The following is a 72,089-nucleotide window of genomic DNA, read 5'->3' on the forward strand; positions in this document are numbered from 1 at the left end:
TTTATTCATCGAGTACAAACATTTAGCAACATTAACAAGATAGCATCATTGATACATTTTTTCTTTTTCTCTCAGGATATCTGCCTGCAGTGCAACGAAATTGAGCTGAATGCCCTAGGACGGCCCCACACAGGGTTTCGGGAGACGTCTGACAGCTCCTGCAATAGATCATACAATATTACATTACTATGCCGCCCCAGTAGCGTGATTGATACCGGTTTTCTCGAAGTGCTTTATAAACCCCATGCCTGACACTATTATACCGGATGTCTGGGAGGCTCATCTCTCGGTGTTAAGCGTGTGCTTTGGATGTGCAGATGTGGCAAGTGAGCCGTTAAATCGGCCCGCTGTCCAGATACACAGGCACCGCCACCATGACCGCTTGTACGGCTTATGAGATTTCCCGATGGTAGACCTCTAATTGCGAGGTCAGTGCTTGACAGCAGGGTGGATTTGCGCACCGGCAGAACCAACCGGCAGTATTACTTTGGCGCTCTTCAGTGTATCGTGCTACATTCGTTGGCCTTTCCGGGTAACGGCTAAAAGAATAGGCGAGAATAAGCAGGAGTTGCCACATCCCATACGTCTATGCCCGTACCTGATATTGGTGGCGACATCCATACCTACCGCTCATGTGTCGTGAACACTGCAGGTTTGGCTCATACTGAAGACGGGGGTTCCCTCCGCGTTTTTTGTTTGCATTTTAACTTTTCCCACTTTATATTATGTTTTAAGCTTTATGTTCTGAATCACAAATTACCTATGCACAGAGTTTGGTTATGTGGGTCTTACCCCCCAATGGTGTGGACGCTCTGCACTTACCTGGCGAATCCGACCAGTGGATGACGTCATCTACACGAGCTTACCACTCACACGTCTCCTCACTACCTGTTTTATTTGTGTATTTGGCGCCTTTTTGCTACTACTAATGTGTATAAATACCTGTATGTTTTATTGGTGCACCTTCACTTCCTGAGGACGGCTCAAGTGACTGGGCCGAAACGTTGAATAAACGATATTTTTTCTTTCTCACCTAAGTCCTGTGTGTGCGGACCTTTTTTGAAACTTGCATACTATTGTTGTTTGGTTCCAGCACCGAGGCATCCATTTTGTGCTCTGAGTGCACCGACTCCACGCTGTTATATATATATATATATATATATATAGACACATACAAGAGTCCTCTGCACTCAACCCATTATCAATATATTTAAGACAGCGACATTTTGTGCATACTGCTACTAAAAAACGCCTTACCCTTTAAACAAAACAGGGATTGTTTGTCCATATATTGCAATATATTTAAGCTGGCCAACTACGTCAAAGTCATCCCATATCTGGCCAGTCCTACGCTTAATTTTCATCTGATTCATTAAGAATTCTATTGCTTCATTATACATTTTACAAAGGGACTAGGTTTTACCTGCAACTTACTAGCTGCTTTCAAAGTAAACCTCCATACTTGGCTGCCCTTTTATTAGACACCAGTGGGATCACCTGACTATAGCTGGGAAGGGTGGGAGCTACAACATAGAGCTGGTCACTGCTCTTGTATAACTATAACAAACAAGGGAAAGTTGTGCTCACCACTATTTTTTAAAAACATTAGGCGGGGGTGCAATGAGGCTGTGACCACAAAATACATATAGACACATACAAGAGTCCTCTGCACTCAACCCATTATCAATATATTTAAGACAGCGACATTTTGTGCATACTGCTACTAAAAAATGCCTTACCCTTTAAACAAAACAGGGATTGTTTGTCCATATATTGCAATATATTTAAGCTGGCCAACTACGTCAAAGTCATCCCATATCTGGCCAGTCCTACGCTTAATTTTCATCTGATTCATTAAGAATTCTATTGCTTCATTATACATTTTACAAAGGGACTAGGTTTTACCTGCAACTTACTAGCTGCTTTCAAAGTAAACCTCCATACTTGGCTGCCCTTTTATTAGACACCAGTGGGATCACCTGACTATAGCTGGGAAGGGTGGGAGCTACAACATAGAGCTGGTCACTGCTCTTGTAGAACTATAACAAACAAGGGAAAGTTGTGCTCACCACTATTTTTTAAAAACATTAGGCGGGGGTGCAATGAGGCTGTGACCACAAAATACATATAGACACATACAAGAGTCCTCTGCACTCAACCCATTATCAATATATTTAAGACAGCGACATTTTGTGCATACTGCTACTAAAAAATGCCTTACCCTTTAAACAAAACAGGGATTGTTTGTCCATATATTGCAATATATTTAAGCTGGCCAACTACGTCAAAGTCATCCCATATCTGGCCAGTCCTACGCTTAATTTTCATCTGATTCATTAAGAATTCTATTGCTTCATTATACATTTTACAAAGGGACTAGGTTTTACCTGCAACTTACTAGCTGCTTTCAAAGTAAACCTCCATACTTGGCTGCCCTTTTATTAGACACCAGTGGGATCACCTGACTATAGCTGGGAAGGGTGGGAGCTACAACATAGAGCTGGTCACTGCTCTTGTATAACTATAACAAACAAGGGAAAGTTGTGCTCACCACTATTTTTTAAAAAACATTAGGCGGGGGTGCAATGAGGCTGTGACCACAAAATACATATAGACACATACAAGAGTCCTCTGCACTCAACCCATTATCAATATATTTAAGACAGCGACATTTTGTGCATACTGCTACTAAAAAATGCCTTACCCTTTAAACAAAACAGGGATTGTTTGTCCATATATTGCAATATATTTAAGCTGGCCAACTACGTCAAAGTCATCCCATATCTGGCCAGTCCTACGCTTAATTTTCATCTGATTCATTAAGAATTCTATTGCTTCATTATACATTTTACAAAGGGACTAGGTTTTACCTGCAACTTACTAGCTGCTTTCAAAGTAAACCTCCATACTTGGCTGCCCTTTTATTAGACACCAGTGGGATCACCTGACTATAGCTGGGAAGGGTGGGAGCTACAACATAGAGCTGGTCACTGCTCTTGTATAACTATAACAAACAAGGGAAAGTTGTGCTCACCACTATTTTTTAAAAACATTAGGCGGGGGTGCAATGAGGCTGTGACCACAAAATAAATATAGACACATACAAGAGTCCTCTGCACTCAACCCATTATCAATATATTTAAGACAGCGACATTTTGTGTATACTGCTACTAAAAATGCCTTACCCTTTAAACAAAACAGGGATTGTTTGTCCATATATTGCAATATATTTAAGCTGGCCAACTACGTCAAAGTCATCCCATATCTGGCCAGTCCTACGCTTAATTTTCATCTGATTCATTAAGAATTCTATTGCTTCATTATACATTTTACAAAGGGACTAGGTTTTACCTGCAACTTACTAGCTGCTTTCAAAGTAAACCTCCATACTTGGCTGCCCTTTTATTAGACACCAGTGGGATCACCTGACTATAGCTGGGAAGGGTGGGAGCTACAACATAGAGCTGGTCACTGCTCTTGTATAACTATAACAAACAAGGGAAAGTTGTGCTCACCACTATTTTTTAAAAACATTAGGCGGGGGTGCAATGAGGCTGTGACCACAAAATACATATAGACACATACAAGAGTCCTCTGCACTCAACCCATTATCAATATATTTAAGACAGCGACATTTTGTGCATACTGCTACTAAAAAATGCCTTACCCTTTAAACAAAACAGGGATTGTTTGTCCATATATTGCAATATATTTAAGCTGGCCAACTACGTCAAAGTCATCCCATATCTGGCCAGTCCTACGCTTAATTTTCATCTGATTCATTAAGAATTCTATTGCTTCATTATACATTTTACAAAGGGACTAGGTTTTACCTGCAACTTACTAGCTGCTTTCAAAGTAAACCTCCATACTTGGCTGCCCTTTTATTAGACACCAGTGGGATCACCTGACTATAGCTGGGAAGGGTGGGAGCTACAACATAGAGCTGGTCACTGCTCTTGTATAACTATAAAAAACAAGGGAAAGTTGTGCTCACCACTATTTTTTAAAAACATTAGGCGGGGGTGCAATGAGGCTGTGACCACAAAATACATATAGACACATACAAGAGTCCTCTGCACTCAACCCATTATCAATATATTTAAGACAGCGACATTTTGTGCATACTGCTACTAAAAAATGCCTTACCCTTTAAACAAAACAGGGATTGTTTGTCCATATATTGCAATATATTTAAGCTGGCCAACTACGTCAAAGTCATCCCATATCTGGCCAGTCCTACGCTTAATTTTCATCTGATTCATTAAGAATTCTATTGCTTCATTATACATTTTACAAAGGGACTAGGTTTTACCTGCAACTTACTAGCTGCTTTCAAAGTAAACCTCCATACTTGGCTGCCCTTTTATTAGACACCAGTGGGATCACCTGACTATAGCTGGGAAGGGTGGGAGCTACAACATACAGCTGGTCACTGCTCTTGTATAACTATAACAAACAAGGGAAAGTTGTGCTCACCACTATTTTTTAAAAACATTAGGCGGGGGTGCAATGAGGCTGTGACCACAAAATAAATATAGACACATACAAGAGTCCTCTGCACTCAACCCATTATCAATATATTTAAGACAGCGACATTTTGTGCATACTGCTACTAAAAAATGCCTTACCCTTTAAACAAAACAGGGATTGTTTGTCCATATATTGCAATATATTTAAGCTGGCCAACTACGTCAAAGTCATCCCATATCTGGCCAGTCCTACGCTTAATTTTCATCTGATTCATTAAGAATTCTATTGCTTCATTATACATTTTACAAAGGGACTAGGTTTTACCTGCAACTTACTAGCTGCTTTCAAAGTAAACCTCCATACTTGGCTGCCCTTTTATTAGACACCAGTGGGATCACCTGACTATAGCTGGGAAGGGTGGGAGCTACAACATAGAGCTGGTCACTGCTCTTGTATAACTATAACAAACAAGGGAAAGTTGTGCTCACCACTATTTTTTAAAAACATTAGGCGGGGGTGCAATGAGGCTGTGACCACAAATACATATAGACACATACAAGAGTCCTCTGCACTCAACCCATTATCAATATATTTAAGACAGCGACATTTTGTGCATACTGCTACTAAAAAATGCCTTACCCTTTAAACAAAACAGGGATTGTTTGTCCATATATTGCAATATATTTAAGCTGGCCAACTACGTCAAAGTCATCCCATATCTGGCCAGTCCTACGCTTAATTTTCATCTGATTCATTAAGAATTCTATTGCTTCATTATACATTTTACAAAGGGACTAGGTTTTACCTGCAACTTACTAGCTGCTTTCAAAGTAAACCTCCATACTTGGCTGCCCTTTTATTAGACACCAGTGGGATCACCTGACTATAGCTGGGAAGGGTGGGAGCTACAACATAGAGCTGGTCACTGCTCTTGTATAACTATAACAAACAAGGGAAAGTTGTGCTCACCACTATTTTTTAAAACCATTAGACGGGGGTGCAACGAGGGTGTGACCACAAAATACATATAGACAAATACAGAGTCCTCTGAATACAAAGGGCAGCCAAGTATGGAGGTTTACTTTGAAAGCAGCTAGTAAGTTGCAGGTAAAACCTAGTCCCTTTGTAAAATGTATAATGAAGCAATAGAATTCTTAATGAATCAGATGAAAATTAAGCGTAGGACTGGCCAGATATGGGATGACTTTGACGTAGTTGGCCAGCTTAAATATATTGCAATATATGGACAAACAATCCCTGTTTTGTTTAAAGGGTAAGGCATTTTTTAGTAGCAGTATGCACAAAATGTCGCTGTCTTAAATATATTGATAATGGGTTGAGTGCAGAGGACTCTTGTATGTGTCTATATGTATTTTGTGGTCACAGCCTCATTGCACCCCCGCCTAATGTTTTTAAAAAATAGTGGTGAGCACAACTTTCCCTTGTTTGTTATATATATATATATATATATATATATTTATATGTATATTATGTGACAGGGTGTCACAATGTTTAGCAGAGAAAGTGCTGGATGGTGTATACATTGCACCAGGATTCCGGCACTCCATGTGTTAAAAGGCTCCAGGAATGTTTTGGGTTTTTCCTGTCTGTGTGCTGATCACACAGGTGGAGTATTGAGGTCAGCGGGCCTCACACAAGAGTTCTCTTCCTATATGCAGGCTGCCTGAAAGCTGGAAGGAAAAGAGCTTTGTGAGTGATTTTCAAATTCCCTGAAAACTATGAAACCGTAAGTTGCTCTGTTTTTGCCAGTGACTGTGATCATTATATTTGTGTTGCTAGTATAGATAGGGCCACTGAGTGAGGTAGGCAGGAGCCAGACGGCTATACTTTATTTTCGTTTTGTTTGTTATTTTGAGCAACTTACAAATAAAGCCTGAGCGGCTGAACAGCTTTATGACACAAACTTGTCTGCACTCTTATTTCTGCACGACTGACCCCTGCAAGAGCGTGTAACCAGTCACAATATACTGTGTGTGTGTGTATATATATATATATATATATATATATATATATATATATATATATATATATATATATATATATATATTGTATATGAAGTAAAAGGTTAAGTAAAGGAAAGAAAGAGCTCACAATTGAAGTAGGTGGATAATTTATAAGCCCTTTAAGGGGGTTAATACCATCAGCAGTTCACAATAGTTGGTAAAGAAGGACCTGATAGGAACACAGAATATGACCTGGAATATAAGAAGATACAAGTGAAGATATATAAGCTAAGATGAATATTTAAATGAAAGCGATTTATTATACTGTCATAAGATTGTTTTATCACATAATTATTAAATGATTTCTACAAATCTCACAGAGCATTTTTTATGTGCATGTTGTAGTATCGGCTTCGCTCCTCCGCTCACCTCCCTCTCTGTCTTCCCTCCTCCCCTACTCTCAGAGAGAGACATGCGGCGCCTGATTACAACCCAGGCAGAACAGAAAGGCGCACGTTACAGGCGTCCAGCAGCAGCAGTGTCACAGGCTCTCCTCTTCACCGTGCATCAGCAGCAATAGGTTTAATCCCAGGCCAGTTCCCACGTGAGAGGGGAGGGCTCAGACAAGGATTGCTCACTGCTCAGTGAAGGAGAGCCTGTAACGTGCGCCTTTCTGTTCTGCCAGAGTTGTAATCAGGCGCCGCATGTCTCTCTCTCAGAGTAGGGGAGGAGGGAAGACTGAGAGGGAGGTGAGGAGAGCGGAGGAGGGAAGCCGATCCACGGGGTGGAGAGAAGAGCCTGAGACACTGCTGCTGCTGGACGCCGGGAGGAGGATGCCTGTCAGCGAATAGCCAGGGAGGAGAAATCGATCGATGCAGGATGGATGGTCGCCTTTTCGCTGTTTCTGAAAAGGACAGGAAGTCGACTTTCTGTAAGTTATTTCTTAAAGGCTTTGCTTTTTAAAAGTTTCATTCGTCTTGGTGTTTATTAGCAAAATCTACAGTTTGGTACATCCTGAGAAAGAAAGCACTGGTGAACTGAGCAACGCAAAAGAACCTGGATGTCCAAGGAAGACAACAGTGGTGGATGATCGCAGAATTCATTTCCATGGTGAAAAGTAACCCCTTCACAACAGCCAAAGAAGTGAACGACACTATCCAGGAGGTAGGCGTATCAATAGCCAAGTTTACCATAAAGAGAAGATTGCATGAAAGTAAATACAGACTGTGCACTGCAAGGTGCAAGAAAGGCTAGATTGGACTTTGCTAAAAAAAAAAAAGCCAGCGAAGTTCTGGAAAAACATTCTTTGGACAAGACCAACTTCTATCAGAATGATGGCAAGAAAAAATTATGAAGAAGGCGTGGAACAGCTCATGATCCAAAGCATACCGCATCATCTATAAATCATGGCAGAGGAAGTGTGATGGCTTGGGCGTGCATGGCTGCCAGTGGCACTGGGACACTAGTGTTTATTGGTGATGTGACACAGGACAGAAGCAGCCAAATGAATTCTGAGGTGTTCAGAGACATACTGTCTACTCAAAACCAAGCTAAATGCAGTCAAATTGATTGGGAGGCATTTCATAATATAAATGGACAATGACTCAAAGACAAAGAAGTGGAATATTCTTGAATGGCCAAGTCAGTCACCTGATCTGAACCCAATTGAGCATGCATTTCACTTGTTGAAGACTAAACTTTGGGAAAAAAAGGCCCACAAACAAACAGCAACTGAAAGCTGCTCCAGTAAAGGCCTGGCAGCGCATTAAAAAGAAGGAAACCAAGTGACTGGCGAAGACTTCCAGGGGGCGGACCCAAAGATGGCCGCATCTTAGATGAGCTCCTGCTATTGAGCTGCAATCTGGTGCCATCACGCAGACATACCCAGTAAAAACAACAGGCAGGCATACAGCTCTAAAAGTGCATGATAATAAGGGGCAACGATACAATCCAACATCGGGCTCACCCCCTTACTTGCACCCCCGGCAGACTGTGTGGGCGCATCAACAACAGGCCCGAACCGCACACAACAACGCGGCTGATCCGGACTCAGGTCAGTGCGGGCGATTCTCACTGTCGGCGACCCCCGGACTAACAGGGCCACTATTCCGACAGTCGGTTTGGTGACAAATAACCGCTCCAGCATCCCAAACGCCATATACAGCGCAGGCCTAAAACACCCAAGAGGCACTCTCCGTCACCGCGCAAAAATTTATAGTGCGCGTCACAACTGCCCTTAATCTTTAAAAGCACCGTAGACCTGGACCAGACAAACCAACTTACCTGGTCGGTGGGCGATAGCTCCCGCACAACAGGACATACCCAAGACCTGGTCACGGGAGGGCGGGAAAAGACACTATCTGTGAGGCCCTATCAGGAGTACTGAAGTGCTGGGGAAGCCAAGCTAAAGGCACTACACCGGGAAAACCCTGACTTAACCTCACTTAAGGGACATATCCTGTGTTTCAGGCACATACCAGCTAAAATCCAGGCCTACCACGTGGCACCCCTGTGAGGCCTTACCACCACCACAATAAGAAAGGGAACATCCTCTATTATCTAAACCCGTGGAACTACCTACCACAAGTTCAAGGTTCAAATCTTGGAACTTAAATCTGCATCTATACAAACAATTGTAGGGTGAGCAACTTGTCTACCCTTAGTAAATGATGCATCTCACACTCAGAGGGAGATATATTAAGCTACCACAGAATTTACCATCAGTAAAAGCCAATCATAAAAAGTACCGTAGGCTGCAACTACTCTACCACAATGACTATATTGTTTTAGAAACATAGTAGCTACCGCTTCATCAAAGAATGACAATATAATAAAATGACAGCGGATTCAACCAAGACAATCTAAAAAAAAAATATAAAAAGAACTGCTCATACTATTATTATAAAATGTGATAACTTTTTGTGAATGAATATTTCTATTGCTGCCCTACCATAGGGAAACGAAAATCAACAACAAAACTAAAAGCTACCAAGCGCAGGAAAAAGGGAAGCGTTACAATTAATACCTTGCTACACTGAGCAAACTACTAACTTTACCCAACTTATAACAGAAAATGGATAAATATCTGGGTAAATCTAATGCAAAGACACCGAGACAAATAAGGCAAAAACTTAAAGATAAGAAATCAGCACAGGATACTGATCAAATGGATTCCGACTCTGAACCCGGTTCCCAAACTACACAGCTACAGATCCAAATACAAGATCTAACACAAATACTTGGCCCCTTACTGGATCAAAAACTAGCGGGCATCAAATAAAATATCACGGAAATACTCCAACAAGTAACAAATCAGGCACAAAAAATAACAGAAGCTGAACAAAGAATCCAGACGAACTGGATACCACACAAAAAACACAACAGAGGGAGATTACTATCGTGACTGAAAAGGTAGATGACCTGGAGAACAGGAGCAGACGTAATAACCTCAGGATAGTAGGACTCTTGGAATCGATCAAGGGCACAGATCTGGAAAAATTTATTAAAAAAGAATTACCAGCCTTGCTTAAAATGGAAGAAACTCAATCTGCCTTCCTCATAGAAAGATTCCACAGAATTGGATCTCCGCCAACTACCACCTCCAACAGACCAAGACAAGTGATATTTAAATTGCTAAATTACTCTGACAAAATGAACATATTGACAGCCTACAGGAAAGCGAAAAATCTACAACACGATGGAAACTGACTCCTGCTTTTTCAAGATTTCTCAGCCTCTGTCACAACAAAAAGAAAGGAATTTTCAACAATTTGCTCAACCCTTTTCAATTCAGGATACCGTTTCTCCCTACTTTTTCCTGCAAAACTAAAGGGCGTGGATAAGGACAATGGAAAGATTCTTTACTTTGACACTCCAGCACAAGCCATGACGTATTATGAAGAGAAATCCAAAGATAAAGATTTAACCTAACAACCTGCGAACTTAGACTGGTTTCATAATTACATAAGGATCAACTTCATTCTTTCTATATTTCTGAAGGTTAATTTTGCTGGACTCCAGATGTGTTTTTTCTTCCTCTTCTAATCACTTGTTTCCCTACTGCAAAAGAGATGATTTCAGGGAACAATTGCGAAGGGAAACAGCGAGAATATTCGCTGATATCTCTTTCTTCCTTCCTTCTTATCTCCTTCTATTTCACTTCTCACCTTCTTATTTCCCCCTTTTCTTGCTAAAATGCTGATGTAGTCTATTGCATATTTTTTTTTGTTTTTCTTATTATGCCAAATGTTTATTACAGCTCAAATGACTCCAGATACAAAATATACAGTTGTGATTATCACACATAGATCTTATATTAATATACCTCAGGGACATTGGTCTGCTCACTGGGACAGATCAACCCACGAGAATACACAACCATTTGCAATGAAACATCGAAAACAAGGAGTGGATTAAACCACAAAGATGCAAAACATAGTAGGGTCAGATAACCTAACTAAAAAATCTAAAACTCACCTTCATATACTTTTATGGAACGTGGGAGGACTTAACTCTCCAGTTAAAAGGAGAAAGGTGCTAGACCGATTCCAAAGGGAGAAAGCCCAGAACATTCTCTTACAAGAGACCCACTGGCGTAGAAAAGACAAACAGACACTTAAAAGTAAATGGATACAAACAGTAATAGACGCATCATACACAACGAAGACGAGAGGGGTGGCAATGCTAATTAGTAAAGACCTCCAATGTTCTGTTACACGGACATACGGACACGCACAAGATAAAAATAGGCGCCTACTTATAATTGATCTGGACCTTAATGGAGTGTTATACACAATAGTAAATCTATACGCACCAAATGATCAAAATAAACATTTCTTTATGAATGTATTGCAGAAGGTGAGCTCTTGGGAGGCGGAAAACATCATCCTGGGAGGAGACGCCAATGTGGTTTGGGACGATTTCATGGACAAATCAGGTAAATCCACAACCCACTCACGAACTAGAGCACGACCTCTGCACACATTGTGTGAAACACTACAACTATATGACACTTAAAGACATACACGCCCTGTCACCAAAGATTACACATTCTATTCAGGGGCACACAAAACACATTCGAGAATAGATTACATTTTCACATCACAACCGATTTTATCGTCCTTGACTAAAGCCAACATTGGAAACATAGATGTTTCCGATCACGCCCCAATTTCAGTAACTTTAAAAACACAGATGTGGACAAAAATAAATACAGGGAGTCTACGGCTCTTTTTGATACTTTATTAAAAGCTTATCACACATAAGCTTTTTGAAAGCTTATCACACATTAAGTCACACAGCAAACCAATATTTTAGATGTGGTAACAAAACGGGGAAATTATTAGCATGTATAGCAAAAAAACGTACCCACAACACATATATACAAAAACTTAATACTGTTGATGGTTGACCCGAGATTCTAAAAAAATTAGACACATCCTAACAGAACACTTTAAAACACTTTATGAAGCCCCGGCAGATGATCTGAATGACGGTCTTAATCTCTTACATGAAGCTGGCCTTACAAAACTCTCAGTCCAAGACCGTGAAATCGTAGACGCACCTATAACAGAAAAGGAAATATCAGATACCATTAAACAGTTAAAAAATGGGAAAACACCAGGACCAGATGGATTTACGGCAGAATTTTACAAACTCCTATTACCAGACATTACAACACTCTTAAATACCTTATAAACAGACACCTTACAGGGACACCCACTCTGGCAGGAGGCAAATGTAGCCAGAATCATACTGATACCTAAGGAAGGCAGAGATCTAACGGATCCAAAATCTTATCGACCAATTTCACTTCTGAACCAAGAATTAAAAATTTTAAACAAAATAATGGCAGATAGATTACAACAAATATACTACCATCAATACTTACCGAAAATCAGGTGGGTTTCCTCAAACACTGCCACCCAGTCAGAGCCGTCCGACAAGTTCTCACCGCCATATACGTTAATAACCTGGAAAAAAGAAAACATGGAATGCTAGTAAATATAGATGCAGACAAGGCATTCAACAGAATAACACATACACATTTACGTCGCTTACTTAAATTTCAACACTTCGGCATACATATGCTAAACCTTTTTAAGAATCTATATTTAGCACCCACTACCTTTTTGACAGTGAACAATACTAACTCGGACAGATTCACAGAGGAGCACGACATGGATGCCCGTTATCGCCCCTTCTATTTAACATATCGCTTGACCCACTATTACAACACATACTTAAAAATCAGCATTGTCAGCATGACAATAGGCCAAACAAAGCTAAAGGTGGTAGCATTCACGGATGAGATATTATTGTTTCTCCACCAACCTAAATCGGAAATACCTGTACTCTTGCTACTTATGCAAAGGTTTGATAAATTAGCGGCACTTCAACTATATCATTCAGACCCTACAGATTGGCTCCCACACTTTCCTTTTAAAAAAACGAAATTTAATATCAAATATTTAGGGATTAGATTACCATCACACTATAAGGATGTTTATGCCTTAAATATACGGAAAATAATAGACAATATTCAACAGGAGGTACAACAATGGAAACATACTAACTTGACATTTCTTGGTAAAATACATTTCATCAAGATGATCTTCTTTCCCAAATTATTATACCCATTACAGATGTTGCCATTTTACATAAAGTCAACTGACCTTAGAAGATTAAACCAAACATTCAGACCAAGAATCAGTCTCTTTAAATTGCACCAACCCAAATACTTAGGCGGCGGTAATCTTCCCAACATCAAAGAATATAATGAGGCAGCACTTCTCCGAAACTTGTATGATATAATGGACAACAATTGTATAATTTATTCTAGGGAAAAATTTTATGAAAAATTCCCATTCACAACACAACATATATTTTTAACTCTCCAAATCCTCCACTTTGCAACAAGCATGATTAAAACAATGCCTGATTATGATAAAACCAATCCCTTTAACCGAATCTGGAAAAATGAACATGCTGCTCAAACAACTATATAAAACAACCAGAACACTTATTGATATAGATGACGAACAAAGACCGGGCTTCAAATGTACAACAGACATTACAAATACCACTACTTCTGAAATTTTCAAACAACACACAAATATTATGAGTGGATATCAAGAGATGGCTTTACAAATACTCCACAATCCTTATCTAACTCCGATTAGGAGATATAAATGGGGAATCTGCCCTCCGACAACTGCTTCAGATGCCAATCCGCCAAAGCAGATTTAATACATAACTGTTGTTTTATTTAAAATTCATTGTGGTAATGTACAGAACCAAAATTAGAAAAAAGTTGTCTCTATTGAAAGATTTATGGGCCTAACTGTATGTTTGCACTAACTTTATCAGCGCAAGAATGAAACACACCCACAACAATGTCTTATTATGAATGCACATGCATTTACTTATAAAGGCAACTACAAAGTGTTATTTGCAACTTTAACCAATATTTTACAGACATGGCCAGTAAAAATGATGCTAAATGCCAATATTATAGACTGAGTAAAAATAATAATATAGAAAGGCCAGTATTTTTTTCTAGAAATTTTGGCAACTGGGAAATTGACAAAATGTCTAGCCCCATGTCAGATTTCAAAATTGAATATAAAAAAATCTGTTTGCTCTTTTGAGAAATAGATTTCAGTGCAGAATTCTGCTGGAATAGCACTATTAACTGCTGCGTTTTGAAAAAAAAACATGTTTTCCGATGACAGGATGACAATGACAGCTATTAAAAGTTATGTTTTAACTACCACTGTGGTACTCTTGGGCAACATGATGGATCATGATGGAATCTATAGGCCACTCTTTTTTTGCCTTCCTATATTTATACCTCTAAAATTGTCTTCTGCCTACCCCTTGTCTGTTTGCACTCCCCTTCCTTCCCTATGTCAGTCACCCCTCCCTCGCGCTCTCCTCCCTTCTGTCACCATCCCCTCCTGTCACCCTCCCCTGCATCACTCACCCCTCCCTCGCGCTATCCTCCCTTCCCTGTAGCTGTCCCCTTCGTCAGTCTGGCCTCACATGCGCACACACACAGGGGCGGCTGGCCGGGTTGCCTAGGGCGCCCAGCCTGGCCCTGGTGATATAAAGGTGGCCATATACAGGCATATTAAAATGCCAATATCGGTCCTTTATGTGCAGTGTATGGGTGCTTCCAATCCAGTCTCCCTGATCTTGCCAAGATATCGATTGGGTTGGTTTGATTTTATGGCGATCCTACAACCAGTTGGCACCCATTCCTTATCCAATCGTTAGGTTTTAGGGCCGAACATACAAATTAACCACATATCGGCCTGCCTTTAGTAGGCATATCGGGAAAGACCCACTCTTCAGTGTATGGCCACCTTGTAGTATACAGTTCGTCTATGTTTTATGCTTTTACTAAGCGTTTTATCACCAATTATGTTATCCTATGCTTTGTGCCCTCTGCCATCTCAGCGCCCTGTTCTTTATTAAATATAAACCTCGATTGTGCATATAACGTACGACCACATTACTCTGTCTCCCTCGTTATTCCTCAATTATCCCTGTGCAAAGCAACTTGAAATTCTCTTACAATGCGTGAAACTACAGCGCGCACAACAGAAACAACCACCAGCTAATTTCCACTGGGATGTATTAGCCAGTCCGACCGCGCAATTTCCTGGCACTTTAACCCCGCCCCATTCCAAGGTTTTCTACAGGAGGCACTGAGCACGTATCGTAACCATGGCAACTGGCAAGCTGGGAGTCGAAGCACTTGGTTGATCCTTAGCAGATTCCGTAAGAATAAACCCTCCCTTCCTCTTTGGATTCTAATCTTCTCCTGAGTTCAGATTGTGCCCGCTGTATATCCATATCGTAAGTTATATGTTTTGAACTGCGGACAGCGGAATATTAATTACCACTGTAAGGATAGGAGTCTATGTTCACAGGCTAGTTAAGCACAAATTGGGTCTCATCTAATAACTGCGGGCGGGAAATAAGCAAATGTATTATGGTGCAATTCTGCCTCATTTAGTGCAGTTACTGCGCTTGTAATTATATATATATATATATATATATATATATATATATATATATATATATATATATATATATATGTGGTTAATCCATGTAGGAATATGGGTAGGCAGTAATTATTGTGCTGGCTGTGCTAGGTGAGTGTAGAGGGTTGTCTGTCTCACAACTAATTAATCAGACAATCTAGACAATCTTTTTTTTTTTTTTTTTTTCAGTCATGTTTCCATGTATGAACCCTGTAACTACCATTTGTTTTAAATCAGGTACTAAGCAATGGACCTTTTCCATGCCTGCATGCCTCACTTTGCTACTTTTACTGCAGTAGTAAAGATTTAAATACTAGTGACCATGTTAACTAATAGACTAAGTACAGAAGTGCTGCTAAGTAGCCCAACTGTTTTTTTTTTTAGATTTAAACATATATGTTCAGATGTATGTGTATCTTTTGCTTTTCATTTTGACCATATCACTATATTTGCATAACTAATCCTGGGTAATTAACACAATTATGCTGGAAAATAATAGCATATTATGTCCTTTTAAAACAGAATGCAGTCTTTTCTATATTTTGTTTAAAATATTTTGTCAAATGCATAGAAAATTTGATATTGCATATGTCCTGGCTTTTAATATCACTGTAATTTTAAATGACTGTACTTAATTAATTATCTTCCTATCCACCTATGCACAGCTCATTCCGAGAACTGCAAAGAGATATGGGGATTTGGAAAAAGCTCCTTTGAATACTGAGTTGGAAGCAAGCAACATGCACTTCCTTTCCTGTCCTGTAAAGGTTCAAAATCAAGTCTTCTTATCCTGAATGTGTTTAGAAGCCATCTTAATATGAATTTTTAGTTCCAGTACTGTCAGATGGGCATTCAAAAAGGTAAAACACAGGGCATTCACCCAATACAATACAGTCTGCAGTGGGGGTTTAATTATTATGCATTTTCAAGTCCACCAATATATTTCAAAATCTATTGTTAAAACTTCATTCAGTGATAATTTGAAAAGTTGTTTTATTACTAATCTGGTGCGAGGACCAAAACCAGTAAACTGCAAAATGTGATTATTAAAGGAACAGTAACACCTAAAAAAAATTAAATTGTTTAAAATATCATGTGCTGTTGTCCTGCACTGGTACCGGTGTCAGCTTGGCCCATCAGGATACCAGGAAAACTCCTGGTGGGCCCCGCTGTCAGTGGGCCCTAATGCTGCTAGACATTTGGCCTATTTCATGGCCATTCTCTATTTCTATGAGAACAAAAAGGGCTAAATCGATAGTATTTTAGTATATTATAGTATGTAAAGAAAAAGACTAGGATAAAAGAGGTTGAGTGAGGAGAGAAAGAATAATAGAATTGAAAGCGGGCCCCTGGTTAAAGGTTTTTTGGTGGACCTCTGGTGTCCAGGTCTGACACTGACTGGTACCACTGATGTGTTTGCTTCAGAAACTCTACTAAAGTTTATATAAACAAGTTGCTGTGTAGCCATGGGGGCAGCCATTCAAAGCACATGTTACACAGCAGGTAACAGATGCACTCTGCAGGATCCTCATTGTTTGTTATTACAGATGTTATCTGCTAAGTAGCCTGTGCCTTTTCTCCCTTTTTAACCTGCATGACTGCCCCCATGGCTACCTAGCAGCCTATTTACATCAACTATAACTTTTACCAATGCACGGTGACAGTACATTATGGGGGTGACTTATCAAGGTTCGAATTTGAATTTTTGCCATGATTTGACTTTTTTTTTGGCACAAAAACTCACAATTTGAAATTATATTTTCAAAAACTCGAATGTCTGGTATTTATTCAGCAAACATAACTCAAATGTAAAAAAAAAATTGACATCTAAAAGCTGGTGAGTTCATGTAGAAGTCAGTGGGAGTTGTCCTAGGCAAAATGCAAGCCATTTTTTTCAATTCCATTTTTCAAGTTTTTTTCACGATTGTATTCAAGTTGGCTTTTAACATTCGATTTTTTTCTAAATAAGCAAACACTTGAGTAGAAAAACATTAACAAACCTCACATATTTGATTTTTGATAAATAAGCCAATTCATTTTAATTACTTTAAAATGCTTTTATTTTTAGGTGTTTCTGTTCTTTTACATAGTTAAATTGGGTTGAAAAAAGACAAAGTCATCAAGTTCAACCCCTCCAAATGAAAACCCAGCATCCATACATACACCCCTCCCTACTTTTAATTAAATTCTATATACCCATACCTATACTAACTATAGAGCTTAGTATCACAATAGCTTTTGATATTATGTCTGTCCAAAAAATCATCCAAGCCATTCTTAAAGGCATTAACTGAATCAGCCATCACAACATTCCAATCAGTGCATTCCACAACCTCACTGTCCTGACTGTGAAAAACCCCCTACGTTGCTTCAAATGAAAGTTCTTTTCTTCTAGTCTAAAGGGGTGGCCTCTGGTACGGTGATCCACTTTATGGGTAAAAAGGTCCCTTGCCATTTGTCTATAATGTCCTCTAATGTACTTGTAAAGTGTAATCATGTCCCCTCGCAAGCGCCTTTTTTCCAGAGAAAACAACCCCAACCTTGACAGTCTACCCTCATAATTTAAGTCTTCCATCCCTCTAACCAATTTAGTTGCACGTCGCTGCACTCTCTCCAGCTCATTTATATCCCTCTTAAGGACTGGAGTCCAAAACTGAACTGCATACTCCAGATGAGGCCTTACCAGGGACCTATAAAGAGGCATAATTATGTTTTCATCCCTTGAGTTAATGCCCTTTTTTATGCAAGACAGAACTTTATTTGCTTTAGTAGCCACAGAATGACACTGCCCAGAATTAGACAACGTGTTATCTACAAAGACCCCTAGATCCTTCTCATTTAAGGAAACTCCCAACACACTGCCATTTAGTGTATAACTTGCATTTATATTATTTTTGCCAAAAAATAATTCCTTTTAAGGAACATTATCAAAAACGACATTACTATTTTCCCATCAACAGGACAGGATATAATATATTAACTTTCTAAATATTGCTCATCTGCTTGTTTTTACTTTAGATGTCGGTCTGCAAGAAGCAGTCTGCTATGACTGTGCCCGATAAAGAGAGAGGGGAAGTCATTGGAGAGCCACCTCAACATTCAAGAAAAAATGGCTGGAGTGGGCCCTTGCACCTGTTGCAGCTTGTTGCCTGGTGCACATTTCTCTTTTTCGCTGTTATAGGATTTGGAATCTTAGTCCCTCTTTTGCCACAGCATTGGTTGGCAGCCGGTTACATTGTATCCTTTCTCTGTATTTAGATGATACTTCAGAGTAATTAAAAAGGAAGCGCTGAACCCTGTAGTCAGGAGATACTCCCCAAATCCTTGGGAACTGATTTGGCCAAACTAAAACCAACCCTCGGCAGTACAGGTACAGAATCTGTTATCCAGAATACTCGGGACCTGGGTTTTTCCGGATAACAGATCTTTCTGTAATTTGGATCTTAATACCTTAAGACTACTAGAAAATCATGTAAACATTGAGTAAACCCAACAGCCTTGTTTTGCTCACAATAAGGATTAATTATATCTTAGTTTGGATCAAGTACTAGATACTGTTTTATTATCACAGAGAAAAGGGGAATAATTTTTTTTTAAAAATTGTCTTATTTGGAAAAGGCCAGCAGTAATTTACATATTTTTGCTGTTATATGATGTTCAGAGTCGGCCAAACTATGGTGCAAAATGCTTGGATTTGTCCAAGTCCTAAACCTAATACAGGATTCTGTTCATCCCTGGTAATTTAGTCCCTATAAAAGTAAAACGAGGAATTGGCCTATTGGATAAAAAGCTAGAGCAGGGCTTCCTCATCTCCGGACTTAATCCTTTATGTTTTTTTTTTTTTTTTTAAATGGGACTGTTTTCTGTTTTGGACTCTGAAACCATTCACATAGTTTGGGAACCTCTGGACTAAACCTGGCCATACATGAAAATATCAGGCTGATCTCATATGCTCACAGGGTTCAGTAGCCAGGGTGTCAACCAAGTACACCCTCACCTATACTATGTAATGGTGTAAAAACAAATAGACCATGCCAATCAATTAAAAACAAACCATAGTCCACGTTTCACCTGTGGTGGGGGATCAGAATAACTAATTTCTCCTGTCTTACAACCCCAGAACAGTTCTATTTTCTATGTGTCACCGTTTTTCTAATATTGAAGTGTAAAATGTAATTTTTCACCTTCTAAAGCAGCTATGGGGAGGGGGGTACTTTACAAGTACATTAGAGGACATTATAGACAACTAGTAGGGGCCCTTTTTACCCATAAAGAGTATCACCGTACCAGAGGCCACCTCTTTAGACTAGAAGAAAAGAACTTTCATTTGACGTAGGGGGTTCTTCACGGTCAAGACCGCGAGGTTGTGGAATGCACTGCCAGGTGATGTTGTAATGGTTGATTCAGTTAATGCCTTTAAGAATGGCTTGGATGATTTTTTGGACAGACAGAATATCAAAGGCTATTGTGATACTAAACTCTATAGTTAGTATAGGTATGGGTATATATCATTAGTGTGAAAGTAGGGAGGGGTGTGTGTATGGATGCTGGGTTTTCATTTGGAGGGGTTGGACTTGATGGACTTTGTCTTTTTTCAACCCAATTTAACTATGTAACTGATAAAATGAAAAAAAATCACGTTTCACATATTACAATCACATATATCAGAAACATAATTTATTTTATGAATGAGAACACAGCAGATTTGGAAAGGTATATGTCTCCTGAACACACCAATACCAAATATATATAGTTTTATGGAGATTTCTCACTTGTATAGATTAAAATCTCTAAGAAGTACACTACCAAATTTCCAAAGCACTGCTCCAAAAAACTGCATACTTATGATTTCAAGGCCAAACACTCCACTATCAGTTTACCCTATAAAACAACACATTATTAGAGCAGATTCTGGCAAATCAAAAATGGTTAAATATATCTATGTATGCCAAACTACCAAGTTGCAATTCTTTCCTAAAGTTATAATTTCTTATAGAAATCTGTGAGTTTTTTGAGAAATTACCTCAAAGCTTCCAATCTAAAGCATCATATTCCCCAAACATCATTAGGTACCAATGTAAAGTACTCTAAATATGATTGCCAGGAGTCCACTGAACAGTTTGATGCCCAATATGTATAGATTTACCAAAGCATGTGGCATATCGGGGCCCCAATATGTAGACCCCCCATTTGAGCAATCAGTTCTGTAATTCCAGATACTGCAAAATCAACACGTTTACATAGTTTTGGGGGGACAAAGGTAGAAAAAAGTAAGTTCACCCAAGAAAACCATATATTTTCGTAAAGTTAACAATCCCCCGAATCCAAATTGGTTATGCATGTCTTTCTACTCTAAAGCACAAAGCCGCAAACCTTTCCTAAATTTGGCGATTTTGGTGACATTTCCAAAAATCACCTCAAAATTTCCACCTGCAGCATCTTATTTCCACACATACTTCTAGGTATCATGACAAATCACCCCAAATATGAAAACCTGGGGTCCTCTGAACAGTTTTGTGTACAAAAAAGGAGGGTTGTGGGTGCACTCCTAAGGCCATATAAAAACATATTTAAATACAATAATCCCCTGTCTAAAAAAAGAAAAACACGTTTTTTTTGTTACAAAGTTATGATCATAAAATTGATAAGCCGCCATACCACGTCAAGGTAAACCCCATGCAGCGGTCCCTAACTTGTTTACCTGTAATCAAAATATACAAGCTTGGTTTCAATCTGTGGATCCTCCCCCCACCTGCATATGCAACTTTTAAAAGGGAGACTGCCCAAACCAAATTTTTAAAAAATTGTGATTGTGAAGAGACTATAATGAAGGCAAAGTAAAGTTATATATATATATATATAGGTGCACACTTGTGTGTGTGAATATAAGTATAAGTACAGGTGTGGGTATAGATGTAAAGAGGAGATGAAAAAGGAAGAGCTAAATGAGAAGTGTAATAGGTGTAATGTATGTGAATCAGTGCAGAAGTGTTACCTAGTGATAAGTGCAGCAGATATAATAAGTGTCTCACAGGCGTTGGTTTCAAATAAAAAGGCTAAAGCCTCCCCTGCCGCTAGCATTTGTGGCTTTTGAGTGAGAGAAATTGCCCAAACCAAGGATTAGTAAAAAACAAACAAGGACATAGGGCCACTGTTAATTTAAAGGGGTGGGTATGAGGGTGCACTAACCACATGAAGCTCAGCCACAGCTTCCGGCTACATTTCAGGTACAAAAAAGGAGGGTTGTGGGTGCACTCCTAAGGCCATATAAAAACATATTTAAGTACAATAATCCCCTGTCTAAAAAAAGAAAAACAGGGTTTTTTGTTACAAATCAACAAGAGAGCTGAGAGAAAGCAAACGAAGAGGCAGAACTTGCTGCTAAGTGCTCTTTATTGCACACAACATGTTTCGGGCCCAAAGCCCTTTATCAAGTGTACAAATCATTATGTGAACAAACTTTTAAGGTGTAAAACAGGAAGTGAGATCATAAAACATCGTATGTCAATCAAAAGTGGCATAGTGCTCATGTCGTCATAATTTAAGTTAATAAAAATATATATAATAGCCTTTTTGCATCGTTATTATAGTTCAACCGTGATACAGTGCTGATGTCATCACAATATGTGCTCATAAAATCAATAAAAATGTAAAAATAGTACAAAAACAGTCCAAATGGTCTTTTGACTTCATTCCAAGGTTACGAAATTTACATAAGTATTGCACAAAGGTTGTATCTACATAGTGTTTCACTAAAGTGCTGATATGCTAATGAACACAAAAGGAACTGCCCATTTCTAGGCCTACCACTAAAACAACAAGATCACATGTCTATTTTACATAGAAGGATTACCCAATATTCTTACCACTAGTTGTACATATAATGTAACTATCTTGGGCTCAGTAATTCTGTTATCTGCAAGGAAACAAATCAAGTTTAAGTTTCAAGGGAGAATAAATTACAAATGTATCAAAAAAACGTCTCGATGGGCTATAAAAAAGTTAAAAAGTTATCAATCATCGTTTACACAAAATAGAGATAAGGGATGCAACAATGTAGTTATAGGAAACATTTGACACTCCAGCTATCATTCATGCCTTTTGGATAGAGAGTATCCAATTTTTTAATCCAGTATGCCTCCCTCTGTGACAATTTTTTTCTCTGATTGCCTCCTCTTTGCATTGGGTTAACAACTTCAAGTATAGCCCATCTTAACTGGGACTGGTTATGGTTGGCAGTATTAAAGTGTCTAGATACTGTCGTGTCGGTAGTTGCTCCTTTTTTAAAATTCCTTATATTCCCTTTATGCTCCTTTATGCGGGTCTTAACTGCTCTTATGGTTTGACCAATATATGCAAGCCCACAGGGACATTTTAGCATATAGATCACATAGCTTGTGTCACATGTAGCAAAGTGATTTAGCTTAACAGGAGTACCATTTGCTGGATGTCGCAAGGTTTCTCCTTTGATGATAGCGGAGCAGCAATTGCAGTTTAGACAGGCAAATGTTCCCACTTTAGGTTGACCCAAAAATCTCTGGGTACCCAGTATACGGGGCGGGTTAACTTCCGATGGGCACAATATATCTCGAAGACACCTTCCTTTGTTGTAGCTAAATATTGGAGGTTTTGTCAGGGAACTCCTTAGTGTTTTTTCCTGTAATACCAATGGCCAATATTTATGGATTATACGTTCAATATCTTTGCTCTTGGCACTGTATTGGCTTACAAATGGAAAGACATCCCTTCTGTCTCTAGCTTTATAAGTCAGAAGTTCTTTCCTAGGTATTGTGCCTACTTCCCTGACGCAGTTTTCAATATTTTTAGGTTTATAACCTCGTTCGATAAATCTATGTTTAAGGGTATTTGCTGCAAGGGAATAGTTGGCCTCTTCAGAAGTAATCCTACGTGCCCTTATAAACTGGCCCTTAGGGATTGCTCTCATTACTTTAGGGGCATGGAAACTAGAAGCATGCAAGATATTGTTTTTCTCAGTGGGTTTACGATACAGATTTGTACTAATGTTACCATCACTTACAGTTATGGTAACATCAAGGAAGTTGATGCTCTGCCCCCCCTGCTCAGTGGTGAACTTAATAGTAGGGTGTGCCTCATTTGCTTTGTTAACCATTTCCATAAAGGCAGAGTCTGAGCCTTCCCACAATATGAGGATATCATCCACAAACCTATAATATCCCAGTATGTGCTGTAAATATGGTGCTGTCAAAAATAATTGCTTCTCGATTCTGTGGACAAAAATATTGGCAAATGATGGAGCGACGGCTGCACCCATCGACGTCCCCTGTCTTTGCCAATAGAATTCCCCAGAGAATCTAAAATAATTTTTCTTTAAGACTACCGACAAACAATCAATGATAAAATACAGTAGTTGATGAGAGACATTAGTTTCTAATAATGCTTCCTCCACATATCGTATACCCTCTTCTTGCGGGATAGATGTGTAGAGGCTCTGTATGTCAATACTATACAATTTAACATTGGTACTTATTTTCCCAAGATCCCTTAATTTACAAAGTAAATCTGTGGTGTCAATCAGGCAGGTAGGAACATTGGCAACCAAGGGCTGTAGAAACTTATCCACAAACTTGGAAAGAGGTTCTAGTACGGAATCTATTCCAGAAACTAGGTCTGCCTGGCGGGTTCTCTAAGGACTTGTGAATCTTAGGTAGCAGGTATAGCACAGGTATGCGCGGATGTTCTTTACAAAGGAAATCTTTTACATGATTTGGAATAAGGCCATTCTCGGCTGCTTGTGAGACCATCAATTCAACCTCTTTTTTTATATTGAGAGTGGGATCAATATCTATTTTCTCATAATGGCCTGGCATATTAAGTTGTTTATAGGCCTCCTGTAAATAAGAGTCCTTATTCAGTAATACAATTGCCCCACCTTTATCAGCTTTACGTATAACAATTGACTCATTTGTTTTGAGTTTTTGAAGCGCCGATTTCTCCTTATAAGTAAGATTTGTCCTGCACCCCTTGGTTGCATTTTTTTCCCAAACCTGTTTCACCTCATGTGTAACGATTTTTTCAAAAGCAGACAAGAATTCATTATTTACTTCAGGTACAAAAGTGCTAGTATTTTTTAACCCATTAAACACTTCTACTGGGTTAGTAGCTTTAATACTGCTGGCAGCCCCAAGTGTACCAAAATGTAATTTTAATTTAATATTCCTTAGAAACTTTTGGAAGTCAATTTCCCAGGTCACGAATTCAGGGTTATGTGTTGGTACAAAACCTAGACCCTTATTAAGTACTTGTATTTCATACTTGTCTAGTTCATAGGAGGATAAATTTACCACAAGGTGATTTACCTTGTCCCAGTTAAGATGGGCTATACTTGAAGTTGTTAACCCAATGCAAAGAGGAGGCAATCAGAGAAAAAAATTGTCACAGAGGGAGGCATACTGGATTAAAAAATTGGATACTCTCTATCCAAAAGGCATGAATGATAGCTGGAGTGTCAAATGTTTCCTATAACTACATTGTTGCATCCCTTATCTCTATTTTGTGTAAACGATGATTGATAACTTTTTAACTTTTTTATAGCCCATCAAGACGTTTTTTTGATACATTTGTAATTTATTCTCCCTTGAAACTTAAACTTGATTTGTTTCCTTGCAGATAACAGAATTACTGAGCCCAAGATAGTTACATTATATGTACAACTAGTGGTAAGAATATTGGGTAATCCTTCTATGTAAAATAGACATGTGATCTTGTTGTTTTAGTGGTAGGCCTAGAAATGGGCAGTTCCTTTTGTGTTCATTAGCATATCAGCACTTTAGTGAAACACTATGTAGATACAACCTTTGTGCAATACTTATGTAAATTTCGTAACCTTGGAATGAAGTCAAAAGACCATTTGGACTGTTTTTGTACTATTTTTACATTTTTATTGATTTTATGAGCACATATTGTGATGACATCAGCACTGTATCACGGTTGAACTATAATAACGATGCAAAAAGGCTATTATATATATTTTTATTAACTTAAATTATGACGACATGAGCACTATGCCACTTTTGATTGACATACGATGTTTTATGATCTCACTTCCTGTTTTACACCTTAAAAGTTTGTTCACATAATGATTTGTACACTTGATAAAGGGCTTTGGGCCCGAAACATGTTGTGTGCAATAAAGAGCACTTAGCAGCAAGTTCTGCCTCTTCGTTTGCTTTCTCTCAGCTCTCTTGTTGATTTGCATATATCCTACACCTGGAGCGGGGGTGCCTTGCTGAGATTGAGAGCATAGCTGCCAGTTCCCCAGTCATCCTGTTATATTTTTTTTGTTACAAAGTTATGATCATAAAATTTACAAGCCGCCATACCACGTCAAGGTAAACCCCATACAGCGGTCCCTTATTTGTTTACCTGTGATCAAAATATAAAAGCTTGGTTTCAATCTGTGGACTAGATCCTCCCCCACCACCTGCATGTGCGGCTTTTAAAAGGGAGACTGCCCAAACCAATGCCCATTGAACAGTTTTGTGCCTAATGTGTATAAGTTTACCTAAGCACGTGACATGTAGGGACCCCGAAATGAAGACCTCCCCCATATGGTCATTTCAGGTACTACAAAATCAACACATTTACATAGTTTTGTGAGGGGCAAATGTAGAAATATGTAAGTTCACCCCAGAAAACCATATGTTTTCGGAAAGTACACATTTCCCTGAATCCAAGTTGGGCATGTACCTCTTTCTACTCCAAAGCACCAAGCCGCACACCTAAATTTGGTGATAAAGGGACCTTTTTTTACATTTCTGAAAATCACCTAAAATATTTCAATTGGCTGCATTTATCTCACCCAATTTCTTACATACAGCTGGAAAATACCCTAAATATTGACGCCAAGGGTCTACTGAACAGTTTGATGCCCACTATGCATAGATGGACCAAAGCAGCTGGCATGTGCGGGTAGGGAGCCGGACCCTAACCCGTCCGCTCCCTACCCACACCCGGGCCTGCTGCTCCCCTTTATTTATAGACCCGCGCCCGCCCTTCAGTGACGTCACAAAAGGGGGCGGGGCAGGCGGAAGTCTATAAATTCTGCGCCAGAAGCCGGTAGTACTAGGTCGCGGGCGGGGAGAGCAGAAGAAGAGCTGGACCCACCCGTCACCCGCGCATTTGATCCAGGGGTCGGCCTGAACCCGCGGGTCCCGCGGGCCTTGGGTCGGCCCCCACATCACTAATGTGCGGACCCCAAATAAAAATAGTGCATATGAATTTTCTCGGACTCCGATTCGTCTTCTATGAACAAAGGTTTGTGACGTTGTTTTATGTGCCACAAGACCATCCTTGCACAAAGACCCCCCAAAACCATATATTTTTGGAGATTACACATTCTGATGAATCCAACAAAGATAAAGTCATCTTTCTACAGCAAACTGCAAAGCTTTTCTAAATGTAGAGGTTTTTTCGACATTTCTGAAAATCTCCTAAAAATGTTGCAGTTTGCAACATATATTTTTGGAAAGTACAAATTCTGACAGATCAAACATGGTAAAATACATCTTTCGATACCAAAGCACCATTCTATACTAAAGCACCAAACAGCAAAACTAAACTAAAAATACATGAGGAACAATAATGCAGGGAGGAAATTGCAATAAAACCACAAACATTTTTAAATCAATGAAATAAAAACATAACTGACCCAACAGCGTAATTAGTGGCCAAAATAGATTTTCCAATAGTCATGCTACCAAAATAAACTGTTTTTAGGAGTACTAAAAAAACACATTGATTTGGACAATTGATATAATGAAAAAGTAAAGAAATAAAATGTCTATACATGTGTGTACACTTCCAGAAATTGTGTGGCATTGTGTAAGTGTGTATATAAGTGTATATGTGTAATATAAATTTTTTTTTTACTAAAATATGTGTATGAGTGTGTATAATAAAGGCTACTTACTGTTCCTGGGCGATCTGATGGCTGGAAGGATCCTGGAGAAGTGTGTTTGCAGAGTCGGCTAGCAGGAAGTGCGTGGGCGTCGCTAGAGCACGAGGTAAGAGAAGGAGGAAGCAGTGCAGCAAGGCAGATGTGCAATCCGATGCATCTGCCTCTTTTAGGTCGGCCCTTCGACAATCCTGTTGCAGGACCGACGACAGCCCCCCAGCCTCGTTGCCCAGGCTGTCAATGCTTCTAAAGCTCTGCAGATGCTGCCGATGCAGAGTACAGCACCTATAACTGCAAGCACAGATGGGGTACGTGCTTGGCAGTTAAAACCCTTGCCTGCCAGAACGTATAGGGTACGTGCTTGGCAGGCAAAGGGGTAAAAGCAGCTGTTAGAATTTACAAAATATTTGCCATTACTGCTGAGATGCTGCTGAGAAATGTATCAACTAAATGTTGCAAAATTGTAACAGTTTAGAGTCTGCACCTGTATTACTGAGCTGCCAGACTGAAACACCAGATATATTGTAGGAACATTAAACTTTAAACTTAGATTTTGGAAAAACAGTAAAAAATAAATAATGGAAAGTAATTGAAAAAAGTCTTTATTTCTGGCGAACAATCTGAAAACAACTTAACTGAAAAAAATGTTTGGAAGATGAACAACCCCTTTAAAAGAAATAAAGGTACTTTTTATCTGGTATTTCATATCTTTTGTAGTTAAGGGTTTGACTGATTGCACAGGAGGAGGATATTTAAAGCCACACTTAGATACCTCCCAAAGGAAGGCCGTCTTTCCTAACTTTTTTTTTTGTTTGGACCAAAAGTCAATAGTATATAAATATAGATTGGGAACACCCTGCCAGGATACACATAACAAAATAACGTTTTGTTAGCAGGTGTGTGCCCATCTATAGTTTACAAGATCATTTGAAAAATCAAGAGCTGTTTCAAGAACTGCAAGTTTCTGAGTTGCTCTAACTGTAATTGATTGTTTATATGAACTATAGTAGTGTTCCTGAAACAAACAGATCAGTTTTACCAGTTCAGGGCAACACTACATGATGTTTTCATTACATTAAAACACTTTCATGTTTTGGTGTTAATGTTCCTGTATCCTCCAATAAACATATTATTAAGACCTATTTTCTCAAGGCCAAGTTTTTTCTCATTGTTATTTTAATAGAATCTGTTAATTTAGCCTTAACTACTGTCACTTAGTGTACTGGAGTAATGTTTACTTTCCACTGTGTTGTCCACTTTCTGGCTGTTACTGTTGATCCTGCTGATGACAATGTTCAGGCCAAGGATTCTTTTGGGCCTCTACCAGTATTTGATCGCAATAAGCATGCTCATGTGATTGAAAACATGCATTGTTATATCTGTGAGGTGGATGTGTAAGTATAAGGTGACCATAAGTTTTTGGATACTTTAAAGAATCACTCAGGCCACATGATATTGCCATTGGAAGGATTTACCCCCATGGTTACATGAGTGCATTCAATGCCACATTTTGACAAGGTCCATCAGCATTTATACAAAGGTGGAAGATGATTTGTTTTAAAGGGGAGAAAGGAAACTATTAATGCTGGCTAATTGGGCTCATTGCACAAGCATTTAATACACCAATATAATTAGCCTGTAGCAGGCTGGCTTCACGGTGCTCTAGAAAAAACTTTATCTTTTGAACTAATTTGGATTAGCACTGTATTAAATAAACATCAAAAAGCATAGCTGAAATATGGAATTAAGTGTTGTGTTCTTGACAAGCAGTTTTCAGTTGGAATATTGAGTAAGTTAAACAAAGAAGTGGTCTTCATTATGTTGACAGTAGTGTGAAGTGCATCATGTCCTGGCTTACTGTTGACATTGTTTTTTTTTCCAGGGGTCCCAAGTCAAAGCACTGCAGTATATGCAATAAATGCGTCAGCAATTTTGATCACCACTGCAAATGGTTAAATAACTGTGTGGGAGGAAAAAACTACTGGTAAGAAAAGGGGATATTTATGTTTGTAAATCGGAGCAAAATGCAGATTGAAAATAAAAGAAGGTCAGATGAAATCAATCATCATTGGCAAAACAGGAAAAAGGTATATTTCTTTAAATGCAGAAAATATAATATGTAAATAACATATGAAAAATATTTTTTATAAAAATTAGATACTATTTTTAAAAACTTTTTTTTCCCGTTGCATATATTTGGTTATACATAGTCGGAGGGCCATATTGCTTGCTTCCATTAAAGTATTCTTAGACAACTTTTGTTTTATGAGCACTAATAAAATATCACTATTTTGTTGATAATATAGTTTACTTTATTTACAGAAGCAATATAGCAATGTATTCTATAATCATGGGTATCTGCAGAGAGGGCAGGATTTTCATATTGAAATCCATGAGAATACACTTTTTTTTTCTTTAGTGAGAAGCTTGAAACTGAGGCATGATTTTTCAAGTTTTGCTATTCATGTTGATTATTTAATGGTCAGTAAATTTGCCTTTATGTGATGTTACATGCTTTTATTTAATGATCACTGTATACTTACATAACTGAAAAGAAAGTAAATATATGTTATTTTGTGCCTGTTCTAGGCTATTTTTCAATTGTTTGATTTCTGCGTTTTTGGGCACATTTCTGCTCAGCACAATATCAACATATGTGTTTGTTGAATATTTCGTTGATCCAGCCATGTTAAGAACCAGCAAGCAGTTTGAAGGTATGTTTCTGTTTATTAAGGGGGTAATGTTTACTTTATCCTGAATGTAAAGATTTCAGGAGGAGTGGGGGAATATTGAGTTGGGACACAGATTGTGTATTGTGCACTGTGCTTTGTTAAAGAAAATGCCTTTGAACCTTGTGCTGGACCTTATGGAGGACACATGAAGTATAGCTTTGTTCTTACCACATGCAGACCATAATTTCTGCCTGAACAAAGCCAAACCGCTTTCAACCAGAGAAAAATATTTAGCTCCCTACAGGATCAATTGATTTGCTTATTTAAGCAAATTTATCTTAACCCTTTAAGAGCCACAGTACGTAGAATCTATGTTCTGTGGAAAAGTTATTTTTAAATGCCACAGAACACACAGATTCTACGTTCTGCAGCATTAAAGGGTTAGGGAATGGAGGAGCGGCTTTTCAAGAAATTTCATGAAAAGTGTTATGTTTAGCATAGCTTTGCGGTTTGGTAGTTTGCAGTAGAAAGATGTAATTACCTGATTCGTCTGTGTACTTTCGGAAAATATTTGGTTTTCTAGGGTCTCCATACTGTTTTATGGTGCATAATGCACATACCGGGTGCTTGTATTGTAGCAGTCCGACTGTCAAACGTGAAAATTCATTTGTACTTTTTATTTGGGGGTCTCTGTATGCCACCTAGTTTGGTAAGTATTTTCATATCAGGCATCAAACTGTTCAGAACACCCCATAAATTCATATTTAGGATGACTTGTGCTGGTACGTTACAAAATGTGGGGTATATAATGGGGTAAAATGCAAGCTTTAAGACAATTATTAGAAATTTAAAAAAAAAGCTATAAGTTTAGCATAGCTTATCGATTTGGTAATTTGCAATAGAAAGATGTCATTACCTGCTTTAGATTCGTTAGAATGTGTACTTCCAGAAAATATAAGGTTTTCTGGGGTCTACATACTGTTAGGGGGTCTTGTTGGGTGCTTATGTTGTAGTAGCCAGTGTCATACATACAAATTTATATGCCCTATTTGGATTTGGGGGTCTCTGATACCCAATATACATAGATTTACCAAACTATGTGGCATACAAACTGTAGACCCCCGGCACTCATATTTAGGATGCCTTATGCTGGTAATGATACATGGACAATACAATGCTGGAAAGTTGAAGTTTTAAGGCAATTTTCATTTTTGGGAAAGCCTTGCGACTCCGTAGTTTGGAGCAGAAAGTCATGGGTACCCTTTTTTTTTTTTTACCCCACAAAATATGCTGTCAATGTGTTGATTTTTCATTAGCTGAAGTTAACCACATGACTATTCGTATGCACTAACTTCATTTTGGGGCTCTAATTGCTAGAAACCTATGCACAATGGGCACCAAACAGTTTGGAGGACCCCTGGCAATCATATTTAGGGTGCTTTTTCTTGGTACGTAATGATACATGGGCGATATGTTGCTGGATAGTTGAAGCTTTGAGGCAATTTTCAGATATTTCACCAAAACCGACAAATTTGGAAAAGCCTTGCGACTCAGTAGTTTGGAGCAGAAAAGCATGGGTACCCATTTTAGATTCACATCAAACTGTTCAGTGGACCCCTGGCAATCATATTCAGGGTGCTTAAGACCGTGTGAGATATGCAGAGCAGCAAAATAAAACCTTTGAAATGATTTTTCAGAATTTTGATAATTGTTTATAAAAACCGCTACGTTTAGACAAGCTTTGATTGTTGGTAGTTTGGAGAAGAGAGACATAGTTACACATTTTGGAATGTGCAGAATGTGTACTTTTCAAAAATATATGGTTTTCTGGGGTAAACCTAAAGTTTCAGGATTTTTTGGCCTTGAAATCTAAAGTATGCCGTTTTCTGCCTTTGTGCTGTCAAAATTCAGTAATATACTGCAGGGAGTTTTTGCTGTACAGAACTCCTAAATCTCCCTAAAACTATACATACCTGTTATTGGCACGTTCGAAAGACACTGGGCTTTCCAAATCAGTTGGATTTTTATGAGTAAAATGAATTATTTTTCTGGTATAAATTCATATATTGTGAAAAATAGTAACTTTTCATTTTTTTTGTTGGTATTTAGCGCTATAAATCTTTTTGCAGAGGTGGAAATAAATGAAAACTCAGGCAGATTTAGAAAGCGCACTTTCTCACGAAAAAAAACAATGCGTAGTTTTCCTAGGTAAACTATAGGTTTCCCCTCAGAAAATGCCCCTAAAGTGAGAGAGCACAAAATGTTTCATTTTCGTTCTGTTAAGCAATATTACACTGCATTGCAGAGAGCAGTTTTGAAGTGATTTCTAGTGGGCAACAAAATTCTCTGTGTGCCATTGTCCTTAAACAAGAAGGGCTTGCTAACTGCCAACATCAGCAACTATCAGTAGTTGATTACTTGAATATTATTTTTTTTGTTTTGTTTTGGGTTGTATAAATTTATTATGTTTGTATTTTTTTAGCAATACAGAACCTCTCTGACGTCTGGTTTGTTTTCCTTCCCGCTGCCCCAGTGGAGACAAAAGCCCCGGCAATACTTGCCTTAGCAGCAATAGTATCTGTCATGGGACTCATCACAATATTGCTAATTGGACAATTGCTTTGCTTTCATGTCTACCTTTGTAAGTATCATAGGATACTAATTACCAACCAACACCAACTAATTATAACAAAATCAAAATGTAAACATTTTACATCCAGTCAAGATTCTTAAAGGCATCTTATATTTAAATTAATAATCTATTGGTTATACATGTAAATGCTACTCAATGTGCCCACCTGTAAAGCAGCACTATATTGTATGTTTTGCGCCTAAGGACATTGGTTACCCAACCTTTTTATACCCATGAGCTACATTCAAATGTAAACAGAGTTGGGAAGCAATACGGGCGTGAAACATGTTCTTGGGGTGCCAGACAGCTCTGCTTGGCTGTAGACCTAGTTTTTATGAAACTTAACATTTCCTCCAAGCCAGGAATTATAAGTACCTGCTTTTCTTCCTCCCGGTTGAGGATAACTGCTTAAGGGCCTCCATGCAACTCAGAGTTGGTATATTCAATACAATTTAAGGTTTATTCTGAGGCTTATTTTTATAATTTTTATTATCATGATCTATTTTAGGTCCTCTCCTCATATTTTAGGCTATAATTTAAACATGTTGCTAGGGACACCAGGGGCAACTAACAACTTACATTCTGAACTTTGAACAGTACTTAATGCAGACTAGTTTCTAACTATATTATTATTATTATTATTATTATTATTGTATTCACAATAATAAATGGGAAACAGCCTCTATAAGGCTATGGTGCATGCACCATTTTGCACAGCTGTCTTTCCTTGATCACTTCCCATTTACTTGAGTAGAAACCACCTTAATCTCTTGACAAGTTATCTTGGGAATAAATGACCCATAAATCAGGTGCATGTACATATTTTACATGGTGCCACAAGTAGCATCAATCAAAACTCTATATGTGCCCTAACACTGTTTGGCCATTGACTGACCTTATGCAGGTAAAGCTGGCCATAGATTTTTAAAAGATCTTTTCGTTATGGTGAGACCACAATCTCGAAACGATCGTTTAAATGTACAATTCGTCCATCAACTAAAAAGACCTTTTCAAGCGATATTGCCAGGAAAACTGAGAGTAGCTGCCTGCTTGGACTTGCCAACATAGATAGATTGCACTGGGACCGATAATTTTTTTATAACCTGGGCAATCAATTTTCTGACAGATGTCGGAAAAACTGTAAGATGGACGAGCGGTGATTCCCACTAACCTCACAATTATTTTACCGATTGGTCAGATTGCACTGAAACCAATGAATCACCAATGAAAAATCTTTGTGTCTATGGGGACCTTTAGTCAATACTGCATCTAGTTCTCATACACAGCACTGTACATAAATGGTACTAATAATTTATGGAACAGACCCCCGTGTTCATTTATAGATTTTACTATTTTCTACTGGTGAACAGACATTTAGTAATTACCCAGCCATAGTTTATTCCCAGTGTGTTTATTCTATACGTTTCTCCCAAAGTGTGGAACAAACTCAGCACATATGAGTATATAATGCACCAGCGACAGAAGCAAGAAATTAAATCAAACAGTCGGCAACAGGAAGATGGTGAGAAGTTTTCAGCAGGCCGTCATCCAATGCAGGTTTTATTATTATTAACATGTATTTATATAGCGCCAACATATTGCGTAGCACTGTAAAGTAAATGTGATTATACAACTAAATCACATGAATTACATGCATAGAACATATGGAGTAACAAACATCACAATCAATACAGGTACAAAAAGGTGAGGAAGGCCCTATGCATAGGCATACAGTCTAAAGGGAAGGGAGTAATACACAAGGTGTGGGAGTGGGCAAGATCTAATTAAGTGGGTGAGAAATGTGGTATTGTATGTGGTGTTGCGTTTGGTAGCTAAGCAGAGTGAGGGTAGGCTTCTCGAAAGAAGTGCATTTTCAGAGATTTCTTGAAAGCAGAAAGGTTGGGAGAAAGTCAGACAGACCGTGGGAGAGAGTTCCAGAGGAGGGGTGCAGCCCTTGCAAAGTCTTGAATGCGAGCATGTGAGGAGGTAATGAGAGGAGAGTTGAGTAGCAGGTCAGTAGAGGAGCATAGTAAGCGATTGGGTGAGTATATAGAGATGAGTTCAGAGATGTAGCGTGGGGCAGAGTTATGAAGTGCTTTGAAAGTCAGTGTCATTAATTTGAATTTGATTCTGAAAGGTAACGGAAGCCAGTGCAGGGATTGACAGAATGGCGAGGCAGAGGAGGAGCGGTTGCTGAGGTATATGAGCTTCGCAGCAGTGTTCATTATGGACTGGAGAGGTGACAGTCTCTGGAGGGGAAGGCCAATTAAAAGAGAGTTACAGTAGTCTAGACGCGATATGATGAGAGAGTGAATAAGAATTTTGGCAGCATCTTGGGTGATAAATGATCGTATTTTGGATATGTTCCTTAGGTGGAAGTGACGTGATTTAATAAGTGACTGGATATGAGGAGTGAATGACAGGGCAGAATCTAGGATAACCCCAAGGCACCGGGCCTGGGGAGAGGGGGTGATAGTGAAATTGTTAACTATGATGGATACTTCCGGGATGTTACTGGTGTTAGTTGGAGGAAAGAGAATCATTTCAGTTTTAGAGAGGTTTAATTTAAGGTAGCGTTGTGACATCCAAGTAGAGATAGCGGACAGGCAGGGGGAGACGCGAGTTAGGAGTTCTGGGTTGAGATCAGGAGATGAAAGATAGATCTGAGTAGTGGAGGTGGTAGTGGAAACCATACGAGTTGATTAATTTGCCAAGGGAGGAAGTATAGAGGGAGAATAGTAATGGTCCCAGGACAGAGCCTTGAGGAACTCCAACAGAAAGAGGTAGGGGAGAAGATGATACTCCATTGTAGACGATTGGTGATGTAAGAAGAGAACCAGGACAGGGCTGTGTCACGAAGGCCAAGTGAATGGAGGGACTGGGGGAGGAACGGGTGATCTACAGTGTCAAATGCGGCTGAGAGATCAAGCAGTATTAGTAGTGAGAAATGATTGTTGGCTTTAGCGGTTAAAAGGTTAGAAGAATAACTAAAGTTGTGTGTTGTGTATGCAAAAATGACTAGCAGCAACTGGTTAGATTGTTTGATGATATACACTCAGGGATGTTGGTTCACTTTTCACAGTTTTTATATTGCAAAGTAACACCTTGTCAGATATGCAAATTTAAGAACACGTGCTTTTCAATAAGTTTTTTTTTTTATGCTTAGTTTCTCTATCCATATTTAGTAGCAGTCATCAAAACACCCCAATTGTCCTTACAGGGTGTCAAGGGCTGTTTCAATAAAGCTAATATTCTATTTAAAAAGCATGTACTGCAACACCATTTAAAGTAAAACTAAACCCACTTAACCATTTTAGGGCCCCAGCTCAGGCTTCCCTTCCGAACTTCCACAACCTGACTCCCCTGTACTAGCCTAAGATTTGCCAGGTTGGCGCATCAAGGTTGAGGGCCATGTGTTAAGCTGCTTGACTTTGCTGTCATGTGAGCCAGTAGCAAGTACACTGAAGCCATGATAAGCTTGTATTGAGTTTGCTGTTTTTCAGCCAGTGAGTTAAACTGAAGCAGTTGAATATAGTAACCTGACAATTCTGCTGCACAGCTCTGCCATGGGAAGACTAGTATGGAGGAACAAGGCCATTTTCAAGAGTGAGGTTGTGGTGGTTTTGGAATGGGGCATGCGCCAGGTCCCTAAGCTGGCTAATAAGTAGGTATAGTTCAGCCATTCAATTACTTTCAGCGCACCACCACTGTAATTTTCTCCTCTTCATGTTTTTAAAGAATCTTACCTGGTTATTTATATCTGGCTATTGGTCCATACTTTTCTTTTATCCAAATAATACATTTGCTGTGTATAGTTGAACTATTTTCCAGATCTGCTGATATTTGTGGGGGGTATTTTTTTTAATAGGAGGAGCGTTTTGGAGGAAGTCTTATTTATACAAACCCAGATGTTCAGATAGAAGGTCCTTTATCCGGATCATTGAAGAGAGAGTGAGTACCGTATATACTCGAGTATAAGCCGACCCGAGTATAAGCCGAGGTACCTAATTTTACCTACGAAAACTGGGAAAACTTATTGACTCTAGTATAAGCCTAGACACAGCTACAGCCCTGTCTCCCAGCAGCGCACATTCTGCCAAAGCGACCCCCCCAGCGATCAACCGGACTTCTTTGCAAAGTTGATGGTGACAGAGAATTGCCAAACGGATTACTGTGTGCATTGTCCCACTGTCCCACTATCATGTGCAGAGGGTGCTGTTTGATATTACCATCACTGTTAATCTTTCATATAACCAACAGAGGGTGCTGTGTGATATTGCAGTCACTGTTAATCTTTCATATAACCAACAGAGGGCACTGTGTGATATTGCAGTCACTGTTATTCTTCCATATAACCAACAGATGGCGCTGTGTGATATTGCAGTCACTGTTATTCTTTCATATAACCAACAGAGGGTGCTGTGTGATATTGCACTCACTGTTATTCTTTCATATAACCAACAGAGGGCGCACTGTTATTCTTTCATACAACCAACAGAGGGTGCTGTGTGATATTGCAGTCACTGTTAATCTTTCATATAACCAACAGAGGGCGCACTGTTATTCTTTCATACAACCAACAGATGGCGCTGTGTGATATTGCAGTCACTGTTAATCTTTCATATAACCAACAGAGGGCGCACTGTTATTCTTTCATACAACCAACAGATGGCGCTGTGTGATATTGCAGTCACTGTTATTCTTTCATATAACCAACAGAGGGCGCACTGTTATTCTTTCATATAACCAACAGAGAGCATTGTGGGATATTGCAGTCTCTCCCCAAGTGTACTGTTGGTATAGGAATGATTAAAAGTGACTGCAATCTCAGCTACTGGGTCGGGTACCGCTGACCCGAGTATAAGCCGAGGTAGACTTTTTCAGCACATTTTGGATGCTGAAAAACTCGGCTTATACTCGGGTATATACGGTAAACATATAAGAAGTGGCTTGAGTGCTGCCTAAATCTTACACTGTAAATAGTAATGGCTGCTTATCTTTGACAAGCTTCATGGGAAAGTGAAACGTACATTAGGTGCTAATATATTATTTGTGCTCAATGCCCCCATGCTAGTGCCTTATTAGAAACACTGCTTATCCTTCTATCCTTTTAACATTATTGTCTTCATAGTACAAAGTACTTGATGAGGAATGTGTCGCAGACTGTTCTTTTTAAAAATATGGGGTTGTACCATATATATTTTTTTAATATGATGAAGTTAAAATGTATTATTTTGTTTGACAATTTAATATTAGTGCAACTGTTTCTGCATTGGGGCATTAACAGACATTGCTGATAAAAGAGCAGTCTTACGTGGGTCGGTGTCTCATTCTCTACCTTTTTTCTCCATATGCTGGCCAGTCATGACAATAATGCAGATGGAAATGTTGAGTCAAACGCACAGCCTTCATTTCATGTGGAGAAGAAGCCAAGAAAGGTGTGTAGTGTTCAAAAGGAATATACCTTACATACTGTATTTTGCATAATTTTTTTTAAATAGAAAATAAAATGAGTTATATAGGCATCTGTTTGTTATAATCTTGCCAACAAACGTCATGTATGTTACATTTTTGTCCCACTATACTGAAAAAGATAGCACTTATCTTTAGGAAGTCTCTGAATGTTGGTGGAGTTATTTTTTATAATACACAACAGCTATGATATATCCTTATAAACGGTGACTAGTGATGTCATCAGTTATAAACGTTGAGTAGTGATGTAATTTTTGTCACATGGTAATATATCCAATCTGATTGTGTTGTCAGCTTTTTTAAGATAATCACTCCCAAAGGTCTTAACTCGGTGTTATTCCAAATGGAAAAAACTTGAAAATTTCTTCTTCTTCATTTTTTCAGTATAAAATTCAAATTTTTTAGTGGGGGAAAAAAAATCTTCATTTATTAAAGCCCAATGCTACAGAAAGTCAGAATCCAAAATCCAGCATCTCAGACCTGCCAAAGCTGTATATAAGTCAATGGGAGAGGTCCCTATCCTATTTGGAAGTTTCTGTGGTCTGCGCTGGAATTTCCAGCAAAAATTTATATGATTCAGGAAAAAACTAGTACGATTCAGATTTTCACTCGATTTTATCGAATCTGTCCCCAATTCAAATAAATCGTGTTTAATAATAAATAAGGTCACATTGTGGATTCTAGTTTGGTCAGACTTCTTTATTTAAAAAAAACAGAAAAAATTGGATTTTGATAAATAACCCCCTAAATGTTTTAAACCACATTTTGATGAAAGGGACAACATATTGTAAACCACAAGGGTTTATTGGGGTTTTGTAAACATAGCGAATGTAAGATGTATATTTTTCTTGCCAACAGAAGAAGAAAAAGAAAAGAAAAAAATCTAACAGAGTTACACCAGAAGCTCCCAAATGCCAGTCTATTGATGGCCATAGTCCCCACGTGCTTTTACAACCACCTCCTGCAGGTAATGTTCACAAAGAAATGCTAACCATTAACAGAGAAGTGTATTTAAGTGCATATTTATATTTTTGCTGTACAAGGAAAATGCTTACTTAATTTTATACATGTTCTCTTCTAGCTCTCTCCAACATGGAGTTTAATGTAGTATTTGATTGCTAAGTTCAATGACCCTGATAGACTGTACATGAAAAACGTAATCATAAGCGGTGATCTCCCTAAAAATACTTTTGTATTTATTTGAACCCAACCACAACCACATAACTTTTTAAAAGTGTCCATGATCAATCATTTTAGGCCATGTGGCAAAAAGGACATTAAAAGGAACATTACATAAGTAGTTGCCTGAACAAAGTTTAGCAGTAAGCATACAGAGTTAAAGAATGACATGCATTTGATACATACTGTATTTTGAAAGTGAAATTTATGCTGAGATGTAAACTGCAAGAGCAAAAGAAGTGATCCATCTTTTTGTGCAATTTTCATTATTTTGTTTAGCCAGTGTCATAAAGATGCAAATTATATTATCTGTACCTGCAAATTAAATTAGTATGATGTAGCCCATTTGAGTCAAAATAAAATTACACGTTTATGAAAACATGGTTATTATAGTAGTTCCTATAGTTCCAGCGATATTAAACACAGTAAATACTTTCAAACTGAAATTGTATTGGCCTTTAGGTAAGGAGATCCTGGCCTTTCCTTTTGTCTCCTATCTTTTTTGGGCTCTATTAAGTATTTTATATGATGAAATGTACAATCATATGTCTTATCTTGGTCAAAAGGTGTATTTAATGCTAAGCCAACATTTTACCTTTTACACCAGCCGTTCTCAACATGTACCCAAGTGCAGTTCTTCTGATACACTTGTGTGGCAATATTGTTTTGCATATTAAACTATTTTACATATATTTCTGCTGTATGTCCCCTCAAGTGAAAAAGAAAAGTACAGGTAATTAGGAACAAGTAAAACATTTTTCTGAATGCAAGTTTCCATGGTAATTCTTCAAGTTTGCATCTTCTGTGTTTTCCAGATCATCCTGTATCTCTTTCACCCTCCACTTTGGCTGTACCCGCTTTCTCATCCCGTTTATTACCTGTCTTGGCTCCCATCAATGGCCATCTGATCCAAGCTGCTGGTCCACCTGCGGAATACCACTCCGACTCTGCAGAGTCAATGGAGGAAATTCCTGTGGCACAGACTCATCTTGGAAGCTCTTCCATGAGTGAAAATCTCTTTTACAGCCAGCAAAATCCCATAGAATTGGGTGTTAAATTTGAACAGAGGCAAAGTTACCTGTTGCCACACACTACACAGCAGAAGTTTGAACTCCGTCCTAAAGTTCCCGCAATTTTTGTTAGTGAGAGCAGCGGAGCACCTTTGGCCAATGGACTTCAGGCAGAACCCAAAAAGCAGAACAGTCATTCTGTGCAGTACAACAAAATGTGGGTAGCAAAAGGTAAAGAAGGGGAGCAGGTTCTCTCCATGTCTAATGCAGAATATTTAACTATAATTAAAGGAAATGCATTAGCTTAATTGTTCTTTTTTTATTAAAACATCTAACATATCCTTTATTCTTAATAAAATACTTTTTATACTGAACTTTCTAGAATATTGTTTTCATTATTTATTTTCGTGCTTGATACAGACATGATAAAGGTAGCACCGTTTATGATCAAGCTACAATTACTGGAAGGATAACAATAATGTATCCTTTGTAATTTGCTAGGTATTCTGTATGTAATGGGATAAGCACAATTCTTTGCGAGCATACACTGGTAAAGAAGGGGCTGGTTACTGCATAAAACATCTGTACCTGGGGGTGTGTTTAGTTACACTGGATATAAATATCACTGGTGATATTTCCCACATCAACTACTACAAATTAGAAATAAAGGCTATGGGCAACATCATTGGTAAGATTTATCACTGATATTGGTAAACACACCCCTTAATGTCAACCATAGGTAATGCAGATATGAAATAAGGCTGCTTCCACAAAACACAATCTAAAAAGCTCTTCCTAAAGTACCTTGTGTGGCTTGGGTAACAGAGTTGTACCTAGAAGTTAAATATAGTATTTCGGGCTTCTGGGGGTGGACCTGAAAGATGGCCGAATTTTACTGAGGCTCCCGTGCCAACACCCAATCTACTGCCATTCACAGTTAAAAAGGAGACAAAAACTTAAACAAAAAGGTGTTTAAGCAACAGGATAATTCCGAGGGCAAAGAAAAGGAGATTTTGTGTACTCACTATTAAATCTTTCTCTTCAGTCGCTTGAGGGACACAGGAGACAGTGGTTATAGCTAATGCCACTAGGAGGCAGGACACAAAAATAAAAAAGACTCCCCCGCTGGCTATACCCCCAGCAGTAGGCAGAGCCTGGATCAGTTTGTACCAAAGTAGTAACTAATAACTGGATAGTAAACTTAATAACTTTAAACTATAACATGCTGACTGTGCCAAAACCATGTCGGACGGATAGAGAGGGCCTTCATCCGGGGAGGGAAGTCCTGTGTCCCCCAAGCGACTCAAGAGAAAGAGATTTAACGGCGAGTACACAAAATCTCCTTTTCTCCATATCTGCTGCTTGGTGGACACAGGAGACCGTGGGGATGTACCAAAGCTGTCCCCTATCCTAAGGGCAGGAAGGATAGGCCCTATGTGGAAGAAGCCACGGCAGCCTGGAGAACCTTCCTGCCGAAGCGAATTTTGTGAATGAGTGGATCGAAGTCCATGGCCACTTTGCAAAGCTGTTCAGCTGATGCTTGGTTTCTGAAGGCCCAGGATGTGCTCATCCCCCTGGTGGAGTGGGCCTTTACTTTATCATGTGAAGCTTGACCTTGCGCTGTGTATGATCTTTGAATGGCTTGTTTTATCCATGTGGAGACAGAAGATTTGGCAGCCGGCATACCCTGTCGAGGTCCGAAGGGGAGGACAAATAGTGAGTCTGATTTGCGGATCTCTTGTACTCTGTGTAGGTAGAACGTAAGAGCTCTGACTGGATCCAGGGTATGTAGTGCCACCTCCTTTGGGTTGGAAGAAGAAGGTTAGAATGTTGGAATGTTGATCTGATTCAAGTGGCCGAGATGACCTTTGGGGATGGTAAAGTGCGGAGGACGGCTCTGTCATGGTGGAAGATGAGGAAGGGTGACTTGCACGATAGGGCGATGAGCTCCGAGACACGCCTGGCTGAAGCTATTGCCAGGAGGAAAACTGTCTTCCAAGCAATCCAGTGAATGGAGACTGAGGACATCGACACATGATAAAGGATCAACATGGATCCGAAACATGTCGTGTAGTAGCCTGAATAAACACATCACAGCATAAATTGCTATTTATGAGTGCTCTCCTGATTCTTGGAAATCTTTAAGTATATATCGGGATAGCGGTGTACCCGTGGAGGATTGGATGCATTCTATTATCCAGCTGAGGCAGTGCGGGGAAATACAAGACATCGACTCAAAGGGTGGTTTTTGTAATGCCTCTAGCACCCGAGTTAGGTCCCATGTGGGTGCAGGTGGCCAAACTGGGGCTACCACTTGGAGGTAAATTTTTAAGTCAGGAAGGAATGCCAGTCTCTTTTGGATGAGTACGGAGAGGGCTGAGATTTTAGGGTTCCTAAGGAGAGGCCCAAGGCTAGACCCTCTTGAAGGAATTCCAGCAGATACAGTACGGAGAGTACCTCGAATTTCCTCTTATGACGTAGGCACCAGTCGTGGTATGTAGACCACACCCTGTGGCAGGTTTTGACGGATATCGGTTTTCGCACTGCGCGCATGGTGCGTATTACTGCATCCGAGCAACCCTTTTGCTTTAGGATTTTGGTCTCAAGAGCCACGCAGTCAAGTTTAGGTTTGCTAGGTTTGGATGACATATTGGCCCTTGTAGCAGCAGGTCTGGACGAAGGGGTAGGGTCCAGTGTTCTGCTATCGAGAGATTGAGAAGGTCCGAGTACCAGGTGCGTCGAGGCCATTTGGGTGTTATGAGGATTAATGTGGTGTGCTCCCTCTGTAACTTCCTGATCGTTATGGGTATCAGGGGAAGTGGAGGGAAGGCGTAGGCTAGCTTGAAGTTCCATGGAGCTGTGGGGGCGTCTGCTTCCAGCTCTAGTGGGTCTCGGTAGCGAGCAAAGAATGTTGGCACTTTTCAATTCTTTCTCAATGCCATGACATCGACGTCTGGCATGGCCCAATGGTCGGTTATCGCTTGGAAAATTTCCTTGTTTAGTGACCATTCTCCCGGATCTAGTGATTGACGGCTGAGAAAGTCCGCCTCCTGGTTTCTGAGGCCCGGAATGTATACGGCGTGATGGTTCTCTGCCCATTGCAGGATGAGGCTGGCGCCTCTTTGAGCTCATCTGCTTCTTGTGCCCCATTGATGATTGATGTAGCCCACTGCCGTGGTATTGTCCAACTGTATCTTTACAGCTTGGCCCAACAAATCCTGTTGCCAGTGAATCAGGCCTAGACAATTGCTTTGATTTCCAACAGGTTGATTGGTAAACAACGTTCCTTCTGGAACCATCTTCCCTGTGCTGAACGTCCCTCTAGCACCACTCCCCATCCGTACAGACTTCCGTCGTCAGGAGACGCCATTGGGGTTCCCCTAGGTGCTTGCCTGTGAAAGGTGTTGGAATTTCAACCACCAAGGAAGGGATGCTTGGGTCTTTCGTGATAAACGGATTTCTTGTAGTAGTGACTTTCGTTTCCAGGAAGTCAGGATGTTCCACTGCAAATCTCTGAGGTGGTGCTGGGCAAATGGAATCACTTCTATGGTCGACACTATGACCCCTAGAACTTTCATGCAGTGTCTGGCTGAGAGAGTTTCACTATCTTAGTGTAGTGAGACTTTCTGAATCCCTGTGTTGAACTGCATTCCCAGGAAGATCATGAATTGACTGGGGATCAGGGACGACTTTTCTAGGTTGATGCACCATCCGAGTTCCTGTTGCTTGGACATGGAGAACTGCAGGTAGTGTTGGGCTGTTGCAAGGGAGGGTGCCTTGATTAGCATTAGCAGGTCGTCGAGATATGGGGTAATGGATATCCCCTCATTTCTGATCACTGCTGTGCCTGCTCCCATGATCTTCGTGAAGACTCAGTGGGCTGAAGTGAGGCCAAAGGGGTGGGATGTGAACTGATAATGTAGGTTTTGGAAGGCAAATCGCAAGTATTTCCGATGGGGAGGGAAAATGTGAAAGTACAAGTAGACATCCTTGATATCGAGGGATGTCATGTATTGGCCATCGCTGCAATGATGGATCTGAGGGAATCCATCTTAAATCTTCGAGGCCGTATGAACTTGTTGAGTCCTTTTAGGTCTAGTATAGGATGTACTGACCCGTCATTTTTGGGAACAACAAAGAGGTTTGAGTAGTAACCCTTGAATGTAGTGACAGAGGCCCAGTGTGTTGGGCCGTCAGTTCCCTGTATCCCCTGTGCAGCCTTTCTGATATGGAGAGGCCGCGGACCGCTAGATGGTAGAAGTAGCTGGAACTGCCGGTGACTGCCTAGGGCTGCTGCGTGAAAAAGGAACCCAGGGTGAAGAGGGGAGAGTACTCGCCTTCCCCTGAGTGCCATTTCCTTTCTTGTCACCCGGCCAGCTGACAGTCTTCCTGAAGTGGAGAAGAAAGTCCGTTAGGCTGAGTGGTCAGAGCTGCATTTAGCCTTGGTGACCGGGGATGGAATCCACCCCTGGGAGAAGTCAAAATAGGTACAAAACTTGGTGTAGGTGACTAGACTCTCCGCTGTTCTAAACTCCTAAGGACACAACAAAAAATTAAATCAATAAAATAACAATATTACTGATCCGACAGCAGAATTAGTGGCCAAAATAGATTATCCAATAGTCACGCTGCCAAAATAAACAGTTTTTAGGTAAAAAAAAACCCAAAATATAACGGTACAATGAATAATTTAAAAAAAAAAAGACCTGTCTGTGAGTTTTTGTGTATACATGTTTGTGCACTTCTAAAAGTTGTCTGAGTGTGTAACTATATGTGGTGTGCAAAATGAGAAAAGTGAACAAAACGAAAAAAAAATACAAAAATGTTTGTGTAAGTATATAAATGTACTGTAAATGTATGTAAGTGCATGTAAGTGTGTAAAAAAAAAAAAAGTGGACTTACCGTTCCTTGGAGCAGGAGGGTCGCTGTCATCCCTGGAGGGGCCCTGGAAATCTGTGAAGCAGAGCTGTTGCGCAGCAGGAAGTGGAGGGCAGCTTCATCAGAGAGGAGGAGGCAGGGGGAGTGGCAGACGAGCGTTACGATCGTGGATCGCAATTGATACTTGGAGGTCGGCCCGCAGGTCCGACATGACAGCCCACCGGCCTTGTTGCCATTCCTCCCCACTCTCTGCAGAGGAGGCAGAAGCTGTCGACGCAGAGAGAGCAGCGTTCTCTCCTGCCTCCCTCCCCTCCAGCATTCTCTCCTGCCTCCCTCCCCTCTCTGGCGCTGTCTTATGCCTCCCTCCTCCCCTCGGCATACTCTCCTGCCTCCCTCCCTCTCCGGCGCTCTCCTGCCTCACTCCCTTCCACTCTGGCGCTCTCTTCTGCCTCCTTCCCTTCCACCCAGGCACTCTCCTGCCTCCATCCCCCCTCTGATGCTCTCTCCTGCCTCCCACACCACCTTCCAGTGCTCTCTGCTGCCTCCCTCATCCCCTCTGGCACTCTCTCCTGCCTCCTTCCCTTCCACCCGGGCACTCTCTCCTGCCTCCACCCCCCCTCCGACGCTCTCCTTCCTCCCACACCCACCTTCCAGCGCTTTCTCCTGCCTCATTCCTCCCCTCCAGCGCTCTCTCCTGCCTCCCTCTCCTCTGGTGTTCTCTCCTGCCTCTCTCATCTCCAGCGCTCTGGGCATGCGCACACAGTCGGGGGGCGGTGGCTTGGTGACCGGCCAGGTCGCCCGGTCAGCTTGGCCCAGTGCTGATCCCCATCGAAGTTCAGGCTCCGAAGGTGGCAATGGTAGAAGCCACAGGAAGTACAGGTGTAGATGCTACATATCTTATAAGGCCCCTGCACGATCACCCCCAAGGGCCTGAGCCTCATTTTGTTTGTTGTCTAAGGTTTAAAAGCCACTCCTACGCTCTGTAGAGAGCAGATTCTACATTTGGTGGCACTTAAATGGTTAACTCCATCGAGTTGCACAAAAAATAGCCCCTGATATGAACAAGAAGGAGATAGTAGAGATAACATTATATAATGTAGTGTTAATTTTATAAACTATATAACTCTGCTATAATCAAAGCATACTTCATAAAAGTGCCAAAAATGCTATTTTTCACTGCAGAGAGTATTAGTTCTGTGGTGTTCACATCACTACTTATTGCTGTGATTCTTTTGTAGAGGTACTTCAACTAACACAGAACTGTAACTCTGAACCTTTATGAAGTATACTTTCAATATAATTGAAACAGAGTATATATATTTTATTTGTCCTCGATTATCAGTAGTACTTCACTATATACAGTAGTTTTCTTTCCTATCTCCACTTTGCTGGTTGTTAGTTCAGGTGGTTATAAAGACTTTATTCTCCGATCCTACACACACAAACAAATCTCCTGAACTTTACTATTGCTGGCTTTCCACATTCCTTTCTAGAGGGCAGGGGCTGTTGAGGGAAAGAACAGGAGATTGGTATGCTTCACTCTCAGGCAAGGAATGGACAAGGAAGGTCTAACATACCCCTGCCTTTCTGGCAGGGGTATGTTAGAAAAGGCTGAGGATTGACAGCGGAGGCGGAAAATCAGGCAGACCTGTCAATCAATGAATTTGACTCCGACGCAGAGCTGGTCTGAGGCTGGGTAGGAGAGAAGCAGCTGTAGTAAGAGCAGAGTAATAATTGAAATATCTTAATAACTGTCTAAAATGTGTAATACATTATATTTAGATAATTTAATAACTTTATGCAATGAATCATTTTTATTTTCATGACAGTTCCCCTTTAATATTTCTTATATGTTTCCCAATTCTTGTGGTTCTCCCTACAAAGATACTTTGTAACAATTTTGAGACACAAAAAAAACAGTTTAAATAAGGAGAATTATTTTCAAACTTTCATAACCTGCCAAATTTTGTAAAATTAACATGGTTATTAGGGGATGTGACCACAGAAAGGGGCATGTTCAAAAAAACATCGATGTGTTACGTGCGAAAAAATTTTTTGCCCCTCTTTTTATTTCCAAAATGTTGGGAGGTATGGGATGTGCCAATGTTTCCTTTGAGATATTAGCAAGTTTGTAACCTCCTTTGCTAAATTTTGTGGTAAAAGGCACACTATAACCCTTTCCTTTAGTTTTTGTAGCCAATAGCCCCACTCTATTTCATCTGTTTTTTGGCAACCTTTATTATTTCTGGATTGTATCCCTTCTCCAAGATCTGTTTCTAATATTTTGCAGCTTTGTTCGTAATCTTTTGGGTTTAAACAGTTTCTTTTTATTTTACTAAATTGCCCTCATGGTATATTGTTTAGCCACTTTTTATGATACGCACTACTATATGGTATAAAAAGTTACAATCCATCTCCTTCTTATATAAACGAATCAAAAGGCCATTTGCTACAGTGTAGATATTTAAGTCTAGGAAGTTAACAGATTCTTTGCTGGATTCATAGGTGAATCTGAGATTATAATTAATTATTAATTAATTATAAATAATTTTATATTACAATTAAAGGGATTCTGTCATCGGAAAACATGTTTTTTTCAAAACGCATCAGTTAATAGTGCTACTCCAGCAGACTTCTGCACTGAAATCCATTTCTCAAAACAGCAAACAGATTTTTTTATATTCAATTTTGAAATCCGACATGGGGCTAGACATTTTGTCAATTTCCCAGCTGCCCCTGGTCATGTGACTTGTGCCTGCACTTTAGGAGAGAAATGCTTTCTGGCAGGCTGCTGTTTTTCCTTCTCAATGTAACTGAATGTGTCTCAGTGAGACATGGGTTTTTACTATTGAGTGTTGTTCTTAGATATACCAGGCAGCTGTTATCTTGTGTTAGGGAGCTGTTATCTGGTTACCTTCCCATTGTTCTTTTGTTTGGCTGCTGGGGGGGGAGGGGGTGATATCACTCCAACTTGCAGTACAGCAGTAAAGAGTGGTTGAAGTTTATCAGAGCACAAGTCACATGACTTGGGGCAGCTGGGAAATTGACAATATGTCTAGCCCCATGTCAGATTTCAAAATTGAATATAAAAAAATCTGTTTGCTCTTTTGAGAAATGGATTTCAGTGCAGAATTCTGCTGGAGCAGCACTATTAACTGATTCATTTGGGAAAAATTTTTTTCCCATGACAGTATCCCTTTAAGAGTCTGCATAAACCTGGTTAGAAGGTCCTCCCCTCCTTTCCAGACTATTACACATTCGTCAATATAGCATTTCCAGGTGACCAGATTGATCCCTAGCTGTAAAACTGGATCTATAGTGAGGTTCTCCCAGTACCCCATGAATAGATTGGCATAGCTAGGGGCAAATTCACTTCCCATAGCTTTGCCATTAACTTCATGGTAATAGTCCCCATCATACCAAAAATAGTTATGTAATATAAATTTTATACCTTCTAAAATAAATCTTTTTTTTATCCATCCATCCATTCATGAACACCTGCAGTTTAGGCTGCATTTATAAATTTATAAATATCTCAGCATCCCATTGTCTCCAAAAAGTATATCACTATTCTATTGTGTTAAGAAAAGTATAAAACCCATACTGTGTCCAGTATACCAAAACAGTAAAACCAGATGGGTGGAAATCATATTTATGGGTCCCTGCCGTAAAACAGTTGTATGGTGAAGGAAATAGAATTGATATAGCTTTCCAAAGATGTCTCTCTATGGAATGGAGCTGCATCTAGCAAGGCAAGATGGTGGAGGAATTTTATTCTGTTTTCCTTGAGAGGACATAGGTGATCTGAAATAGCCTTGAGCCATAAAATTATTCTCTTTGAGTCTAAGATCAAAGAAACACAGTTCCTTACTTGGTACTTGGTTCCTACCAGCCTTATTGCATTTGAATCACTTTAAAATCAAATAACAGTCAGTTCACATCATGTAATCTTTGTGAAGTATCCTTTTGTTGTTAGTACTGCCTTTTGGCTGCACTAAGTAACACGCATCTCCAGATAAGCAGAGTTCCAGCAGAGTAACAGTGTATGTAAAGTGCAGGAGGGCAAGTTATGATATGTGGCTTTATTTAATAACAGAGCTTCCTAGCAACAGACTTTGGATTTTGAATCCACAGAGTTCATGAAAAGCTGTTACGATGCTTTTGGTCTGGTGATATTTGCTTTTACAAATATTCTTCAGATAAAGAGATGCTTGAAATACCTTTGCCAAAAGATATTCTTCTACATTGTGCATGGCAGGTCAACCAGATAACAATATGAAACAAACAACTTTTCCCCATGGCTTCCTTGATTCATATAGTATAGCATTTTAAAGGAAAACTATACCCCCAAAATGAACACTCAAGCAACAGATATTTCATATCATATTAAGTGGCATATTAAAGAATCTTACCAAACTGGAATATATATTTAAGTAAATATTGCCCTTTTACATCTCTTGCCTTGAGCCACCATTTCGTGATGGTCTGTGTGCTGCCTCAGAGATCACCTGACCAAAAATACTTCAACTCTAACTGTAACAGGAAGAAGTGTGGAAGCAAAAGACAGAACTCTGTTTGTTAATTGGCTCATGTGACCTAACATACAGTACAGTGAATCCTACGATCCCAGGGGGCGGCCCTTATTTTTTAAAATGGCAATTTTCTATTTAGGATTACCCAATGGCACATACTACTAGAAAAGTATATTATTATGAAAATGGTTTATTTACATGAAGCAGGATTTTACATATGAGTTGTTTTATGCAATATCTTTTTATAGAGACCTACATTGGTTGGGGGGTATAGTTTTCCTTTAATACTGGTAGGTTATAGCAGTCCTATACAGGCTAGTAATACCATTGATCCTTACCTGCACATCAGGCTGGTGGAAAATGCCTGCAGCATTTTTTAAAAAGTGTAGTGTAAGAGGGAACCAGCATGGAGCTTGGCAGGTACAGACCCGGGGGTTATTTAGGGTGTTTGGGCTCCAAAACTTCCTGTTCCTCTTGGGAAACCCCCTCACCTAGTGTTTTAATGCAAAATTATATATTTTATTACCATGGTTCTAGCCTGAGGACAGAAACACTGCGGGACTGAACTTTAGATAAGAATCTTCTTATCTTTAGATAAAAATGCACAAAGAATCAGCACCTATGCTGACATCAACCTTCTTCTTTGTCTGCACCCAGAATCAGTGTATTGTACTGGGTGCAGGAACATGCAGTGGATTTCAGCACCAAATATGCATGGTGGCAAATCCATTGTAATTACCTACACTAGGGCGACATAATGGTCCTGGGCACAGACAAGGAAGAAGGCTGATGCCAACATAGTGGTTGATTCTCAGCCTGCATTTTTCTGTGGCATTAGCCTAAATTTTGGTTCGGCATCCATACTCCTTCCCATGGAAAGACAAATTGTGTAAGATCAGTTTGTTTGTTTAGGCAGAGATCCCATTATATGTGTCAATAACTATCTGCACTAGGCAGGTATCATAATCAAAATGACCTGTTTTGCTCCAGAAGAAAAGAAGAAAAGCAAAAAAAAAGAAGTATTCAGATGGTGATTTTTATGTTTTTATTCTGGAGGGGTACCCTACAAGAGACATGTTTTGCACACTATTGACTTCACTCTCAAGTCAGTCAGAAAATGTTTTTTGTCCAGGTCACTAACTAAACAATCTCTACCCAATTTGCCATACATGTGGTGGTCCAGGTTGAGCATGACAAAAGCCCACAGTAGGCCTGAAACATTGCTGTTATTGAAATCACATGATGTGACACAATAGTTCCAATTTAAAGTAAGTGGATTTAAAGAAACTTTAACACCAAAAAAAGGAAAGTGTGCTGTTCTCCTCATAGTTAATTGCATATGTTATTATCAATCCTTCTTTATCTATGTTATTTTCTGTGCATTGTTGTACTGCTGCCATCTGCTGGCCAAAATTTGCATGCTGCACGCCTCTGTTCTTGTTAGTAAAGTTTTTCCTCTCGGGGGCGTGGTTTTCTGCCAGCTCAGTCCTTCTCACTTCCGGTAGCCATTTTTCAGTGCCTCATTACTGTGTGACTGGACATTCAGACATTTTGGGCTTGTGAAGGCATCAGTTTTTGACCAGCAGTTAGCCTCAGGAAAGTCATTTACAGGACAGTATTGATACCACTACTACAGGACAGTATTGTATCACCGTATATTGCTGTATTCTGGATCAAATAAACCCAGGCTGATTTCATCCCTGTGTCTACGTTTGGATCCATCCAACCTGAGCGTCTGCCGGTCCGGTCTGCCCCACTGCTTGGATACGAAGGTAGGAAGTCACACAGCTACTGTTAGTTATACCTTCATTCGCCTTCATGTGGGGACAGAACAGTCAAAAACTGCCTTAACGTCCATACCTCGGCCACAGATTACCTCAGAGTTCAGTACCACACTCAGGAATCTCCCTGGCAACAGGCCCACCTGCAGCAAATCTGCCCAGAAACAGTGCACGTCACAGAAGCCAAAGGGCAAGCACCACGTGTCTGCAGTATCTATACTCTCACCTGAAAGTCCTCCACAACCCATCAAGCCATTTCTACATCCTGTATTAACCTTTGCTCGCATAGTACAAGAATTGTTAATGCACGCGGGGTCCCCCTCTAACCAAACCCCGCAATTCACCGAAAACACCTTAGGAACCTTGTCAGGGTGCCTCAGCAGAGCCGCACTGCTATTTTCAGCCCCCAATTCAAAAGTTTATTTTCTTAAAGAGACAGCGCACCTTAAATAAAAATGGCCGAAAAAGACCTCGCACAGTTCCCCAGTGATGAAACAATGCTAATGCAACCTGATACTGATCATTATGAAGAACAGGAAGCAGATCCCACACTTCCAGCAGACCAAGTCGTGCGACCAAGACGCTCTCTCAAACCGACAATAAAGGTCAGAGAAAACTATCAAGCCAGGAAAGATGAGCTATGCGATAACCTGGAAGAGCTATGGGAACGAGTCTCCTCCATCATGTCAGGACTTAAATCCTCAGGTGATGCCACAAGCTTACAAGTTGCTATAGGGCGGCTGAATACAGCTCATGAAAGATATAAGAGACTGTCCACAAGGTATATAACCTTTCTAAAAGATGTTAATAATGATGAAGCCCTGTCAGATCTGAGCAAGGCAGAATTAATAGACGGACAAAGAGACGCCATGGTGCTGCGTGCTAAAGATAAAGCGGAACTCCGTATCTCCCATCTGCAAGAAACTAGATCCCACAGATCAAATTCATCTAAACATTCCTCTCGGTCATACAGATCATCGTGCTCAAGAAGCTCAGCCCTAAGCGACCGACTACTAGAGGCCCGCATAAATGCAGAGCAATCCAAGGTGAGACGCTCCTTCACTGAAAAAGAAGCTCTTGCAAGGGCAGAAGCAGAGACAAAAAGAGCAGACGCAGAGGCTAAGAGGGCAGAAGCAGAGGCGGAGGCTAAGAGGGCCATAGCAGACGCAGAGGCTAAGAGGGCAGAAGCAGAGGCGGAGGCTAAGAGGGCCGAAGCAGACGCAGAGGCTAAGAGGGCAGAAACAGAGGCTCGAATAAAGATTCTTGAATCAGAGATGGAAGAGGAAATTGCATTAGCTAAAGTAAGACTACTTGAGCAAGCATTGAGCCAAGGCCTTGACCCAGTCTGCTTGCCACCACAGGAGATAGATGATCCAGCTGATCGCACCAGTGACTATGTACTGAAACAGTTACCTGCACCACCCACAGTTTGCAGTACTGTCCAAGCCAACAACACTGAAACCCTCAAGTCAACTCTACCTACAGTGCCAGTGCCACTCACAGCACCTGAGCACCCAGATGTGCCCTCTCAAGGACAGGTGTTACAGCAAAAAGGCTACCCGGCATTTCCCGGCCTACCGCCACAGCTCAAGCAGCAGTCATCACAATCTACAGAGACTAGACCACAGCTCAACCCTGCAGTAACATCATTCTACCCGGAAGCATCTCACCCTTTCACGCCACGCAGCCCACACGCCCCGGGGGCATCACAAGTTGTCATGGCAACAAGCAGTGAGAAATCGGATATGTCTGAGTTTGCCAGGTTTATGGTGAGCAGAGAGCTAATTAAAGGGGGGCTTGTGAAGGCATCAGTTTTTTGACCAGCAGTTAGCCTCAGGAAAGTCATTTACAGGACAGTATTGATACCACTACTACAGAACAGTATTGTATCACCGTATATTGCTGTATTCTGGATCAAATAAACCCAGGCTGATTTCATCCCTGTGTCTACGTTTGGATCCATCCAACCTTAGCATCTGCCGGTCCGGTCTGCCCCACTGCTTGGATACGAAGGTAGGAAGTCACACAGCTACTGTTAGTTATACCTTCATTCGCCTTCATGTGGGGACAGAACAGAAAGTGTTTTAAAATATTTAACATAAAATATAATTTATGCAGTCGGCCCTACCTGTCAGTGCAGGACGTCTGGGGTTAATGTTCTCTCCTCTGGAGGCAGGACAAACAGTAACTCTTTCTTGAGCTCCTCCTCTTCCCGTTCTCCACTTCCTCCCATCAGTTTTTTGTTTGTCCTGCTCGGGGGCGGACATATCTTCCTCCTCTCTATAGAAAATGTTAACTAGAAGATTCATCATGCAAAATAAAGGTTCTTGAGTGCTCCTAATCAGTGAGCCCCCTGTGTGCTACTGTTAGTCAGAGCCCAGAATGAAGATTTGGCGAGCTCCAGGGTTAAGCCCCTTGTTCTGTGTGCTTCCCTTGTAAGTATGCATGTGTGCTGCACTCATGCCTGAGCCCCCCTCGTCATGTTTGGCGCGCTCCCCCTGTGAGCCCCTACCATTAGTGCGCTCCGTGTCTTACCCACACTTGAGCCCTGTGGATTGCTATGTGCGCAGTTTAAGTGTTGCTCCTCCAGTTGAGCCCTTACCGCACTATCCGGTTCTGCCTCCTTCAGCGCATCGCGCTGCAGTTTCAGGCGCGTTTCCGGACTACAAGTCCCATAATGCAGCAGTCAGGTTGGCGCGAAGCTGGAGCGTGACGTCACTTCCGCCGCTCCTTGTTACACTAGTGCGCATTCAGCGCGGCTGTATTATTTGAGCCTCTCATCATCATGGCGGCTAAGGAAGACTTACTGGACCTTATCCAAGCCATGTCACCTGACAAGCAGACTGCACGCAGTAAGAAAACTCATAAGGCACCTTCTAAAAAGGGTAGGAAGCGCAAGTGCTCTAGATCCCCTTCTCCAGACAAAATGCCTACACTGCACACTATAGAATCAGAGTCTGATTTTCAGCAATCTGACCAAGATATTAACCCTTTGCCTACTACTCTTACTACTACTGCCCAAGTACATGCATTGCCTTCAACCTGTACTCCTACCATTAGCAAAGAGAGTGCGACCTCTGTTCCCCAAGCCTCTGCTAGTCCTATACAAGACTCTAATCAGATGGCACAATTTATGGAATGGATACAGAATCAGGTTCACTCTTCAGTGTCCCAAGCTCTTAAAGGTCAAGTCAAACACTCTAAAAGACAAAAGATGGAAGCCCCATCTGTATCCAGTTCCTCACTGGAATCAGGCTCAGATAATGAGTCTTCTACTTCTGACTCAGAAGGCTCCTCGTCTACTTATTCAGACAATAGTACATCACCTGCTACCAAACAACCTGAAGACGTTAAGATGCTATTAAAACACATATGCAACACTTTAGAAATAGCAGAAACTCAAACTCCTGTCTCCAAAGCAGATAGAGTACTAGGAAATAAATCCAAAAGATCCAGATGTTTTCCCACAAGTAAGGGCATTACCAAGGCTATTTCAGATGAATGGGCGGAGCCCGACAAAAGGTCTACTATTTCTCAAAAAATTTTTAACAAATTTCCAGTGGCTGACGAATTTCAGGCTATATGGGACAAGTCTCCCAAGGTGGATTCAGCTATTGTTAGGCTTTCAAAGAACACCACCTTGCCTACCGAAGATGCGGGTTCATTTAAGGACCCCATGGACAAAAAAATGGATTCTGCTCTAAAAAGAGGTTTCCTGAACGCTACTGCTATTTTTCGTCCTGCATCTGCCGCTCTATCAGTGGCAAAAACTGCACGGTACTGGTGCCAAGATCTCAAGAAGAAAGATCCTTCCACACTGGATTTGGATAAATATCCGCTGCCTTATCGTTCCTTATTGATGCCTCACTAGAAATTGCCAAACTGGCAGCCAAGGCTTCTTCTTCCTCCATCACAGCTCGGCGAGCATTGTGGTTACGGCAGTGGGCAGGAGATTCTGCTTCCAAACATAAGCTGACATCTCTTAAATTCGAAGGTTCTTACCTTTTTGGTTCTGAACTCAAAAAGATCATTTCGGATGTGACAGGAGGCAAAGGCGTTTTCCTCCCTCAAAGCAATAGAAACAGGAGAGAGTTTCTTTTATGAAACTATCATCACAGGCCTTGGAATTCGTCTCAAAAACCTAACTACAGGCAGCGGTCAAATTCCTCTCAATCTACTAACAGGAAATTTAAATCCTGGCAATCTCAGCCTAGGTCCAACAAAAGAGCAGGCCCTGCTAAGCCACAGGATTCCTGACTCCAACACTCCCATTTTCCTGCCATCCCAGTCGGAGGTCGCCTTCAAAATTTCTACTCCGAATGGGAACTCACTGTCCACGACCAGTGGGTACTCCAAATCCTTTCATCAGGTTACAAAATTCCTTTTCAAAGAATGCAGAGAAATCGATTTGTTCCTTCTTCAACCTCCAAAGATTCCAAACAGGCAGCAGCTCTGTCAGACATACTTCAGGAACTGCTTCGCAAAGAAGCTATTGTTCCAGTCCCGAAGCTACAGCAATTCCACGGTTATTACTCCAATCTTTTCTTAGTGCCAAAAAAAGATGGGGGTTTTCGCCCAGTCCTCAACCTCCACCCACTCAACAAACATGTTCGTTATCAGAGGTTCAAGATGGAATCAATCCGGTCCATCACGGCATCTATCCCCGCAGGAGCATACCTATCCAAAGTGGACCTTCAGGATGCTTATCTGCATATTCCCATTCACGAAGATCATCAGAAATATCTGAGATTCCTCATTCAAGGGCAACACTTTAAATTTCGGGCAATGCCTTTCGGACTCACGTCAGCCCCTCGAGTCTTCTCCAAAGTCTTGGGGGCGTTGATAGCCACCAAACAGGGCGACAGGTTGCCATATATTCCCGTATCTGGACGACATATTAATTTATGCCACGTCTCTGCATCAAGCTCAGATCATGACTCAGAATTCCATTCTAACCCTATCCAAACACGGATGGATCATCAAATACAGCAAGAGTATAATTCATCCTACTCGTCATCTGACCTTCTTGGGCATGGAGCTCAACTCCATTTCTCAAAAGATTACCTTACCTCAAGACAAATACCTCAAACTCTCGGCCTCTGTCCTACACCTACTATCCAAACCATGTCCGTCGGCGGACGACATTCTGCGGTCACAGGGACTTATGGCGTCCTCCATAGATGCTGTTCCTTTTGCACGTTTTCACATTCGACCATTGCAAAACCATTTTCTCAAGTTCTGGAACAAGAACCATCAGGATCTGTCCCAGTCAATTTCCTTGTCTCCACAAGTCAAAACCACTCTTCGTTGGTGGCTTCAACCAAACAATGTGTTAGCAGGGAAACTCTGGCAACTACCCGAACCCACAGTCATGACAACGGATGCCAGTCTGTTCGGTTGGGGAGCGCATTGGCAGCTCCAATCTTGCCAGGGGAAATGGTCACCGCAAGAGACACATCTCCACATCAATGTCCTCGAAATTCGAGCAATTTTTAATGCACTTACATTTTGGCAAAATCTCCTTCTACACTCTCACATCCAAGTCCAGTCGGACAACGGAACGGCAGTTGCCTAACTCAACAGGCAAGGGGGCACCAAGAGCAAGAGAGCAATGGCCGAGATCTCAAAGATTATCTCCTAGGCAGAAACTCGCAAAGTTCACTTATCGGCGATCTATATCCCTGGGGTACAGAACTGTCAGGCGGATTTCCTGAGCCGCAACACATTGGACCCAGGGGAATGGATGCTTCATCGAACGGTTTTCCAGCAAATCATCCACAGATGGGGCAATCCTTGTCAGGACGTCATGGCATCCAGAACCAACACACAATGTTAAAGGTATTTCTCCAGGGTCCAGGATCCTCTAGCGGAGGCTGTAGACGCCTTAACTACTCCTTGGTCTTTTTCGCCTAGGTTATGCCTTTCCACCGATTCCGATGATTCCCAGACTACTGGCAAAGATTCGCAGGGAGAACATTCCCACAATTTTAGTGGCTCCGGCCTGGCCTCGCAGAACTTGGTTCTCGGACATTGTGAGTATGTCAGTGGGCACACCGTTCACTCTACCACTCCAGCCGGACCTTCTCATTCAAGGTCCAGTCTGGTTTCCAGACGTTCACAAATTGCATCTCAGTGCATGGCTGTTGAATCCCAAGCATGGCTGCTGAAAGGATTTTCACAGTCCGTTACAGAGACTTTGATGGCAGCGTGTAGGGCTTCTACCGTGAGAGCCTATCACAGAGTTTGGTCAACCTTCTTCCACTGGTGCAAGACTAAAGGTTTGGAGTGGAGATCGTGTTCCTCTCCACAAATCCTTCAATTTCTTCAAGATGGTGCTGACAAAAACCTCAGTGTGTCTTCCCTTAAAGTTCAACTTTCAGCATTAGCGGCTCTATTTCAACAACAGTGGGCCATCCTTCCTGAGTTCAGATTGTTTTTTCAAGCGATGTTGAGGTTACGTCCTCCTTTACGAGACCCTACTCCTCCTTGGGACCTTAACTTGGTTCTGACCTGCCTTCAGCATCATCCCTTTGAACCTATTGACTCTTTGGACATTAAGTTACTAACTTTTAAAACAGTTTTCCTTTTTGCTATCTGTTCAGCCAAATGAGTTTCGGATATCGCAGCACTTTCCTGCAACCCTCCGTGGTTGGTTTTTCATGAGGACAGAGCAATACTCAGGACTGTACCATCCTTTTTGCCTAAAGTGGTTTCTCCTTTTCACATCAACCAGGAGATTGTCATTCCAGCTTTTTCCCAAGAGATTTCTACTGCTGGAGATTCCAATCTACTGACCATTGATCCAGTCAGAGCACTTCAAGTATATGTCACCAAGACTAAAGCACTTAGGAAATCTGAGTCTCTCTTCATTCTACTTCATGGGCAAAATGCTGGTCACAGAGCGTCCAAACGCACTATTGCTAGATGGATTGTCTCCACTATTTGTATGGCTTACTCATTGGCAAACCAGCAAGCTCCACTTCATGCTACAGCTCATTCCACCAGAAAGATTGGTACTTCCTGGGCCTTTTTTAACAATGTTTCACCAGAGACAATTTGCAAGGCTGCGACCTGGTCTTCGCTGCATACTTTTTCCAGGTTTTATAGACTGAATTTGCAACACAAAGCCGATTCTCAATTCGGCCGAGTGGTTCTCCAAGCAGCAGCAAAAAAAGTTTAAACGACTTTTATATGTATATAGTTCCTTCCCTATTTTTGGACGGCTTTGGGACTTCCCCAGACGTCCTGCACTGACAGGTAGGGCCAACCGCATAAAGGAGATTTTCTTACCTGATAAATCCCTTTTGCGTAGGCCCGTACTGTCAGTGCAGCATCCCACCCTGTTTTTTTTGCGGATGCCGCGGTTTTTCGTACCATAGAAAGATCAGTTCTCCACTCGCAGACTTTATAACAAACTGATGGGAGGAAGTGGAGAACGGGAAGAGGAGGAGCTCAAGAAAGAGTTACTGTTTGTCCTGCCTCCAGAGGAGAGAACATTAACCCCAGACGTCCTGCACTGACAGTACGGGCCTACGCAAAAGGGATTTATCAGGTAAGAAAATCTCCTGTTGCTCTGCACTGGTAAAAGCTGTGTGCTTGCTTCAGGAAGACTACTGTGGTTTATACAGTATATATAAACTTATTTGTAGCCTTGGGGGCTGCCATTCAGGCTGGAAAAAAGGATAAAAGGCACAGGTTACATAGCAGATTGCAGGTAGACCCTGTAGCATATAATGGTGTTTTATCTGTTATCTGCTATATAACCTGTGCATTTTCTCCTCCGCTGTTGTCCTCAATTCTCTTCTTGATGGATAAGACCTTATATCTGATGTAATACGTGTTAGTAGCAATAACATAAATAATAATAATATTTCAGTAATTATAATGCAATTCCTAATGAACAGGATGTTATTTTTCTTATCTTTTTTCTATCATCTATTCTAGAGAGTGTTTATAACTGGGATGTCCACTCCTTGGCCATTACAGAAGATTTTATGTTTTATTATTACAGAGAAAAATCACATATTTAAACATTTTAAATATTTGCTTCAAAGAAACTCTATGGGAGATGGCCTTGCAGGTTTCCAGATAAGGAATTTCATACCTGTCCCATATTTGCTGCTACACTAGACATGTGAACTATAAGTTCAACTAAGAATATTGAACATGTTACAATTTACACATGGAATGGCTTTTCGTAATGACCATTTTAAAATCACATGATTTATATGCACCATAAATAGGTTAGCCACAAGCAGGCATGCCAACCACAATATGTATCCTATTAACAAATATTCTTTGTGTGCTAGAAGTTAACACACCATGGTTTTTGGACCTAACTTCCTTGTATAATTATTGCATTTCAGTCCCAGTCTGAACTTGAAACCAGAGACATATTTCTTACAATATATTCTGAATAATGAAGTATTTGTATGATCCTTCAGTCTAGAAATGAGAGCCAACCCTCTCTCATCCTGGCACAAGCCAACCAAACAGTGTGCACTGCATTACACAGTCTTTTATAAAAGGGGCTCTGTCTGCGATCCCTCCATATTTCATCTTTCCAAGCGAGTTCACTCATTGCAACATCATACTAGGAAATTTTGTTTTCACCAACAGTTTGATGTGTTTTGGTTTCTAGGTGGATGTGACCCTGCTTGATATGTTTGGTCATATCTCTAAGCTGTAGGAAAGAGGCCTTCCTCTCCAGAGAGTCAGGGAGAAGGAAAACAGGGAACACTTATTGAACTAGATGTTGTGGAAGTGAAGATCGGATATGTAATGATGAGATACTGTATGCTAAGCATAACTTTTTGAGTCACTCTTCAACTTAAAGCCCTGTTAAAAGCTTCAGTTCCTGCCAGGCTATAAATAAACATCTCTTTTTCCCTATTTAAGCCTGATGATCATGAAATATATTAAACAGTTGACTGTTTGTTAGGAAAAAAAGAGGCAAAGAAAGACAGACAGTGTCTGTGTTTATACATTTTACATAATGCTTGTTATGTAAGCTATGTATGTGCAGTCCCTTTCTCTGCATGTATACTGTATATACTGTATATACCCACTGCTAAGCCTGTGTTTTGATTGTAGTCAGGGGGCACCACTGAGACAAAAAAATCTTTTTTTCCTTCCAAAAAATGTCAGCTCTGTTGTTTTGTATACATTTCACTGATTTCAAAGGAAAAAGAAAGATACAATTGCATCCTGCATTTAGATATACACTAGGCTTAAATTAAAAATATATCCCTGAACAATGTAGGTCTCTAATAAACTATATTATGTAAAAAGATCATATGTAATTGTAAAACCCTGCATTATGTAAATAAACTATTTTCATAATAATATACTTTTTTAGCAGTATGTGCCATTGAGTAATCATAAATATAAAATTTTAATTTTTATAAATAAAGGCTGCCCCCTGGGATCCTACAATTCATGGTGCTCACAAGCAAACCAAACAAACCATTCATGTTAAGTCAAACATGGACAAAGTTCTGTCTTTTGCTTTCACACGTCTTCCTGTTACAGCTAGAGCTGCAGTATTTCTGATCTATGAGGTAGCACACAGACCATCACAAAATGGTGGTTTAAGGCTAGAGATGTAAATGGGCAATATTAACTAAAGGGGTTGTTCACCTTTGAGATACCTCCAGTATGAGGTAGTGAGTGATATTCTCATTTTTTTTAATTATTTGTGCTTTTTGAGTTATTTAGCTTTTCATTTAGCAGCTCTCAGTTTGCAATTTCTGCAATCTGGTTGCTAGGGTCCAAATTACCTTAACCACAATGCATCTATTTGAATAAGAGACTGGAATAGTAATAGGAGAGGGCCCAAATAGAAAGATGAGTAGTAAAATGTAGCAAAAACAATACATTTGTTTTTAGATGGGTCAGTGACCCCCATTTCAAAGTTTGAAAGAGTCGTAAGAAGATGGCAATTCATATAAAAAACTAAAAAATAAATAATAAAGACCAATTGAAAAGTTGCTTAAAATGGGCAATTCTATAACAAAACTAAAAGTTAATTTAAATGAACCAACCCTTTAAATATATATTCCATTTTTGTAAGATTCTTTAATATCCCACTCATTATAATGTAAACTGTTGCGTAAGCATTAATTTTACGGTATAATTTTTTTTTAAAAAGAGACATTGTATGCTTGGTGTTATGGGTGATATGGGTGAAGGGAATACTATTTATTCTTTATAGCACATGTGTTCACTATTTTTGGGTTCCAATAAGAGTTTCACCAAATTCAGAATTCTTAGTATTTTTTGCAGGTATTGTTGTAATTATAAGTGTTTGAATGAAATAAGTAAAGTCATGAAGTCATGTGACAACTCTGGAAAACTGAACACAACAAATTATGTTTACAATAGACATGGTTTCTTGAATTTGCAAATTAGTGTTCAGACATATCTTATAAGTATGATTCAGTATATGGCCAAACCCAAAAATTATGAACTGCAAGCCCCTTCCTTAACCCCCTTAAGGTCCAGCATCTGATCATAATGACCTGAACTTATAACTTACATGTTATTAGTTTCTCTGCTATAAAGGCATAAAATGGGCATTCAGCCATATCTAGGAGAGAAGATAAGCATCCACTTAATTAATCTAATTATACCATCCTAATTCCATATTTAACTGTTTACCCATGTGTCCAGTATGCCCAGCCCCATGGTGTGGGAACCTCTTACTTACAAGAACAAAATACAATATCAAAAGACAATATTAAGAGGAACAATCTAACTTCTTTTTCCACAAATGTCTAAAAAAAATTTTTCTTCTGTATTTCTTAAAAGCTCTTTACAAGTGTAAAAAAAAAACATGAAAACCTCTAATACAAAAATTCACCAGGTAAAAGTTGTTAAGGTCCTTTAGACTGCCAGCCTACAGGAGGCTCTGTTTGGCTGTAGATCTGTTTTTTATTAAATAAAAACTTGTCTACAAGTCTAGAATTAAAAAATAAGCATCTGCTTTGAGGCCACTGGGAGCAACATGCAAGGGGTTGGTGGGCAACATGTTGCTCACAAACCACCGATTGGGGACCACTGCATCTACCTATCAAAAATTAAATAGTAATCCTATTTTTAGGATACAAAAACAAATAAAGGCTCTCCTTGATGAAGCCTTGAATTTAAAGGTGATTGACAATAAGCTGGCTGTTTTTCTACAACAATCGTGCCCCCTAACCTCCCTTTTTTATATTTTACCTAAAATCCACAAAAATCTTCAACATCCACCAGGCAGACCGATTGTCTCAAATATAGATTTGGTTTTTTCCCCTATTGCTATTATAGTTGATAAATTAATCAGACCCTATGTGGAAATACACCAAGGGGCCGATTCACTAAGGGTCGAATATCGAGGGTTAATTAACCCTCGATATTCGACTAGGAATTAAAATCCTTCGACTTCGAATATCGAAGTCGAAGGATTTAGCGCAGATAGTTCGATCGAACGATTGAAGGATTTTAATCCAACAATCGAAGGAATATCCTTCGATCAAAAAAAGTTAGCCAAGCCTATGGGGACCTTCCCCATAGGCTAACATTGACTTCGGTAGCTTTTAGATGGCGAACTAGGAAGTCGAAGTTTTTTTTAAAGAGACAGTACTTCGACTATCGAATGGCCGAATAGTCGAACGATTTTTACTACGAATCCTTCGATTCGTAGTCGAAGGTCGAAGTAGCCCATTCGATGGTCGAAGTAGCCAAAAAAACATTCCGAAATTCGAAGTTTTTTTACTTCGAATCCTTCACTCGAAGTTAGTGAATCGGCCTCCAAGTATATACAAGATACAAGTGATTTTTGACTAAACTTAATGAAATAACAAATAATGTTGAAAATTGGCTACTGGTGACTCTTGACGTTGAGAGCCTCTACACCTACATCCCACATGATGGGGGTGTGGAGGATGTCATGTCGGAGTTACTTGAAGATGGCTCCATGGATGGCACACAAAAAAAGTTTATTGTACAATGTCTCACATTGTTACTGTACAATAGCTATTTTCAGTTTCAAGACGAATATTTTATGCAAATCAGAGGCACGGCAATGGGGTCTAATGTGGCCCCGTCCTGCGCATCTTTATCTTTATGAATCAGTTTGAAAAAAATATTGTCTATACTAATCATCTATTTTTAAGACACTGTAAAAAGTGGATTCGCTATATCAATGATGTATTTGCGTTATGGAGGGGCCACAGGAAACCCTAGAGGCATTTGTTTGTGAAATTAATAGTGCACTCCCATATATCCGCTTTACTTTGAACTATAGTTTGTCCGATATTGCATTTCTGGATACCAGGGTATATAAACAGGGCGACAGATTGTTAACCGATTTATATGTAAAGCCAACCGATCGTAACACACTTTTACACTATCATTCATTTCACCCACCCCAAATAAAAAGGACACTGCCTAAGTCCCAACTAATGAGAGTGAAACGAATAGTGTCCTTTGATGAGGTAGCGGAAGTTAGACTAAAAGAAATGTGTGACAAATTTCAGGCAAGGGGATATCCAGAAGGTCTTTTGCATAGGCAGAGTAATGAGCTTAGAATAAAAGAGAGAACAATGTTATTGGAGAAAAAAGAGAAAAAAATGGTGATCATGTCACTTTTGTCTCCCAAAATAATGTTTTAAGCAAACATATCTCAAAAATATTGAAAGGAGGGGGCGGAGCTTGCCAGCTATCCAAGATTTACGAGTGAACGCAGCGCTCCGTCTGAGAGGAGTATGCTTTGAGGGAAGTAGATGCGTTCTCGCTCCTCTAGCTGCATAAAATCTTCAGCCTTGATTCGCGTAAATGAGGAGAAGCAAAAGGACGCAGTCGAAGCAACAGAAAAGGGTCACAGCCTTCTTTAACCCGGTCAAGACTTCATCGCCGCCAGCCGATACTACTACGGTGGCCATCTTGGAGCCGTTGCACAGTTTACATAGCGCTGCTCCTCTCATGATGGAAGCCAGTTCTGCGACTCAGGCACCTGCTACGGCAGCCGAAATCAGAGAGAAGCTTCTTGATGTGAAGCAGGCAATACGTGAGGACTTAAACAGCTTTCTGATGATCTTAAAAAAGACATTGCTGATCTGGGAGACCGCACGGCGCACCTGAAAGAAAAGCTGGGTGAGTTGGCTGAGGCCCACAATGACCTAACTGACTGCCAAAATAAACATCAAACTGAACTTGATCGTTTATCGAGTAAAGTCATAGACTTAGAAGACAGATCTCGTAGGAACAACCTATGTTTTCAAGGAATCCCTGAATCTATTTTGCCTAAAGATCTGGAAAACGATCTCACTGGATTGCTCAAAATAATACTGCCAGATTTACATGCACTTGAATTGGCAATTGACCGTATACATCGGATCCCGAAGCCCAGGATGGCCCCAGATAATGTCCCCAGAGATGTCCTCGCCAGATTTGTTTTTTTATCAAACTAAAGATAAACTCTTATCTCTGGCTCGGAAAAAAGAAAAATGGCCGCAACAATTTCAGCAAATTGAGGTTTATATGGACTTGGCTCCGGCTACCTTACTCAAAAGGAAAGTTTTCGCTGACATCACTAAACTCCTGCGAAACAACAATATCCCGTATCGATGGGGATTTCCAGTCAAGCTGATTGTCCTACGAAATGGGACACCTACGACACTTTCCACAGTGATGGAAGCTAAAAAAGCTCTGGCAAGATGGGATATACCCTCACTTCCAGACAACGAAGAGTTGCCGCAAAGGCAATCTCCCTCGCATTCGCCCAGGAAAATACAAAAAGAGTGGCAGAAAGTTTGATACCTCTTCTCTATTTCTACATATTCTACTTCCCTCATATGATGGCTAAGTATATTTGCTATTTGGTTCTCCTTGACTGACAGTCCACGGTCAATCTTTTTCCTCCCCCGAGGCTCCACGAGATTTACAGTTGAGCCGATTGGTGGTTCCCAGCTGATAACCACAATTCTTACCTTGTTTTACTATGCAATACAGGGTTGATTTTCATGTTGATAATTTTGTTATAATGTTTATTTTACACGGTAGTACATGGCACTGTTTATTTAAGGCTGCACATGTCTTTGTTTCTATGGCTAGGGAAAAGCATGCACACTCTTTATTACAATGGTACGGTTTTACTCGATAAATTGTAGAGGTCTCAACTCCCCGAATAAGTGCAATCAGGTACTTAATGACGCATATAAAGCAAAAGCAGATATATTGTTCTGCCAAGAAACTCACTTTTGCAAATTGGCCCCCCCCAAATTTTTTAATAGAAAATCTCCACACCACTACCATTCCTATAGTATAAATAAATCCAAAGGAGTATCGATCCTTATCTCTTCTAGACTTCCATTTCAGTTTAAAGGTGTGCATGTTGACCCTGCTGGCAGGTATTTAATGTTGGTGTGCTCGCTTGGAAATGTGATATACTCTCTCATTAATGTTTATGCCCCTAATGAACATCAGAATCGGTTTTTTGGGAAAGTTCTCCCTAAGCTACTACAATATAAAACTGGTAAAACAATATTGGTTGAAGATTTCAATATGATTTCGGACCCGGATGTTGATATTCTTAAGGGTATGTGGGGTTCAGTGGCTAGTCCACAAAGACAACATATTAGCCGATTAAGGGACCTAATGCATTTTCATGGGATGATCGATGTATGGCGAGCGAAAAACCAGGGCGGCTAGGGAGTATACCTATTTTTCCCCTCGCTTTCACACCCATACCAGAATAGATACATATTTTTCAGACCCTCAGACCACTGCTCAAGTTACGAAAGCATGGATAGGGTTGAGGACGTGGTCTGACCATGCTCCTGTAGGACTTGAACTCCCAGATAGCAATTCTTCATGTGACAAGTTGCCATGGAGATTAAACGATAGTTTGCTCCTACGAGAATACAATAAAATTTTGATTGAACAGGCCATCCAACAGTACTTCTCTTTTAATACCAATGGCGAAGTAGGCCCGCAAGTAGTATGGCTGGCTCATAAGGTGGTTCTTTGGGGGGAACTTATTTCTTTAGCACGCAAAATTCGGAACTTAAAGGGAGAATCTCAATTTCAACTTGAAACGAAACTGTATAATCTAGAGAGACAAATCAATCAACAGAATGACCCTCTTTATTTGCAAGAAATAGCAGACACACAAAACAAACTTAATGAGATTTTGGCTGCCAAAACAGCATACCGCCTCAAACTCCTTAAAAAATTGTATTATACTAAAGGTAATAAGGCAGATAAATTATTAGTAGCCCAACTTAAACAACACCAGGCCCATAATAGAATTAATCATATTACTAGCAGACGAGGGAAATTGACAGATCCCAAGTTGATCGCTAATGAGTTTGCAAACTACTATTCTAAACTTTACAATTTAAAAGATGAGGAATCCATCCCAAAACCAACTAAGGCCAATATAAAGGAATTTTTCAGTAAACTCGCTATTCCGCATCCCACCCCAACTCAATTGGAATCACTGAACGAAAAGATTTCACTGGAGGAAATTGTGACAGTTATCAAATCCTTAAAGACTAACAAAGCTCCGGGGCCCGATGGGTTTACTAGCACCTATTATAAAACCTTCTCAGGTTTACTAGCCCCGTAGCATGGAATCGTAAAGCAATTATCTCCGACTGCTACCAACAACAACTTCAATTGCCAGAGGACTTTAAATACCCTTATATGCTAAAATGGGAGGACGATCTGCAAACCCAATTCACGTCCCACCAATGGCAGAAATGCCTTACAGCTTTGAACGGTGCCACTTGCTGCACTAATCATGTGGAAACGCATACAAAGGTAACACACCGTTGGTACCTCACTCCACAACGTATAGCTAAAATAGCACCCCACCATTCCCCGTTTTGCTGGAGAAATTGTGGTGGGATTGGCTCCCTATTGCACATGTGGTGGCTGTGTCCCACAGTTCAACCGTTCTGGGCTGAAGTGTTTGCATTGATTAAGGATAGACTAGACTGTGACCTTCCTTTCCAGCCCCAAATAGGATTACTGCAGATTTATCCTGATAACTGTTCTTATGATAACCCAAAATTGCTATTTCAAGTGTTCAATACTGCGGTCACTCTGATTGCGAAGACTTGGAAGCTTAATGTGACCCCTACCATATCCTGTTTAATACAACAACTGGACTCGAGGGAAGTTATGGAGCGCTTGGCAGCAGGATCCGTGGCACCCCATTACAGATGATTGAAACATCGTGATTGAATAACTCTATTCCTAGGGCTTACCTAGATCTGATAAAAACCCTGCCCTATTGTGATTTTATGCACAGTTGAATATTTGCCATGTACTACCGTGAATTTTTTTGTTTTATCATTCTTATCTTTTCTTAAGTTACCTCAATCTGTATAACTTACAATGCTGATATGTGGGTTATTTGTAAGCTTCTTAATGGCAACATATCGATGTTACATATACTTTTATTGCACAATAAACCTGCAAATTGAAAAAATATTGAAAGGACATTGGGCTCTGGTAAAAGACAACTTACCTCATATTAAAGCATTTGAAAGACCCCCCATGATTGCCTATAAAAAATGTAAAACTATTGGTTCAACTCTAGTAAAGACAGATATAGGGGCAAATAGTGTAGGCTTAAAAGAAAAAGGTAAAAATGGTACTTTTCCTTGTTTTAACTGCAACTGCTGTTCCAATATTCAACAAGGTGAATTTTTATACCACCCCAGAAAGGGGACCACCATACGGATTTCCAGACGGTTCTCATGTATTTTCACTTATGCAGTGTAAGACATCGAGAACCGTCCTAGAACATATCTGTGAACACAAGTCAGCGATTAAAACTGGTAAGAAGGAACAAGCAGTTGCAGGTCATTTTATTGAAGCAGGACATAATGTCAATCAGTTGAGGCTTCAAGTTATTGAAGTAGTCCTTCAGAAATGTCGTGGGGGAAATAGAATTAAAACTCTTTTATACAGAGAGGCCTTCTGGTTTAGGAGATTGAAGACATTAACTCCAGTAGGTCTAAATAAAGAGTATGACCTCAAACCTATTTTTAGATAAAGCTGTTGCTTTTTTAAAATGTTCTTATACACTGTTTTCATCTTGTATTCTTTGCAGGTTTTCTGCATTACTGTACAAAATGTTCACCTGCACGTTTTGCATCACTCACTGGATGGATACTTTTTGTAAAATGTTACTGTTTCTATTGTATGTAATAATGTGTTTCACATGATTGTAATTTGTTACTAATTGTCCACTAGATGGCACTAAGAGTTTAAATAGTGGTGTAATTTTTATCAGTTTAGCTTGAAAAAGGGCCTGAAACGTTGCAGTAATGCCCTATAAGTGTGCAGTAAAGGCATTTTTAATATAACAAGACATTGTGGTGCTGTTCATATTGAATCTCTGCTGCATTTGCTTGTGGGAAGTGGCCATTGCAGAACCTGCACCCATACAAAGTAAGAAGATTTAACAAAGTTGTGCTGACTATTTTGCCTGGGGACCACTGCATTAGTCAAACCATCTTTAGCAAGTTTTTCTTAGGTCTACTTAAATTATTTTGTGGTGTGACAGCCAAATGATCCAGGTGATGCCCAGCAATTGCTGAAGACAGCAATACCAGGAAACCTCTTAAGTTGATCTCACAGATATGCAGCTAATCAATGGAATGCATCTAAATGAATCTGTATCCCAAAGTGAGTGTAATGTGATCTAAGCAAAAGGCAGCAATGCATTCCATCATCTCTGCCAGCACTTCAGCAAGGGTCCACAATCAAGTTTAATCATGTTTAGGATAATCCCATAGGGAGAGATGTCATTTTTATGGCCCAACTATTTTGTTGGGCAGGAGCACCAACACATACAGCCTACAACATCAAAGTTGTCAGGTATTGTACTTATCTTCCAGGCTTTAAAATAATGATTATTGATGTAAGTAAGGAAGAAGAGATTAAGATATATTTTATACAGCTAATAAAATCTGCTGATTGCAGACCTCAATGACTTCAGTGCAAAGTTTGCAATCAAATGGCTTTTGTGAACATTTGAAGTGTATGTAATAACATTTCGCAATCACAAACCGTATTTTGCGACAAAATATTTACTTTTTCTTAGTGATGTAATATTCACCAGCAAATTATTTTACATTGTGAGCAGCACTAAACATTTGCAAAAACACCATTTTAAATAACATACGATTTTTAAATACATACCCCCTAATAGCTTTTGAAGAGTCATTTACAAAACTGACTGCTGCAAGTGTTACAGCTTTATGGGATCCAAAACTGCACCTTTTAGTGTTTATTTACAGGGCACTTAAGCAGGGAATTTGAGTGCGGCCTCCACCTTTTTCATTCTGAATCAACTGCAAAGTGCAAGACATAGTGCTGTAAATGCAATGCAGCACCATAGTTAATGTCTGCAATAGGAAGGCCCTGCATGTATGGACACAGGTATCTTGGAAAATATTGTCAATCCAAGCTCAATTTTGTGTCCTTTCTAGCACTACTTTTGCATTCAAAAAGAAGACCTATAGTTCAGGAAGTTTTTTTTATAGTTTTCAGGAAAGCACCTGCCCTGCTGTTTTAATTGTGGTTCTATGAGTCTCTCGGAAGTAATTCAAATACACTGGCTACATATAAGCAAAGGTTTTTATTACATAAGTATTACATAAAATAGATGAAGAAGATATACATTAACGAATGAGCAAACTGAGCAAGCACCCCCTCACTGCAATCCAGACTGGGAGTTCCCATCACAGTCCGCAGAGGCTCAAACGGAGCAAGGAAGGTCCTGTGGCGGCACGCATTAACCCCACAAGTGAGATCTCAATGGACCAAATGGTGACCCCCAGTTTCAGGGCCGGGCCAAGGTAGTTTGGCACCCTAGGCAAGAGCTTCAATTAGCGCCCCCCCGATCAAGCATTACCATTTCCCACCTTACCATGAAAATATTTAAATAAAGAAAGTAAGAAAGTGTTAAACACATTAATGAATGAAACTTTTCATTTATATGAATATGTAATGTTAAGAAAAATAAGGTAAACGTCAGAAAAACAAAACAGTAGGAATAATCTGATCCTGTTAAACAAAGTGCAAATAAAGGGTTCACTTAACACCAAATACTGGAATGTCCACAACATTTTACTTTTAACACAACTCCTATGAGAATAGTGCACTAAGCTAAACCTCCTCAGCGATAAGGCAGCCCTCCCATTTTTGAGGTAGCTTAATATGTAGCTGCAGAGTTTTCATACAATCCTTCTGCCACATCCATCATACTGCCCCCCATACCTGTGCCAGCAGCCAACCATCATACTGCCCCCCTGTGCCAGCAGCCATCCATCATACTGCCCCCAGTACCTGTGCCTACAGCCCCCCATACCTGTGCCAGCAGCCATCCATCATACTGCCCCCCAGTACCTGTGCCAATAGCCATCCATCATACTGCCCCCCAGTACCTGTGCCAATAGCCATCCATCATACTGCCCCCCAGTACCTGTGCCAGCAGCCATCCATCATACTGCCCCCCAGTACCTGTGCCAATAGCCATCCATCATACTGCCCCCCAGTACCTGTGCCAATAGCCATCCATCATACTGCCCCCCAGTACCTGTGCCAACAGCCATCCATCATACTGCCCCCCATACCTGTGCCAGTAGCCAACCATCACACTGCCCCCCTGTACCTGTGCCTTCAGCTATCCATCATACTGCCCCCCCATACCTCATCATACTGCCCCCCATACCTGTGCCAGTAGCCAACCATCACACTGCCCCCCTGTACCTGTGCCTTCAGCTATCCATCATACTGCCCCCCCATACATAGTAACATAGTAACATAGTAACATAGTAAGTAAGGTTGAAAAAAGACACATGTCCATTGAGTTCAACTTTTTTTTTTTTTTTTATTAACTACCTATCTGCCAGTTGATCCAGAGGAAGGCAAAAAACCCATCTAAAGCCTCTCCAATTTGCCTTAGAGGGGGAAAAATTCCTTCCTGACTCCAAAATGGCAATCGGACTAGTCCCTGGATCAACTTGGACTATGAGCTATTTCCCATAACCCTGTATTCCCTTACTTGCTAAAAAGCCATCCAACCCCTTCTTAAAGCTATCTAATGTATCAGCCTGTACAACTGATTCAGGGAGAGAATTCCACATCTTCACAGCTCTCACTGTAAAAAACCCCTTCCGAATATTTAGGCGGAACCTCTTTTCTTCTAATCAGAATGGGTGACCTCGTGTCAGCTGGAAGGACCTACTGGTAAATAAAGCATTAGAGAGATTATTATATGATCCCCTTATATATTTATACATAGTCATCATATCACCCCTTAAGCGCCTCTTCTCCAGCGTGAACATCTCCAATTTGGCCAGTCTTTCCTCATAGCTAAGATTTTCAATACCTTTTACCAGCTTAGTTGCCCTTCTCTGTACCCTCTCTAATACAATAATGTCCTGTTTGAGTGATGGAGACCAAAACTGTACGGGATATTCTAGATGGGGCCTTACAAGTGCTCTATAC

The 72,089-nt window shown here is 40.2% G+C and overlaps 2 protein-coding genes and 1 long non-coding RNA gene across 4 annotated transcripts in view; 2 read left to right on the plus strand and 1 right to left on the minus strand.

Moving 5' to 3' along the window:
* The window catches only part of LOC121393214, a 4,146-nt gene extending 3,109 nt beyond the window's left edge, over positions 1-1,037 (plus strand). Inside the window, exon 2 of the mRNA XM_041561116.1 lies at positions 76-1,037. Within this exon, the coding sequence (XP_041417050.1) occupies positions 76-252 (177 nt within the window). The 3' untranslated portion in view covers positions 253-1,037. The remainder of the gene's footprint in view (positions 1-75) is intronic.
* A 6,210-nt stretch (positions 1,038-7,247) lies between these two features.
* On the plus strand, positions 7,248-40,761 carry zdhhc1.S (zinc finger DHHC-type containing 1 S homeolog). 2 transcript variants are annotated; one of them, XM_041561117.1, is made up of 13 exons: positions 7,248-7,368; positions 11,292-11,373; positions 16,153-16,347; positions 18,506-18,724; positions 28,641-28,816; positions 29,305-29,406; positions 30,012-30,136; positions 32,577-32,735; positions 34,162-34,283; positions 36,595-36,677; positions 38,089-38,164; positions 39,057-39,165; positions 40,193-40,761. In XM_041561117.1, exons 4-13 carry the CDS (start codon positions 18,506-18,508, stop codon positions 40,693-40,695), a joined length of 1,674 nt encoding a protein of 557 aa, XP_041417051.1. In that variant the 5' UTR covers positions 7,248-7,368; positions 11,292-11,373; positions 16,153-16,347; the 3' UTR covers positions 40,696-40,761. The 2 variants fall into 2 exon arrangements, with proteins under 2 accessions (XP_041417051.1, XP_018115929.1); XM_018260440.2 differs by lacking the exons at positions 7,248-7,368; positions 11,292-11,373 and adding an exon at positions 15,123-15,299.
* Positions 9,054-15,121, minus strand: LOC108715367. The gene is made up of 3 exons (XR_001935503.2): positions 15,016-15,121; positions 12,328-12,409; positions 9,054-12,000 (listed from the first exon to the last, which is right to left on the minus strand). It is a non-coding gene; the product is annotated as an uncharacterized LOC108715367 (long non-coding RNA).
* Positions 40,762-72,089: the final 31,328 nt, after the last annotated feature.

The sequence above is a fragment of the Xenopus laevis genome, chromosome 4S (genome assembly GCF_017654675.1).
Source record: "Xenopus laevis strain J_2021 chromosome 4S, Xenopus_laevis_v10.1, whole genome shotgun sequence".
Taxonomy (NCBI): Eukaryota; Metazoa; Chordata; class Amphibia; order Anura; family Pipidae; genus Xenopus; species Xenopus laevis.

What these genes read in the sequence shown, in the direction of transcription:
- zdhhc1.S (XM_041561117.1), top strand. Translation starts at nt 18,506, where the DNA reads ATGTCGGTCTGCAAGAAGCAGTCTGCTATGACTGTGCCCGATAAAGAG. An exon ending in GGTTGGCAGCCGGTTACATT is followed by an intron (nt 18,725 to 28,640) that starts GTATCCTTTCTC and finishes ACTGTCACTTAG; the next exon opens with TGTACTGGAGTAATGTTTAC. An exon ending in GTGGGAGGAAAAAACTACTG is followed by an intron (nt 29,407 to 30,011) that starts GTAAGAAAAGGG and finishes TGCCTGTTCTAG; the next exon opens with GCTATTTTTCAATTGTTTGA.